General features: G+C 44.7%; 2 long non-coding RNA genes across 2 annotated transcripts; one reads left to right on the forward strand and one right to left on the reverse strand.

The window, feature by feature from the left end:
- Positions 1–1,687: 1,687 nt before the first annotated feature.
- On the reverse strand, positions 1,688–36,484 carry LOC148141099 (uncharacterized). The gene is made up of 3 exons (XR_015752976.1): positions 36,432–36,484; positions 29,628–29,802; positions 1,688–1,806 (listed from the first exon to the last, which is right to left on the reverse strand). It is a non-coding gene; the product is annotated as an uncharacterized LOC148141099 (long non-coding RNA).
- A 154-nt stretch (positions 36,485–36,638) lies between these two features.
- Positions 36,639–53,866, forward strand: LOC122541287 (uncharacterized). The gene is made up of 2 exons (XR_006309554.2): positions 36,639–36,729; positions 50,498–53,866. It is a non-coding gene; the product is annotated as an uncharacterized LOC122541287 (long non-coding RNA).
- The last annotated feature ends 18,223 nt before the right edge of the window (positions 53,867–72,089 follow it).

The raw sequence follows: 72,089 nt of genomic DNA on the forward strand, positions 1-72,089 counted from the left end.
TATTGCCTGTACATCTATTCATAATCTGTTTACCTATTTGTTGTTCTACCTCATGCTCACTGTTGGGAGGTCTATAATACAGCCCCAACAATGTAACTGCACCCTTCTTATTTCTCAGCTCCACCGATAATGCCTCACTACCCAAGACCACCATAGTGTCCTCCTTTAGCACAGCCGTGATATCGTCCCTGACCAGCAATGCAACTCCACCCCTTCTTTTACTTCCCTCCCTGTCCTGTCTGAAGTGTCTATAACCTGGAACATTTAGTTGCCAATCATCATTCAAACAAGTTTCTGTGATGGCAGTAATGTCCTACTCCCAGGCACCAATCCAAGCCCTAAGTTCATCTGCCTTACACACTATACTCCTTGCAATAAAGTAGATGCATTTCAGGCCATCAGTTCTTTTGCGCTCACCTGCTCTCTGCCTATTCTTCCCTTTATTAATGCTATTTTCATAATTCTTACAGTCTCCAGTCTCCACCTCACTGCCTACTTGTTTTCTCTTCTGGTCCCAGCCCCCTGCCACATTAGTTTAACGCCCCCCCCAACAGCAGGAGCAAAAACTCCCCCAAGGACATTGGTTCCAGTCTGGTTCAGATGTAGACAGTCCCTTTTGTAATAGTCCCACCTTCCCCAGAACCGGTCCCAATATCCAACAAATCTGAACCCCTCCTTCCTACACCATCTCTCAACCCACGTGTTCATCCTGCTTATTTTTTTCATTTCTATACTGGCTAGCACGTGGCACTGGTAGTAATCCCGAGATCACTACCTTGAAGTTAAAGTACTCCACTTTAACTTCTCTTCTAGCTCCCTGAATTCTTCTTTCAGGACCTCATCTCGCTTTCTACTTACATCGTTGGTGCCTATATGCATCAAGACAACTGGCTATTCACCTCACCTTTGAGAATGCTCTGTAGCCGATCAGTGATATCCCTGACACGAGCATCTGGGAGGCAACATACCATCTGGGAGTCCCGTTTTTGGCCACAGAACCGCCTATCTACTCCCCTCACAATAGAATCCCCTATGACTATGGCCCTACGAGCCTTTTTCACCCTTCTGAACAGCAGTGCCCGCCACGGTGCCAGGATCTTGACAACTGCCGCCCTCCCCTGAAGAGCCATCTCCCCCAACAGTCGCAAAAATGGTATAGCTGTTTTGGAGGGAGATGACCGCAGGGTACAAGCTGCACTGCCTTCCTCCTCTTTTTCTGTCTTTTGGTCACCCATTCACTGTCTCCCTCAGTAATCCTAACCTCCGGTGTGACCAGTCCACGACCTCCTCAGCATTGTGGATGCTCCACGGTGAGTCCATCCGCAGCTCCAAGCTGTCATGTGGTCAAACAAGAGCTCCAGCTGGACATACTTCTGGTAAGTGTAAGAGTCAGGAACGTCAGACACGTTCCTAAGCTCCCACATCAAGCAAGAGGCACATGCCACGGGTCTGAGGTCCCCTGCCATTGTAAGCTTAGCTTTATATGAACTAACTAAAACCAAACAATGCACTTAAATAAATGAAAAAGAAAGATAAGAAATAAAAGCCTTACCTTACAGGGTCTTTTTCTTCCGGTTAGAGAAGAAGGTGTGCGGGAGGGAGATACTACCCGTGTAGTATCTCAGGTTTAGCCACTGCCCAAATATAAATTAATCCCTTACCCTTTCCGGCAGCACTCGCTTCACTCCTTCTCTCCTCACCGGTCTGGCAAAATGGAGTCCCGACTCCCGAGGTAGTCCTTTTTATGCAGGAAAACGTACCCTTCCCGGCAGCCCTCACTTCACTCCTCCTTCTCTCCTTGCCGATCTGGCAAAATGAACAAGTTCATTCATGAACAAGTTGAGTTTTTCCAACAATCAGCAATGGATTCATGGCCATCTTTGCTCTCGTACTTGCAGATTTTTCTAAAATTCAAAGTCCACCATCTGCCATGGCAGGATTTGAACCTGAGTCCCCAGCACATTATCTGGATCTCTGGATTAACAGTCCAACACCATTGGGTCATCGCCTGCCCTGCTACATTAGATTATATAGAACAACATTTACTGTCTGTATTGCAGTGAACAGCAGTCCCTGTGTATGCTACGCTGAACAGTAATTTCTGAGTATGTGAAACAGAACAGAAGTCCTTGTGTGCATTACAGAGAGTAGCAGTCCCTGTCTGTATTATAGAGAAGAGCAGATCCTGTGCATATTGCAGACAACATTAGTTCCCATGTATTTTCTAACCCTTTCTCGTTTCACAACATGCTTCGAAGAGGAAGAAATCCAGAATTGCACACAATAATCCAAAACTGGCTTAACCAATGTCCTGCATAGCTGCAATATGACCTCCCAACTCCCATATTCGATGCTCTGTCTCATAAAGGAAAACATACTTCACTATCCTATCCATCTGCGACTCCACTTTCAAGGAAATATGAACCGTGTTCCAAGGTCTCAGTGGAAACTCCCCAGGACCTTACCATTAAGTGTATAAACCCAGTTCTGATTTTCCTTTCTAAAGTGCCGTACCTCTCATTTACCTAAATTAAACTTCATTGGTCGCTCCTCAGCCCATTGGCCCATCTGATCAAGATCCTGTTATACTCTGAGGTAACCTTCATCGCTGTGCACAACACCTCCAATTTTGGTGCTGTCTGTAAACCTAGTTACTACATATCCTATGTTCACATCCAAATAATTCATATAAATGACAAAATCAGTGGACCCAGCACCGATCCTTGTGGCACCCCACTGGTCACAGGGCTTCAGTCTGAAAGGCAACCTCCACCTCCACCACCATCTGCTTTCGACTTTCAAACCATTTGCGTATCCAAATAGCTACCTGTAGATTTACCTGTATTCCTTGTGTCCTAATCTTGATAACCAGTCAACCATGAGAGAGCTTGTCAAAGCCTTCATCAATCCTCTTTGTTATTTACATAGAACATAGAACAATATAGCGCAGAACAGGCCCTTCGGCCCTCGATGTTGCGCCAACCTGTGAACTATTCTCAGCCCGTCCCCCTACGTTATTGCATCATCATCCATGTGCTTATCCAAGGATTGTTTAAAACTCCCTAATGTGGCTGAGTTAACTACACTGGCAAGTAGGGCATTCCACCCTTACCATTCTCTGAGTAAAGATCCTGTCTCTGACATCTGTCTTAAATCTATCACCTCTTAATTTGTAGTTATGCCCCTTTATACAAGCCGACGACATCATCCTAGAAAAAAGACTTTCATTGTCTACCTAATCCTCTGATCATCTTGTATGTCTCTATCAAATCCCCTCTTACCCTTCTTCTTTCCAATGAGAATAGACCCAAGTCTCAGACTTTCCCTCCAGACCAGGCAACATCCTGGTAAATCGCTTCTGCACCTTTTCCAATGCTTCCACATCCTTCCTGAAATATGGTGACCAGAACTGTACACAATATTCCAAGTACGGCTGCATTAGTGTTTTGTATATTTGCAGCATGATATTGCGGCTCCGGAACTCAATCCCTCTACCAATGAAACCTAACACACCGTATGCCTTCTTAACAGCACTATCCACCTGAGTGGCAATTTTCAGGGATCTATGTACATGGACTCCCAGATCCCTCTGTGCATCCACACAACCAAGAATCTTTTCATTGACCAAGTGCTCTGTCTTCCTGTTATTCTTCTCAAAGTGCATTACCTCATATTTAATGCATTGAACTCCATTTGCCACCTCTCCGCCCAATTTTGCAGTTTATCCAACTCCCCTGCAACCTGTAACATTCTTCCAAACTGTCCATTACTCCATCAACTTTAGTGTCACCTGCAAATTTATTATTCCATCCGCCTATGCCTGCATCTAAGTCATTTGTTAAAATGACAAACAGCAGTGATACCAAAACTAATCCTTGTGGCACACCACAAGTGACCATACTACAGGCTGAATATTTTCCATCAACCACCACTCGCTGCCTTCTTTCAGAAAGCCAGTTTCTAATCCAAACTGCTAAATCACCCTCAATCCCATATCTCTGCATTTTCTCCAACAGCCTACCACGTGGAACATTATCAAAGGCATTACTAAAGTCCAGCGACTAGTAGACAGCGAGGTGGAAACTGGAGACTGTAAGAATCATGAAGATAGCATTAATGAGGGGAAGAGTAGGCAGAGAGCAGTTGAACACAAAATAACTGGTGGCCTGAAGTGCATTTACTTTAATGCAAGGAGTATAGTGTGTAAGGCAGATGAACTGAGAACTTTGATTGGTGCCTGAGAATATGACGTTATTGCAATCACAGAAACTTGTATGAAGGAAGGGCATGATTGGCAACGAAATGTTCCAAGATATAGAAGCTTCAGACAGGACAAGGAGGGAAGTAAAAGTGGGGGGTGGGGGCATGGAGTTGCATTGCTGGTCACGGCTGTGCTAAAGGATGACACTATGGAGAGCTTGAGTAGTGAGGCATTATGGGAGGAGCTGAGAAATAAGAAGGGTGTAGTTACAGTGTTGTAGCTAAATTGCAGGCCTCCCAACAGTGAGCAGAAGGTAGAACAAATAGGTAAACAGATTATGGAAAGATGTAGAGGCAATACGGTAGTGGTGATGTGAGATTTTAATTTTCCCAACATTGACTGGAATACACTTAGCGTCAGAGATCCGGATGGAGTAGAATTTGTAAGAAGCATCCAGGAGAGTTTTCTAGAGCAGTTTGTCAATAGTCTGATGAGGGAAGGGGCCATATTGGACCTGGTACTGGGGAACGAGCCAGGACAAGTGGTAGAAGTTGCGGTGAGGGATTTCTTCGGGAACAGCGACCACAATTCTGTAAGTTTTAGAATACTCGTAGATAAAGAAGAGAGTGGTCCTAAGGGAAGAGTATTAAACTGGGCCAAGGCCAATTATATCAAAATTACGCAGGAGTTGGGAAATGTGGATTGGACACAACTATTTGAAGGGAAGTCCACATTTGATATGTGAGAGGCTTTCAAAGATAGGTTAAAGATAGTGCAGGATAGGCATGTCCCATTGAAGGCAAAGGATAGGAAAGGCAAGATACATGAACCGTGGATGACAGGAGAAATCATACGACTAGCCAAGAGGGAAAAGAATATCGGAAGAGTAGGACCAGTCTTAAATGAGGAATCAAGAGGGCTAAAAGGGATCATGAGAAAGCTTTAGCGAGCAGAATTAAGGAGAATCCCAAAACATTTTATATAAGAAACAAGCGGGTAACTAGAGAAAGGATTGGTCCACTAAAGGACAATAAAGGAAGGCTGTGTGCCAAACCTGAGAGAATGCGTGAGATTCTGAATGATTACTTTGCATCAGTGTTCATAGAGGAGAGGAACATGATGAATGCTGAGATTAGAGATAGACATTTGTTGAGTCTTGATCACATTGAAATAAGAAGTGAAGATGTATTGGGTATGCTAGAGGTTATTAAGGTGGACAAATCCCCAGGATCGGATAGGATCTATCCCAGGTTGCTGAGGGAGGTGAGAGAGGAAATAGCTGGGGCCCTGACAGATATCTTTGTGGCATCCTTAAACACCGGTGAGGTGCTGGAGGACTGGAGGGTAGCTTATGTTGTCCCCCTGTACAAGAAGGATAGTAGGGATATTCCGGGTGACCAGAGAGCCTGACTTCAGTGGTGGGAATGTTACTGGAGAGGGTACTGAGGGATAGGATCTATTTATATTTAGAAAAGAATGAGCTTATCAGTGATAGGCAACATGGTTTTGTGCGGGGGAGATCGTGCCTTACCAACTTAATAGAGTTCTTTGAGGAAGTGACCAAGTTGATAAATGAAGGAGGGGCTGTTGCTGTCATATACATGGACTTTAGTAAAGCATTTGATAAAGTTCCCCATGGTAAACTAATAGAGAAAGTGAAGTCACATGGTGTGCAGGGTGTTCTAGCTAGGTGGATGAGGAACTGGTTGAGCAACAGGAAACAGAGAGTAGTAGTTGAAGGGAGTTTCTCGAAATGGAGAAAAGTGACCAGTGGTGTTCCACAGGGGTCAGTGCTGGGGCCATTGTTGTTTGTGAGAAACAGACATGATCTAGAAGAGGGCACTGTTGGTAAGATCAGCAAGTTTGCAGATGACACAAAGATTGGTGGAGTAGCAGAAAGCATAAGGGACTGTCAAAAAATGCAGGATAATATAGACAGACTGGAGAGTTGGGCGGAGAAGTGACAGATGGATTTCAATCCAGACAAATGTGAGATGATGCATTTTGGCAAGTCTAATTCTAGAGCGAATTATACAGTGAATGGAAGAGCCTTGGGAAAAGTTGATGAGCAGAGAGATCTGGGAGTGCAGGTCCATTGTACCCTGAAGGTTGCTGCACAGGTGGATAGAGTGGTCAAGACGGCATATAGCATGCTTGCCTTCATTGGACAGGGTATTGAGTATAAGAACTGGCAAGTCATGTTAAAATTGTACAAGACATTGGTTCAGCTACATTTAGAATATTGTGTACAGTTCTGGTTGAAACATTACCAAAAGGATGTGGCCGCTTTGGAGAGGGTGCAGAGGAGGTTTATGAGGATGTTGCCTGGTATGGAAGGTGCGAGCTATGAAGAGAGATTAGGTTAGGTTTATTTTCTTTAGAAAAAAGGAGATTGAGGGGGAACTGATTGAGGTTTTCAACATCATGAAGGATATAGACAGAGTAGATAGCTACAAGCTTTTTCCCAGGATGAAGGATCCAATAATGAGAGGTCACACTTTCAAGTTAGAGGTGGAAAGTTTAAGGGGGATACACGCAGCAAGTATTTTACACAGAGGGTCATGTGTTTCTGGAACGTGTTGCCAGCAGAGGTAGTAGAGGGAGGCAGGGTAGATTCATTTAAGATGCGTCTAGACAGATGCATGACTACATGGGGAGCAGAGGGATACAAATGCTTAGGAATTGACCGACAGGTTTAGACAGTAGGTTTGGATCAGCACAGGCTTGGAGGGTTTGGAGGGCCGAAGTTCGTAAATTTTCTTTTGTTCTCTTTGTTCTTTCCATGTATACCATGTCAACTGCCCTATCCTCATCTGCATGCTTGGTCACCTTCTTTGATGATCACAAATCCTATCTCTTATAATCCTTTCCAAAAGCATTCCTACAACAGAAGTAAGGCTAACTGGTCTATAATTACCTGGGCCATCTCTATTGCCCTTCTTGAGCAAGGGCACAACATTTGCAATCCTCCAGTCCTCTGGCACTAAATCTGCAGACAATGACAACTCAAATACCAAAGCCAAAGGCTCTGTTATCTCCACCCTAGCTTCCCAGAGAATCCTCGGATAAATCCCATCCGGCCCAGGGCACTTGTTTGCTTTCACCCCTTCTACAATTGATAACACCTCTTCTTAACTAACCTCGATCCTTTCTAACTAACATCTTGTATCTCATTCTTCTCTACAATATTCTCCTTTTCCTGAGTGAAAACCGATGAGAAATGTTCATTTAGCACCTCTCTGATCTCCACAGGGTCCACACTCAACTTCCCACTTCTGTCTGTGACTGGTCCTATTCCTACCCTCATCATCCTTTTATTCCTCACGTATCTATAGAAAGCTTTCGGGTTCTCCTTTATTCTATTTGCTAAAGACTGCTCGTGTCCTCTCTTTGCTCTTCTTAACTCTCTCTTTAAATCCTTCTGAACTGATCTGTAATTCTCCATCGCCTCATCTGAACCATCTTGTCTCATCAACACAAGCCTTCTTCTTCCGCTTAACAAGAGAAGACCCTGTGGAGATCGTAGAGGTGCGAAACAAATATTTTTCAACTGTTTTCAATCAAGAAAAGGAGAATATTGTCAAGGAGAAGACTGAGATACAGGGTATTAGACGAGAAAGGATTGAAGTTCGTAAGGAGGAGGTGTTATTAATTCTAGAATGTGTGAAAATAGGTAAGTCCCCTCTGCCAGACAGGATTTATCTGAGGATTCTCTGGGAAGTGAGGGAGGAGACGGTGGAGCCTCTGGCCTTGTTCTTTGAGTCGTCGTTGTCTACAGTTTTTTTACCAGAGGACTGGAGAATGGCAAATGTTATGTCCTTGTACAAGAAAGGCAACAGAGATGACCCAGGTATTTACAGACCAGTGAGCCTTATGTCTGTTGTCGGAAAAGTTTGTAAGAGATAGAATGTATAATCATCTAGCAAGCAACAATTAGATTGGACATAGTCAACATGGTTGCATCAAAGGCAGGTCGTGTCTCACAAACTTCATTAAGTTGTATGTGAAGGTGACCAAGCATGTGGATAAGGGTAGGGCAGTTGACGTGGTGTACATGGACGAGAGTAAAGCCTTTGATAAGGTTCCACATGGTAGGCTGTTGGAGAAAATGCAGAGGCATGGAATTGAGGGTTATTTAGCAGTTTGGATTAGAAATTTGCTTTCTGTAAGAAGATAACGAGTGGTGATTGATAGAGTTCGATCACGAGTGGTGTGCCACATGGATCTGTTTTGGGACCATTGCTGTTTGTCATTTTTACACATGACTCGGAGGCAGGCATCGGTGGATGGGTTAATAAGTTGAGACATGACACTAAAGTCGGTGTAGTGGTGAACAGTGGGGAAGAATGTTCCAGGTTTCAGGGAGATTTGGATAAACTGCTGAATTGGGCTGAGTGGTGGCAAATGGAGTTCAATGCAGATAATTATGAGGTGAGTCACTTTGGTAAGAGTAACAGGAAGGCAGAATACTGGGTCAATGAAAAGATTTTTGGTCATGTGGATGTGATGAGAGATCTCGGTGTCCATGTACATAGATCCCTGAAAGTTGCCACCCAGGATGAGTTAAGAAGGTATACGGTTTGGTTTTATTGGTAGAGGGATTAAGTTCTGGAGCCATGATGTCATGCTGGAACTATACAAAATGCTAGTGCAGCCTCACTTGGAATATTGTATACAGTTCTGGTCGCCCCATTACAGGAAGGATGTGGAAGCATTGGGAAAGGTGCAGAGGAGAACAGCAGTGCCTCTGTGTAAGAGAGAGAACAGCAGGCCTGTGTATCTGAGAGAGAACAGCAGTGACTGTGTATCTGAGAGAGAACAGCAGTGCCTGTGTATCTGAGAGGGAACACCAGTGACTGTGTATCTGAGAGAGAACAGCAGTGCCTGTGTTTCTGAGAGAGAACAGCAGTGCCTGCGTATCTGAGAGGGAACACCAGTGACTGTGTATCTGAGAGAGAACAGCAGGCCTGTGTATCTGAGAGAGAACAGCAGTGCCTGTGTATCTGAGAGAGAACACCAGTGACTGTGTATCTGAGAGAGAACAGCAGTGCCTGTGTATCTGAGAGAGAACACCAGTGACTGTGTATCTGAGAGAGAACAGCAGTGTCTGTTTATCTGAGAGCACAGCAGTGCCTCAGTATCAGAGAGAGCACAGCAGTGCCTATATATCTGAGAGGGAACACCAGTGACTGTGTATCTGAGAGAGAACAGCAGGCCTGTGTTTCTGAGAGAGAACAGCAGTGCCTGCGTATCTGAGAGGGAATACCAGTGACTGTGTATCTGAGAGAGAACAGCAGGCCTGTGTATCTGAGAGAGAACACCAGTGACTGTGTATCTGAGAGAGAACAGCAGTGTATGTTTATCTGAGAGCACAGCAGTGCCTATATATCTGAGAGGGAACACCAGTGACTGTGTATCTGAGAGAGAACAGCAGTGCCTGTGTATCTGAGAGAGAACACCAGTGACTGTGTATCTGAGAGAGAACAGCAGTGTATGTTTATCTGAGAGCACAGCAGTGCCTCAGTATCAGAGAGAGCACAGCAGTGCCTATATATCTGAGAGAGAACACCAGTACATGTGTATCTGAGAGAACAGCAGTGCCTGTGTATATGACAGAGAACAGTAGTGCCTTTGCACCTGAAAGAGAACACCATTTCCTGTGTCTCTGAGAGAGAACAGCAGGGCCTGTGTATCTGAGAGAGAACACCATTTCCTGTGTCTCTGAGAGAGAACAGCAGTGCCTGTGTATCTGAGAGAGAACAGCAGTACCTGTGTATCTGAGAGAGAACACTATTTCCTGTGTATCTGAGAGAGAATAGCAGTGTCTGTGTATCTGAGAGGGAACACCAGTGACTGTGTATCTGAGAGAGAACAGCAGTGCCTGTGTATCTGAGAGAGAACAGCAGTGCCTGTGTATCTGAGAGAGAACACCATTTCCTGTGTCTCTGAGAGAGAACAGCAGTGCCTGTGTATCTGAGAGAGAACACCATTTCCTGTGTCTCTGAGAGAGAACAGCAGTGCCTGTGTATCTGAGAGAGAACACCATTTCCTGTGTCTCTGAGAGAGAACAGCAGTGCCTGTGTATCTGAGAGAGAACACCATTTCCTGTGTCTCTGAGAGAGAACAGCAGTGCCTGTGTATCTGAGAGAGAACACCATTTCCTGTGTCTCTGAGAGAGAACAGCAGTGCCTGTGTATCTGAGAGAGAACACCAGTGCCTGTGTATCTGAGAGAGAACAGCAGAGTCTGTATGTCTGAGAGAGAGCAGCAGTGCTTCTATATCAGACAAAGAACAGCAGTGCCTGAGTTGCTGTGTGAGGACAGCCATGCCTTTTTAATCTGAGAAAGAACAGCAGTGCCTTGTATTTGAGGGACAATGGCAGTGCCTGTGTGTCTGAGAGAGAACATGAGTGCCTTTGTAAATGAGAGGGAGCATCAGTGCCTGTGAAACTGGGAGAGACCAGCAGTGCCTCTGCGTATCTGAGAGAAAACAGCAGTGCTCTATAGCTGAAGGAGAACAGCAGGGCCTGTGTGTCTGAGAGAGAACAGCAGGGCCTGTGTAGCTGAAAGCCAAGTTGTAGATAAGTAGAAGGGCCAACCAGGCAAGGGGTAGTTCCTGAACTGCAGGCAATCTCTTTTCCAGTATCTGTCTTCTTTTACACAAATTTAAACATGCTTCAGCTCTTTTCTGAGTTGCTTTCTGAAAATCTGGGTGTCACCGAGTTTGTAACAGAGTATTTAACCATTCTCTCCTTGCCCAAGCATGCACGATTATGCATAGCGTTATACAAAGGTGAGTCAACTTCTCAATGAAAGACTTGATCACCTGCAAATGTTCTATAACAAGCCTCAAATTGCACTCAATAAGTATCCTAACTCCCAAGGCTTGTGACTGCATTTCAGTACTTCACCAATATTCACAGGCCCCAGCAGAGGGATTATTCTTTCATTTGTGGGCTGCATACAACTTTCATCAGACAGCTTGCTGCTTATTTCAGTCTTATAACACAAGCCATTCTTATTCAGGTCATTCCCAGAATTTTGCTGCCTTTACATTTTAATTGTTCTTCAGCCATGTTGAGTAAAATGGTCTGGTTTCTCCTTGCTGTCAGGGCCTTGGTTCATTATTCTGATTCCTGGGATGGCCCCTGGCTTACGATAGCTCAGGCTGCTCATCCCAATGATGTCGGCTCTGAAGCTGGTTATCGATAATGGATCTTCATCTTCAGAGTAAGGGGTGGTTTAGAATTAGTTTCTGGATTAGTGGTGCTGGAAAAGCACAGCAGTTTAGGCAGCATCCAAGGAGCAGCGAAATCGACGTTTCAGGCAGAAACCCTGAAGGGCGATTTTGCTGCTCCTTGGATGCTGCCTGAACTGCTGTGCTCTTCCAGCACCACTAATTCAGAATCTGGTTTCCAGCATCTGTAGTCATTGTTTTTACCTCGGTTTAGAATTAGGGGCTGTCTTGGAGACTATCAGCAGATGTTAGGGGCTCAGTGAGAATCCTGGAATAAAATCCCCATTCTTCATCCCAATCATTGTCATCCCCATCCTTAAATAAAGTCAGACATAGGCTCAGGATTCCACGTAGAACTTAGATTCTTTTTATAGCGCTTTTACTTCAAATTGCAATGACACAGACAATGTATAAAAGTATCGATCTTACCAATTAATTCTGATTATGTAATTCAGCATTTCACAAATAGTTTAAAAAATTGATTCATACACCCATATTTTCTAATTGAGCGATGCAAACTGAACAAGATTGGTGCTGGGTCCTCTACTTCTTGTTGTTTACATAAATGATTTGGATGCTAGCATAAGAGGTACAGTTAGTAAGTTTGCAAATGACACCAAAATTGGAGGTTAGTGGACAACGAAGAAGGTTACCTCACATTACAACAGGATCTTGACCAGTTGGGCTAATGGGCTGAGAAGTGGCAGATGGAGTTTAATTCAGATAAATGCAAGGTGCTTCATTTTGGGAAAGCGAATTTTAGCAGGACTTATATATTTAATGATAAAGTTCTAGGGAGTATTGCTGAACAAAGAGACCTTGGAGTGCAGGTTTATAGCTCCTTGAAAGTGGAGTCGCAGGTAGATAGGCTAGTGAAGAAGACATTTGGTACGCTTTCCATTATTGGTCAGAGGAATGAGTACAGGAGTTGGGAGGTCATGTTGCGGCTGTACAGGACATTGGTTAGGTCACTGTTGGAATATTGCTTGCAATTCTGGTCTCCTTCCTATTGGAAAGATGTTATGAAACTAGAAACGGTTCAGAAAAGATTTACAAGGATGTTGCCAGGATTGGAGGATTTGAGCTATAGGGACGTTATAGGGACGTTATAGGCTGAACAGGCTGGGGCTGCTTTCCCTGGCGTGATCTTATAGAGGTTTACAAAATTATGAGGTGCATGGATAGGGTAAATAGGCAAAGTATAGGAAAAGTATTTTCCCTCCGGTCAAGGAGACTGGAGGGCATAGGTTTAGAGTGAGAGAGGAAACAAGGGGCAACTTTTTCATTCAGAGGGTGGTGTGTGTATGGAATGAGCTGCCAGAGGAAGTGATGGAAGCTGGTACAATTGCATCATTGAAGAGGCATTTGGATCGGTATATGAATGGGAAGGGTTTGGAGGGATATGGGCCGGGTACTGGTAGGTGGGACCAGATTGGGTTGGGATATCTGGTCGGCATGGACTGGTTGGAGCGTAGGGTCTGCTTCCATGCTGTGCATTTCTATGACTCTATGAATCTAAGTGATTGAGACATTTCACTTAATTAATAAGAACAAACAGATTTTAATGCCACAAAAATGATTCAAATCTATTAGAGTTGCATGCATAAAATTATATCATGATTGTTCTATTATGTGCATATTAAATTACAGCTATTAAATTACATGTTTTCCTCCAATTAAGTATGAATTTTGATAAGAGTCTTCAATATAAACTAGAAATTCATTTATTCAAAATCCAATTTTATGATGTTAAATATGCGGTTTCCAACATTGAAATTCATTGTAATTGCCTAGTTCTAGTCTGTCAATTTAAATCCCAAATTTGGTTCTTTGAACAGTTCTGATCGATCATTGCTCATTTACCATGTTATAGGCTGTGAATGACTGCAGCTGCATTAATAAGTATTTTGTCTACTCACGTTAATTTTATTAGAGTGCGGTAAGGTTAATGTTAACGAAACGCTTCTTGTGCACAAATAATAATTATCCAAAAACACAGATATTAACAATAGCACCTTTTGTTACATATGTTGTTTTTTTTACAAAATAATGTTAAAATGACACTTGAAGCCTCAGTGAGGAAGGAAGTCTGATGTTGAATAAAGCTATGACTAGCACACTGTGCTCACCAATGAGATGCAGTGTCTGAAATCAGCTGGAAGCAAACAAGTCCAAAAAAACACTAAAAAATTACTGCCTGTACAATTTTCCGAAAACAATACTGTTGGTTTGAGATATTTTAGCTCCATCTTTATGCTTCCAGCTTTAAATTTTTAATTAAATTATATAAAGTTCACTGTGATTCCTCCACTCAATGAGCAAATGTTATAGACTGAGGTGATTTTCCTCAATGTTAGGCTTAGACCCTTTATTTAATGGAAATGAGCAGACAGTTGTTTTTATCTAGGTACAGTGTCATTCTGCACCTGAGGCCAGGATGCTGAAATATTAATGTCACTGTACTATACCATAAGATCGAATTTAATTGATTTATTAATTACAAACTAAATATGCTTCAGAAAACTTTGATAAGAAAGCAGTGTGCAGATTGATTCTGATTTGGTTACAGTGCTGCTGCTTTTACTTCCTTTAGTCAATTATTTGACTAGTCCAACACTTGGGGTTAAAAGGGGTGAAATGATCTTTGGTGGTAGCATGAAATTATGGGGGAGTTGAGAGTAGGTTTATAGTGGTGTCAAATGGTGCAAGAATCTAAGGAAAAGACACTCTTCTTGAAAGATTGTAATGACATTTTCCTCCATGTTAAACTGATATGAATTGAATAAGTTGGATTTCATGAAAACATAAAAATGTGACTAGTTAGAAATTGATAGTATGGTCTGTAAGAAGAACGAATAGGTGAATACTTTATTAATTTTTTTTAAAGTATTTGCACTTCATAACCACTGATGATTCCTTCACCCTTAAAAGAAATCATCTTAAGTTCCCAAAATGCGAATCAAATTTAAAACAGTCCGAAATCTTGACCTCCAGGGAACAAACACATTCAATCACCAACAAGCCAATTTTCTTTCAAACCAGACCGTAAAGAGTTAACCTGTCCACAAGCTTTAGGGAATCAACGCTGAGTCAGTTTCTGTCTGTCTGTCTCTCTCTCTCTCACACACACACACTCAGTTTCCTTTGAACACTTTTTTCAGTGAATGTCATTGACGGAAAATGTTTTCTTTTTCTCTCACGAATGAACATTTTCTTCCTATCTCAATTATTTTTGCTTTTGTGTATTCCTTGCGTGTAAGGATAATGAGGCATTAACATTCCAGAATAGTCAAATTTAGGGAGTTGACCCTCACAAAACTTGGCTGTGACTCAAAGCTGCTTAATCAAATAGGCAAAATCCACAGAGCTTCTCAGCTATTCCATTTGCAATCCCTACAAGTTGCAAGTTGTTAGTGACTCTGCATTTGTCTACAACCCAGGGAAAATAAATTGGAGTCTTTAATAGTTGCCTAATGTGTTCCGTATGACAAATGAATTAAAGTCTGACCATCCTGAGGTAGATTTGTAATAGCCAATTAAAAAATAACGTTGGGCACTTAAACGGACCATGCCACGGACTTCAGCGTGGGTCCAGGGCTTATCAAATGAGGTTTCACCTGTCATAATCCATGGGCAAACAAAATTATTTATTACTAATTTTTTGTAAATTGTGAGATCTGGTGCCTTGTGCAGGGTCAGACAAGCTAGAGTGGATGAAACAGCAGACTCTGAAATCAAGTCTGCTGCAGCATTTTGTCCCTGGGCAGCGTCCCTGCGTAGTCAGGAAGGGACAAAAGTAGCAATATCATCGATTTGAGGATGGGACGGGGTAGTAAGTTTGGGATACTGAGGGGAATAGGGCGCCGGTGCATGGGAATGTTTTCTGAAGAGTTCTCTGGACGTTGACTGCGATTTTTATTCTTCGGCTTTGATGATCATTAGCCACTTCCTTAACCTTATCTTGGTATTGGATCATATAAATCTTATCCCAGGAGGGGTCTCTATATCCATATTTGTTCTCCAATATCTAACTTCCATCAGGCCAATTGCTGAGTGACCACCCGTGTAAGTCTCGAGTAAAAGGATAATATATCTGCTATCATATGTTTCTTTCCAAACAATATCACGTGGTGATCCTCATGGAGCCAGGCAGTCTACTACCTTCCCCTGGATTCAAACATATTTCCCATGTCACCTCTATCTTGTTCGAGAGAGTAAACAGATGTGAGCCGCCCTTCTCAGTGGGACAATGTTGGCTTGTCCCCGGGGGCATGTTTGGATGATTCCCATCGATCTCTGATCAAACAAACAGACAAAAGACAAAGTACAGACTATAACTGAAACTGGCAAGAGCGGCCAGACAGAACCAACCCCAGCGCTGTCGTCAAATTCACACGGTCTGCTCTCATTTTAAATGTATCCCGACAGCGATCTTTCCAAAATACTTCATGTTTTCTGCAGTTTTTCAAACCCGGGACCAACCTTTGACTCAGTTTGGATCAGGCAGACAGCCGGTTCAAAAACCCGACAGCCTTCTTTCCAACCTCCTTTCTCCCAGTTTGGATCACACAAACAGCCGGTTGGAAAAACCAGATCACCAATCGAAGCTCATTCTATAACTTAAAAACCGATTATATAATTTTCGGAAATTAAGTTTGTTCAAAGTCCCGGAAACGCGGAACCCTGCCAAGACTACACCAAAACTGTTAAAAGAAAATTCCGAAATAACCTGAGTAATAAAGTTGGTCAATAATGAAGATCTGTTTCCGAAATTTTCTTCAACAAGTAGTCATTGAAGAATGCTATTTTGTTAAGTATTTTGATAGAGTTATAGTTAAGCCAATCTTTGTTTTTGTATTTATTTTCACTGTATTGTAAGAATAATGTGTTTTGTTAAAGCCTAATGGTTTGACCGATTGAATCGCATCTGGAATGTAATGCCTTCCACTTGCCTTTAAATCGGAAAAAGTTAGGGTTGACGTTATCTCCTTGATATGTTTTTGAGTGGGTTTGGTCTGGTCCAGAACACTTGCTTCCTTTGAAATCGTGAGAGAGTCCAGCAGATGGTATGTCATTAAAGATTCATATCTGTGAGAGTGTGATACAGAGTGTGAGAAGAGGAGAGGAGGGATTATTAAATATTTGTATGTGATAGAGAGAAAGTGCAGCAGAGGGTACACTTTTAAAGATCTGTGCATATGAGTGCAGCACAGAGCGGATTAGTAAAAATATGTGTGTAAGAGACCACCCGATACAGAGTGCAGCAAGGGATGGGGGAGACAGTTCATTAAAGTTCTGTGTGTGACACAGAGAAACCTTTCCTATTCATGAACTTATCCAAATGAGTTTTAAATGTTGTAACTGAACCTCCATCCACAACTTTCTCTGGCAGTCCATTCCACACACAAACAATTTTTTGCTTGAAGAAGGGTGCCGCCGCCCCCCCCTCCCCCCGCCGTGTTCTGTTTAAATCTTTTACTTCTCACGATAAACAATGCTGTCAGTTTTGAACTAAGGGAAAAGATCCTTATCTTTTTTCCTCAAGATTTTATGAAGCTCAATTGTTTATATTTTATATTTGTCCTAAAGCTGAGCAAACGCTGTTTTACTTTTGTTCAAAAATAAAGGTATTGAGACGGAGCCATCAGGTAAAGTAACCATTGTGCCACTCTCTGATGATTAGATTACTTACAGTGTGGAAACAGGCCCTTCAGCCCAAACAGTCCACACCAGCCCGCCGAAGTGCAACCCACCCATACCCCTACATTTGCCCCTTTACCTAACACTACGGGCAATTTAGCATGACCAATTCACCTGACCTGCACATCTTTGGACTGTGGGAGGAAACCGGAGCACCCAGAGGAAACCTACGCAGACACGGGGAGAATGTGCAAACTCCACACAGTCAGTTGCCTGAGGCGGGAATTGAACCCAGGTCTCTGGCGCTATGAGGCAGCAGTGCTAACCACTGTGCCACCATGGGAGAGGTGGTAATTTAACCTGGGCTCACCACACTTCAGGAAAGTGGGAGAGGTTGAGCAGGAGAATCCTTCATTGTGACCTCAGCACATGCAGGAATTAAACCCACACTGTTAGTCTCATTCTAACAGTTAACCTCCACCAAACTGACCTAACCATTCTTGAGGATCATTTTCAAATTAGGCAGAAATGATCAGTTGTGAGATGTATGAAGCCTTGAGGAGGCCTCCACATTCCAAGAGGATGCTTTGACCTCGATGGAGACCAAGTATCTGATGGTAAAGCCGGTGTTCTTCTGGAGCCTCACCACGTCTTACAAAGTGACTCCTGTGAGGAAAGAATGAACAGGAAACGCACAAAGGAAAGAAAACAACAGAAGCCCGACAAGAGGAGAGGGAGTGTGTGGGATGGGGATAAGCTTAAGAAAGCAAAGAGGAAAGCAAAGAGAGGGCAAAGATCAGGGAGAATCCAAAAATATTCTTGAAGTAAGTCAGGAGAAGGGAATAACCAGGAAAAGAGTTAAGTCTACTAAGGATGAAAGGGGTAATCTGGGTGTGAAGCCTGAGGCCATTGGCAGAGTGTTAAACAAGTACTCCTCTTAGTTGCCGATTCAATAACCAAGGACATAATTTTAAAGTAAAAGGCTGGAAGTTTCGAGGGGAATGGAGAATACCCTTTTTCACGGCACTGGAGTTGTGATGGTGCACAATCTGAAATGCACTCTCTGAGAGGGTAATTGAGGACAGAAACCTGACAATCTTCACTACGTTCAAGGATGAACACTTCAAGTGTCATATCATCGAAGGCCCTGAGTGTCATGTGGGAAAGTAGGACGAGTGTATACAGTCCTGCGTGGGCTGAAGGGCCTTTAACAGCACTGCCCCCTTCCATGATTCCTTCAATGAAATAGAATTGGGAGAGTAGTTCAGAGGGAGCGCCTCACAGATGAAAGATCAGCCCTGCAGGTTCTGCCCAGTCAGAGGGTCAATGGCAAAGGAATACTACTCAGTCAGAGGGTCAGTGCTGAAGGAGTGCTGCCCTGTCAGAGGGTCAGCACCGTGGGAGTAATGCCCAGTCAGAGGGTCAGCACCGTGGAAGTAATGCCCACTCAGTGGGTCAGTGTTGAGGGAGTAATGCCCACTCAGTGGGTCAGTGTTGAGGGAGTAATGCCCAGTTAGAGGGTCAGTGTTGAGGGAGTAATGCCCAGTCAGTGGGTCAGCGCTGAGGGAGGAATGCCCAGTAAGAGGGTCAGCACTGAGGGAGTAATGCTCAGTCAGAGGGTCAGTACTGAGGGAGTAATGCTCAGTCAGAGGGTCAGTGCTGAGGGAGTAATGCCCAGTCAGAGGGTCAGCACTGAGGGAGTAATGCTCAGTCAGAGGGTCAGTGCTGAGGGAGTAATGCTCAGTCAGAGGGTCAGTGCTGAGGGAGTAATGCCCAGTCAGTGGATCAGCGCTGAGGGAATAATGCTCAGTCAGAGGGTCAGCACTGAGGGAGTAATGCTCAGTCAGAGGGTCAGCACTGAGGGAGTAATGCTCAGTCAGAGGGTCAGTGCTGAGGGAGTAATGCTCAGTCAGAGGGTCAGTGCTGAGGGAGTAATGCCCAGTCGAAGGGTCAGCGCTATTTTCCTAATTAGATTCATTGTTCCAGCTGATTGGTGAATTATTGTGTTTATAATCTTGAAGAATAAAAAGAATACGATCTGGTTGATCTGCGATTTGCCGGGAAGATGGTGTCACTGCGGTGATCATATAAGATCCAAATTCGAAAAGGTCTGCAAAGTGCAGCCATTTGGAATAAGGACCAGACTGGAACCAAGGTCTTCATGGGTGCTTTTGCTAACGCTGTTGGGGAAGGTTTAAACTGATGTGGTGGGGGACGGGGGAAGGGAGCCATATGAGGAGGTTAGTCAATAGTAAGGAGGGAGTAACTAAAGCTTGTGAGGAACTAGATAATGGAGTCAGAATAGGTAGGGAGCAGATGATTTAGTGCGAGAAGTGTAGAAGGTAAGACAAATGAGCTTAGGGCTTGAGGGTAAACCCACATTCGATATGCAACAGGCTTTTGAAGACAGGTTGATTAGAATGCAGGACAGACATATCACTATGAAAATGAGGGATAGAAATAGCAAGATTAGGGAACCATGGATGACAGGTGAAATTGTGAGCTGAAAATGTGTTGCTGGAAAAGCGCAGCAGGTCAGGCAGCATCCAGGGAACAGGAGAATCGACGTTTTGGGCATAAGCCCTTCTTCAGGAATGAGGAAAGTGTGTCCAGCAGGCTAAGATAAAAGACAGGGCGGAGGGACTTGGGGGAGGGGCGTCGGAAATGTGATAGGTGGAAAGAGGTCAAGGTGAGGATGATAGGTCAGACTGGGGTGGGGACGGAGAGGTCAGGAAGAAGATTGCAGGTTAGGAAGGCGGTGCTGAATTCGATGGATTTGACTGAGACAAGGTGGGGGGAGGGAAAATGAGGGAACTGGTGAAATCCGAGTTCATCCCTTGTGGTTGGAGGGTTCCTAGGCGGAAGATGAGGCGCTCTTCCTCCAACCGTCGTGCTGTTGTGGTCTGGCGATGGAGGAGTCCAAAGACCTGCATATCCTTGGTGGAGTGGGAGGGGGAGTTGAAGTGTTGAGCCACAGGTTGGTTGGGTTGGTTGGTCCGGGTGTCCCAGAGGTGTTCTCTGAAACGCTCCGCAAGTAGGCGGCCTGTCTCCCCAATATAGAGGAGGCCACATCGGGTGCAGAGGATGCAATAGATGATGTGTGTGGAGGTGCAGGTGAATCTGTGGTGAATATGGAAGTTTCCTTTGGGGCCTTGGAGGGAGGTGAGGGGGGAGGTGTGGGCGCAAGTCTTGCACCTCCTGCGGTTGCAGGGGAAGGTGCCGGGAGTGGAGGTTGGGTTGGTGGGGGGTGTGGATTTGACGAGGGAGTCACGGAGGGAGTGGTCTTTACGGAAAGCTGATAGGGGAGGGGAGGGAAATATATCCTTGGTGGTGGGGTCCGTTTGGAGGTGGCGGAAATGACGGCGGATGATGCGCTGTACATGGAGATTGGTGGGGTGGTAGGTGAGGACCAGTGGGGTTCTGTCCTGGTGGTGGTTGGAGGGACGGGGCTCAAGGGCGGAGGAGCGGGAAGTGGAAGAGATGCGGTGGAGGGCATCGTCGACCACGTTGGGGGGGAAATTGCGGTCCTTGAAGAAGGAGGCCATCTGGGTTGTACGTTTTTGGAACTGGTCCTCCTGGGAGCAGATGCGGCGGAGTCGAAGGAGTTAGGAGAATGGGATGGCGTTTTTACAGGGGGCAGGGTGGGAGGAGGTGTAGTCCAGGTAGCTGTGGGAGTCGGTCGGTTTGTAGTAGATGTCCGTGTTGATTCGGTCGCCTGAGATAGAAATAGAAAGGTCGAGGAAGGGGAGGGTGGAATCTGAGACTGTCCAGGTGAATTTGAGGTCGGGGTGAAAGGTGTTGGTGAAGTGGATGAACTGTTCAACCTCCTCGTGGGAGCACGAGGTGGCGCCGATACAGTCATCGATGTAGCGGAGGAAAAGGTGGGGGGTGGGGCCAGTGTAGTTGCGGAAGATGGACTGTTCCACATATCCTACGAAGAGGCAGGCATAGCTGAGGCCCATGCGGGTGCCCATGGCTACTCCTTTGGTTTGGAGGAAGTGGGAGGATTGGAAAGAGAAGTTGTTCAGGGTGAGGACCAGTTCAGTCAGTCGAAGGAGGGTGTCAGTGGAAGGGTACTGGTCGATAAGGCGGGAAAGGAAGAAGCGGAGGGCTTTGAGTCCTTCGTGATGGGGGATGGTGGTGTACAGGGACTGGATGTCCATGGTGAAAATAAGGTGTTGGGGACCGGAGAAGCGAAAATCACGGAGCAGGTGGAGGGCATGGGTGGTGTCCCCAATGTAGGTGGCCAGTTCTTGGACTAAGGGGGACAGGACGACGTCAAGGTATGCAGAGATGAGTTCGGTGGGGCAGGAGCAGGCGGAGACAATGGGTCGGCCGGGGCAGTCAGGTTTGTGGATTTTGGGCAGGTGGTAGAAGCGGGCGGTGCGGGGTTGTGGGACTATGAGGTTGGAGGCGGTGGATGGGAGATCCCCTGAGGTGATGAGGTTATGGATGGTCTGGGAGATGAAATTGTGAGACTAGCTAAGGGGAAAAAGGAAGCACACGTACATTCTAGGTGACTGAGAACAGACCAAGCTTTGAAAGAATATCAGGAAAGACAATTCTGAAACAAGGAATTAAGAGGACTAAAAGAAGTCATGAAATATTTTTGAGCAAACAGGGTTAAGGAAAATCTCGAAGCCTTCTATTCATATATAAGGAGCAAGAGGGTAACTAGAGAAAGAGCTGGACCATTCAAGGACAAAGGAGGGAAGTTATGCGTGGAGTCAGAGAAAATGGGTGAGATTCTTAATGAGTACTTCGCATCAGTATTCACCGAAGCCAGATGTTGAGGTTAGGGATAGATGTTTGATGACTCTAGGCCAAGTCGACAAAAGGAGGGAGGAAAAGGCATTAAAGTGGACAAGTCCCCACATCCAGATGGGATCTATCCCAGGTTGATGAGGGAAGTGAGAGAGGAAATAACTGGGGCTTCACACAATATCTTTGCAAAATCCTTGAACACAAGTAAGGTGCCAGAGGACTGAAGATTTGCTACTGTTGTCCTGTTGTTTAAGAAGGGTAACAAGGACAATCCAGGTAATTATGGACCAGTGAGCTTGATGTCAATGGTGGGGCAGCTGCTGGAGAAGATACTGAGGGACAAGATCTATTAACATTTGGGAGAAAATGGGCTTATCAGCAATAGGCAATTTAGTTTTGTGCAGGGAAGATCATGTCTTACTAACTTAATAGAATTCTTTGAGGAAGGGTTGTTTTTCAGACTGAAGGCCTGTGACCAGTGGAGTGCCACAAGGATTGGTGCTGGGTCTAGAACATAGAACATAGAAGAATACAGCGCAGTACAGGCCCTTTGGCCCTCGATGTTGCGCCGATCCAAGCCCACCTAACCTATACTAACCCACTATCTTCCATATACCTATCCAATGCCTGCTTAAATGCCCATAAAGAGGGAGAGTCCACCACTGCTACTGGCAGGGCATTCCACGAACTTACGACTCGCTGAGTGAAGAACCTACCCCTAACTTCAGTCCTATATCTACCCCCCCCCTTAATTTAAAGCTATGCCCCCTTGTAATACCCGACTCCATACGCGGGAAAAGGTTCACACTGTCAACCCTATCTAACCCCCTAATCATCTTGTACACCTCAATCAAGTCACCCCTAAACCTTCTTTTCTCTAATGAAAACAGCCCCAAGTGTCTCAGTCTTTCCTCATACGATCTTCCTTCCATACCAGGCAACATCCTGGTAAACCTCCTCTGCACCCGTTCCAGTGCCTCCACATCCTTCCTATAGTATGGCAACCAAAACTGCACACAATATTCCAGATGCGGCCGCACCAGAGTCTTATACAACTGCATCATGACCTCAGGACTCCGGAACTCAATTCCTCTACCAATAAAAGCCAGTACGCCATATGCCTTCCTCACCGCACTATTTACCTGGGTGGCAACTTTCAGAGATCTGTGTACATGGACACCAAGATCCCTCTGCTCATCCACACTACCAAGTATCCGACCATTAGCCCAGTACCCCATCTTTTTGTTATTCTTCCCAAAGTGAATCACCTCACACTTAGCTACATTGAATTCCATTTGCCACCTTTCTGCCCAGCTCTGCAGCTTCTCTATATCCTGCTGTAACCTGCCACATCCTTCCTCACTGTCAACAACTCCTCCGACTTTCGTATCATCCGCAAACTTGCTCACCCAACCTTCTAACCCCTCTTCCAGGTCATTTATAAAAATGACAAACAGCAATGGTCCCAAAACAGATCCTTGCGGAACACCGCTAGTGACGGCACTCCATCAAGAAACTTTGCCATCAACTACTACCCTCTGTCTTCTTCCATCCAGCCAATTCCTAATCCAAACCTCCAACTCACCCTCAATGCCATATCTCCGTATTTTCTGCAGTAGCCTACCATGGGGAACCTTATCAAACGCCTTACTAAAATCCATATATACCACATCTACCGCTTTCCCCTCATCAACCTCCTTCGTCACCTTTTCAAAGAATTCAATAAGGTTTGTGAGGCACGACCTGCCCTTCACAAAACCATGCTGACTATCCTTGATCACATTATTCCTATCCAGATGTGCATAAATCCTATCCCTTACAATTCTCTCTAAGACTTTGCCCACAACAGAAGTGAGACTCACCGGCCTATAGTTACTAGGGTTATCCCTACTCCCCTTTTTGAACAAGGGAACCACATTTGCTATCCTCCAGTCTTCTGGCACGACTCCTGTAGACAAAGAGGACATAAAAATCAAGGCCAATGGCTCTGCAATCTCCTCCCTTGCTTCCCAGAGAATCCTAGGATAAATGCCATCAGGCCCAGGGGACTTATCTATTTTCACCTTTTCCAGGATTTCCAACACCTCTTCTCTACATACCTCAAAGCCATCCATTCTACTTATTTGTGACTCAGTATTCACATCGACGACAATGCCCTGTTCCTGAGTAAATACTGAAGAAAAGTATTCATTCAGTGTCTCCCCAATCTCTTCCGCCTCCACACGCAACTTCCCACTACTATCCTTGACTGGATCTATTCCTACCCTAGTCATTCTTTTATTCCTAACATACCTATAGAAAGCCTTAGGGTTTTCCCTAATCCTACCGACTAAGGACCTTTCATGTCCCCTCCTTGCTGCTCTTAGCTCTCTCTTCAGGTCCTTCCTGGCTACCCTATAACTCTCAATCGCCCCAATTGAACCTTCACGTCTCATCTTGAGATAGGCCGCCCTCTTCCATTTAACAAGGGATTCCAATTCCTTATTAAACCACGGCTCCCTCGCACGACCCTTTCCTCCCTGCCTGACAGGTACATAATTATCAAGGACACTCAATAGTTGCTCCTTGAACAAGCTCCACATATCATTTACACTCTTGCCTTGGAGTCTACTTTTCCAAGCCAACATCCTAAGTCATGCCTCACCGCAACATAATTTCCCTGACCCCAGCTATAACTCTTGCCCTGTAGTACACACTTATCCCTCTCCATCACGAGAGTAAAAATCACCGAATTATGGTCACTATCCCCAAAGTGCTCACCTACCTCTAATTCTAACACCTGGCCTGGTTCGTTACCCAGAACCAAATCCAGTATGGCCTCACCTCTTGTTGGCCTGTCTACATATTGTGTCAGGAAACTCTCCTGCACACATTGAACAAACACTGACCCATCTAACGAACTTGAGCTATAGCTTTCCCAATCAATATCAGGAAAGTTAAAGTCCCCCATAACAACCACCCTATTACTGTCACTCATCTCCTGAATCACCTTCCCTATCCTTTCTTCAATGATTCTAGGACTATTAGGAGGCCTGTAAAAGACTCCTAACAGGGTGACCTCACCTTTCCTATTCCTAACCTCAGCCCAAACTACCTCAGATGGCAAGTCCTCATCCATCGTCCTTTCCACCACTGTAATACTATCTTTGACAAGCAATGCCACACCTCCCCCTCTTTTACCCCCACCTCTGAGCCTACTAAAACATTTAAATCCTGGAACCTGCAACAGCCAATCCTGTCCCTGTTCTAGCCATGTCTCCGTAATAGCCACAACATCGAAGTCCCAGGTACCAACCCACGCTGCAAGTTCATACTACTACTTTTCATCATTTATATGGATGATTTAAATGTGAATCTAACAGGTAAAGTTAATAAGTTTGCAGATGACACCAAAATTGGAAATGTAGTGGACAGGGAAGAAAGTTATCTCAGATTACGATGGGATGTTGACCAGATGGACCAATGGGCTGAGAAATAGCAGATGGAGTTCAATTTAGATAAATGTGAGGTGCCACATTTTGGGAAAGCAAATGTTATCAGGACTTATACACTTAATGGTAAGGTCCTAGAGAGTGTTGTTGAACAAAGAAACCTTGGAGTGCAAGTTCATAGCTCCTTGAAAGTGGAGTCACAGGTGGATAGGATAGTGAAGAAGGCGTTTGGTATGCCTTCCTTTATTGGCCAGAATATTGAGTATCAGAGTTGGGAGGTCATGTTACGGCTGTACAGAACGTTAGTTAGGCCACTTATGAAACATTGTGTGTAATTCTGGTCCTTCATATTGGAAAGATGTTGTGAAACTTGACAGGGTTCAGAAAAGATTTACAGGATGTTGCCAGGGTTGGAGGAATTGAGCTACAGGGAGAGATTGAATAGACTGGGGCTGTTTTCCCTAGAGTGTCAGAGGCTGAGGCATGACATTATAGAGGTTTATAAAATCATGAGGGACATGGATAGGATACTAGGCAAAGTCTGTTCCCTGGGGTGGGCGAGTCCAGAACTAGAGGGGAAAAATAAAAATAGACCTAAGAGGCAACTTTTTCACATAGAGGATGGTGTGTGTATGGAATAAGCTGCCAGAGGAAGTGGTGGAGACTGGTACAATTACTGCATTTAAAAGGCATCGAGATGGGTATATGAATAGGAAGGGTTTGCAGGGACATGGGCCGAGTGCTGGCAAGTGGAACGAGATGAGGTTGGGATATCTGGTCGGTATGGATGAGCTTAAAAATGTGTTGCTGGAAAAGCGCAGCAGGTCAGGCAGCATCAGAGGAACAGGAGAATCGACATTTCGGGCATAAGCCCTTCTTCAGGAATGAGGAGGGTGTGCCAAGCAGGTAGGGAGTAGGGACTTGGGGGAAGGGCGTTGGGAATACAATAGGTGGAAGGAGGTTAAGGTGAGGGTGATAGGCCGGAGAGGGGGTGGGGGCAGAGAGGTCGTGAAGATTGCAGGTCAAGAAGGCGGTGCTGAGTCTGAGGGTTGGGACTGAGAAAAGGTGGGGGGAGGGGAAATGAGAAAGCTGGAGAAATCTGAATTCATCCCTTGTGGTTGGAGGGTATAGATGAGTTGGATCAAAAGGTCTGTTCTATGTTGTACATCTATATGACAAAGTTGATTGAGGAAGGAAGGGCTACAGATGTCATATACATGGACTTCAGTAAGTCATTGATAAGGTTCCCCATAGTAGGCTGATGGAGAAATTGAAGTTGTGTGGGATCTCGGGTGTACTAGCTCGATAGACAAAAAGCTGGTTGAGCAGTAGGATACAGAGTAGTAGTGGAAGGCAGTTTCTGAAAATGGAGAACTTTGACCTGTGATGTTCCACAGGGATCTATGCTGGGATCACTGTTTGTGATATACATAAATAGTCTGAAGGAATGTACAGGTGGTCTGATAGTAAGTTTGCAAATGGCACTAAGATTAGCGGAGTAGCAGAAAGTGAAGGGGGGAACTGTCAGAGAATGCAGCAGGATATATATAGATTGGAGAGTTGGGCAGAGAAATGGCAGATAGAGTTCAATCAAGGCAAATGTGAGGTGATACATTTTGGAAGATACAATTCAAGCACGAACTATACGGTAAAAGGATAAGCCCGGGCAAAATTGATGTTCTGAGAGATCTGAGTGTTCAGGTCCATTGTTCCCTGAAATTGGCAACGCTGGTCAATAGAGTGGTCAGGAAGGTATACAGCATGCTTTCCTTCATCAGACCGGTATTGATTACAAGAGTCGGCAGGTCATGTTGTATAGAACTTTGGTTCGGCCATATTGGGAATACAGTGTACAGTCCTGGTAGCCACATTAGCAAAAGGATGTGGATGCTTTGGATACGATGCAGAGGAAGTTCACAAGATGTTGTTGGTATGAAGGGCATGAAGAGAGATCATTTTCATTAGAAAGACAGATCTTGGGGGGGGGCGATGATTGAGGTTGACAAAATAATGAGTGGTATAGACAGGGTAGATAGCAAGAAGCTTTTTCCCAGAGTAGGGACTCAATTAGTAGGATTCACAAGTTCAAGATGAGAGGGAAAAAGTTTAAGGGAGATACGTGTGGAAAGTTCTTTATGCAGAGGGTGGTGGGTGCCTGGAATGCATTGCCAGCAAAGGTGGAAGAGGCGGGCATGATGGCATCATTTAAGAGGTATCTAGATTCCCTTCAGTATGGAAACAGGCCCTTCGGCCCAACAAGTTCACACTGACCCGTCAAAGACCTATTCCCCTACCCTATATTTACCCCTCACAAATGCAGCTAACACTAAGTGCAATTTAGCACGGCCAATTCATCCGACCTGCACATCTTTTGATTTGTTCAAGGAAACCAGAGCACTCAGAGGAAACCCACGCAGACACGGGGAGAATGTACAAACTCCACACAGTTGCCCAAGGCAGGAATTGCACCCAGGTCCCTGGTGTTGTGAGGAAGCAATGCTAACCACTGAGCTACCATGTCAGCACAGACAAAGTGTAGACAGAACTAGAATTAGAAACCTTACAACGTGGAAACAGGCCCTTCAACCCAGCAAGTCTGCAGACACCGTCCAAAGAGTATCCCTCCCAGGTGCATTACCTTACATTTTCCCCTGACTAAGCATCTAACTTACATAACCCTTAACACTATGGGCAATTTAGCATGGCCAATTCACCTAACATGCACATTTGTAGGACTGTGGGAGGAAACCGGAGCACCAGGAGGAAACATTTGCCCAAGGATAGAACCAAACCTGGGTCCTCGGCGCTGTGAGGCAGCACTGCTAACCACTGTGCTGTCCCCATAGATACATGAATTGGCAGGAAACAGAGGAATACAGACCCTTACAAAATAAGTGACAGGTTTTGACAGAGGATCTGGATTGGTGCAGGCTTGCAGGGCTAACGGGCCTGTTCCTGTGCTGGAATTTTCATTGTTCTTTGTTGTTTGTTGTTGCCTCCTTCATACATTGTCACAAGTTTGTTCTCGTTTAGTTTGATGAACAGCAGAAACCAAGTTAGATCTTCCAGATCAGTGACAATCAAGACATCAGTTCACAAACTGGACTCCGACCCACAGCCAGTTGAGGGCTCCTCATTCCAGGGCCCCCAGCCAATCCAGTTCTTGTCGAGCCAGAAGACCCCATCAGATCCCTCAACCTCAGCCAATTCAGAACCCTAGGACCCCCAAATCACAGCCAATTCAGGTGCTGGGCCTCCCCGCCCCAGCCAATCAGGACTCTCAATGATCCTCCATCATTCAAGGCCCCGTGGCCCCCAGTCAATTCGGAACAACCATTTCCTGGAGAGGATTAATGTATCCAGAGCTCCTCTTCCCATCCTCTGCTTCCCAACCTTACACTGAAAACCAACATATTCAACACTGCCAACTTGCCAACTTTTCATTGCTTACCCAACTCACATGCCTGAGGGACGCAGTTGGAAGGAAGTCAGAACTAAACCTGAAGTAATTCCACAGAGGCCACAATCTGTCACTTCATCACTCTTTATTTACACATGAACAGTTTTTGACTTTAGTCCTTCCTCATTCAGAGCCAGAGTGTTGCTCTCTCTGACACTACCTGATATCAGCCAGAGCTCTGTGACTGGAACAGATTGACAGCCCCAATCAAGGAGCTCATACTGTAAGAGCTCCAGCTGGCTGACCTTGTTACAATCACCACAAAACCCACGGCTGAATTTTCTGAAATGATGTACATATTAGAATTCAGAAACGTAGCAAAGGGTCTTGACATCCAATGGGTTTGCCTGTATTTCTAGGCCAGAGGTTGGGATGCAAACCCCTCTGGTTATAGAATTGCCTCGTAGCCTGCCTGAACAGAATGATTCATACAATATTGTTCAAAATCAGTTTACAGCAGCATCTCCTCACTGAGAGCAAACACTGCATTGTGTAGTGATACAGTGAGCAAAACGAGCAAAACGAGCAAAACACCAATCTCTTTGAAGACCCATCATCCACCCACAACTCAGGAAGCTTCCACATTCATCACCTTCTGGGCAAACCTATTCAAATTAAACACAACTTCCTGCCAGTTTCTTGCACCAAAAACAATCATCCTTTCTTTAAAAACTTTTCTTTCTTTTCTAATCAACTTGCTATTACACACCTCTATAACAGGTGGGACTTCAAACTGGGTCACTAAGTCAAGGGAGTGGGACACTCCACTGCACCACAAGAGGGCCCTTCCTCATCCTTTTTCAATGTTACAGTGGACCTTCATCCCCTTGGCCCCTTCCCATACAATTGGACTTCACAGAGAGTGTCATCACTTCAGTCTGGACTTTATACTTACTTCTCTCAAAGGAACTCTCACAATTCTGTTTGATTTTACATTTTCAACCAGGAAGTGTGTGTTTCTCCTTCGCACATCCAACAACCGATCAGATTTCCCCTCTGCAGCCTCAGATACTCTCTGTAAGGTCAAATAAATGCTGAGTGCTGAAGGAATTTCGCAGGTCCAGAAGCATCTGCAGAGAGTGTGAACAGAGTTCAAATCAAGGTCTGACAGTGTGTCTGAATAAAGCTCAATCTTGTGGCACTGCCATGTGGACAATTGTTAGTGTCACCACCGCAATCAAAGGCTCTTCATTGTCCTGCTTTTAGACACAGTGGTCTACAGTGCAGAAAAAAAGGCCCTTCAGCCCATTGATTCTGTGCCAGTCAAAAACAACCATCTAAAATCTAAAACAAAGTCTAAAAATTATGGTAACGTCATTTCTCAGTGCTCGGCCCAACACTTTGTATGCCTTTACGCTGCAAGTGCACATCTGATACTTCTTCAATGTTTTGAGAGCTTCTGCCTGCAACATCCTTACGGCACCAACCTCTGGGTGAAAGCCTTTTCCTCCATTACTCAGACATATGGGTATAGGAGTTAAGACATCATATTGAGGTTGGACAGGCCTCTTCTGGAATACTGGGTCCAGTTGTAGTCTCCCTGTTATAGGAAGGATATCTTTAAGGTGGAGAGTGTTCAGAAAATGGTTACAAGGCTGTTGTCAGGACTGGAAGGTTTGAACTATAGGGAAAGGGGTTTGGAGGTTGAGGGGTGACCTTACAGAGGTTTATAAAATCATAAGGGGCATATATAAGGTCAATGTTAGTTGTTTTTTCAAGACTTCAAGACTAGGGTGTGTATTTTTAAAGTGAGAGGAGAAAGATTAAAAGGGACATGAGGGGCTTTTTTTTACACAGAGAATGGTTTGTGTGTGAAATGAACTTCCAGAGGAATTAATGGATGTGGGGACAGTTCCAACATTTAAAAGATATTTGGATAAACAGGAAAGGATTGGAGGGATATGAGCCAGGAGCAGGCAGTGGGACTGGTTTTGTTTGGGATTATGGTGAGCATGGACTTGTGGGACCAAAGGGTCTGTTTCCATGACTTTATGACTCACATTCCCTTTAAACCTACTGCCCCTTACCTTAAATATCTGTACCACCTTCCAGTCTTTACAGCATATGTCTTAATTGATCCCTCTATCAAGGGGAAAATTTCCTTAAAGTCTACTCAACCAACACATCTCATTATTTTATACATCTCAGTGATGTCACAGAGTCATAGAGAAGTACAGCACAGAAACAGATCTTTCAGTCCAACTCGTCCATGCCAACCAGATATCTGAAATTAATCTAGTCTCATTTACCAGCACTTGGCCCATTTCCCTCTAACCCCTTCCTATTCATAGACCAAGTTAAAAACCACACAACACCACGTTATAATTCAACAGGCCTATTTGGAACCACTAGCTTTTGGAGCATCTTACCTTCATGAGGTGGTTGAGGAGTATTCATCTACCCATGCAGATACATTTTATGTGTTACTAGCGTCATACTAGACTGACTTCCTTTTCCATACACGCACCACCCTTTGCATGACAAAGTTGCCCCTTAGCCCCTTGTAAATCTTTCAGCTCTTTGCTGTGGTTCTGTTCGCCGAGCTGGAGGTTTTTGTTGCAAACGTTTCGTCCCCTGTCTAGGTGACATCCTCAGTGCTTGGGAGCCTCCTGTGAAGCGCTTCTGTGGTGTTTCCTCCGGCATTTATAGTGGCCTGTCCCTGCCGCTTCCGGTTGTCAGTTTCAGCTGTCCGCTGTAGTGGCCGGTATATTGGGTCCAGGTCGATGTGTTTGTTGATGGAGTTTGTGGATGAGTGCCATGCTTCTAGGAATTCCCTGACTGTTCTTTGTTTGGCTTGCCCTATAATGGTAGTGTTGTCCCAGTCGAATTCATGTTGCTTGTCGTCTGTGTGTGTGGCTACTAGGGATAGCTGGTCGTGTCAACAACTCACCAGAACGAAGGACCCGATACCCAGCATGAGCAAAACTAATGTAGTGTACAAAATCCCATGCAAGGACTGCACAAAACACTATATAGGACAAACAGGAAGACAGCTAACGATCCGCATCCATGAACATCAACTAGCCACGAAACGACACGACATGAGGAAACTGGAGAAATCAGTTCATCCCTTGTGGTTGGAGGGTTCCGAGGCGGAAGATGAGGCGCTCTTCCTCCAGTCGTCGTGTTGCTGTGGTCTGGCGATGGAGGAGTCCAAGGACCTGCATGTCCTTGGTGGAGTGGGAGGGGGAGTTGAAGTGTTGAGCCACGGGGTGGTTGGGTTGGTTGGTCCGGGTGTCCCAGAGGTGTTCTCTGAAACGTTCCGCAAGTCGGCGGCCTGTCTCCCCAATATAGAGGAGGCCACATCAGGTGCAGCGGATGCAGTAAATGATGTGCGTGAAGGTGCAGGTGAATTTGTGGCCTAGGAACCCTCCAACCACAAGGGATGAACTCAGATTTCTCCAGTTTCCTCATTTCCCCTCCCCCCACCTTGTCTCAGTCCCAACCCTAGAACTCAGCACCAGCTTCCTAACCTGCAATCTTCTTCCTGGCCTCTCCGCCCCCACCCCCACTCCAGCCTATCACCCTCACCTTGACCTCCTTCCACCTATCACATTTCCAATGCCCCTCCCCCAAGTCCCTTCTCCCTACCTTTTATCTTAGCCTGCTGGACACACTTTCCTCATTCCTGAAGAAGGGCTCATGCCCGGAACGTCGATTCTCCTGCTCCTTGGATGCTGCCTGACCTGCTGCGCATTTCCAGCAACACATTTTCAGCTCTGATCTCCGGCATCTGCAGTCCTTACTTTCTCCTCCAATATGACCACACACATACATGCACATACACACACACACTCATACATGCACACACACACGTGCATACACACACATACATGCACATACACACGTGTACACACAATGACACATTGCCGTACAGGCATGGTTGAGGTTTTGATGGAGAGATAATTTCTTCCAGGACTGAACCCTGATCTCGGATGATGACTGTTCCAGCAACTGCAAAGGACTTGTTGGATCTCCCTGTGCACCACCTTTTGCATCGACAGCATTGGGCTGTTTGGGTGCCTGCTTTTCTAAAGCATCTCCAAGCAACAAATGACGATAAATTGATAACAGTTTTTCTCCAATCCATGTTTAAGACGTGTTTATGTTATTTTTCATATCGTATTGTATGCTAAGTCTCTCGGTGCTTCAGTACCATTGTAGATTGAGGGGGATGTGTAGGTACACGATGTTAGCTCTTCTAATCGTAGGATTCTGTCAGACCCTGGTTTGGTCGTCTTACTAAGTGAAAGCCGTTCCAGCAAGTACAAATTCACAAGTCATAGAAATGGATGCCTGCAGCCGAGTGGATTGTGCAGATGTAAGAAGTCAGAGGCAATACTGTAACTTATAGGTACATCTTAAGTTCTACGAAAAAGGCCCCCAAAGGTGGTGATGATGGGGGGGGGGGGGGGGGGGCATGTGGTAGGGTTGATGGGATTACAGTGTCTCTGAGAGAGAAGTGTAAAGGATATTTTTGGGATGGAGGATGCAAAGGATGGCAGAGGCAGGAAGACCGTGAAGGTGATCTCTTGATTAATCCACTCGTCACAGTACACCGGGGCCCCTTCCGGCCAGCTCTTGACTGTCCCGATAAAAAGTGCAACCCGATATACTTAACAATAAAGAAAACCTCATAGCATGAAGCGTTTTATGGGGGAGAAACCTATCAGGTCCAATTAAACAAAACATTTGGGATAGAGATGAAAGCAGGCGGGAAGGATTTATTGGGCTGTTGTTTCAATATTCAGGTGGAAGACGGAACCCGAGCAGAAGAAACGAATAGTAAAACCCCTCCCAATGACCGAAGGTGATAAAAATTGTAGATTTAAAACAGACCATTGAAGTAGAAACAGGATATGGGGATACAAATGCCTGGGCTGAATGGGTAAAGTGCGCTGTGAAAAGTCTGAATAAAAACAACTGTTATGCCTGTGTCTCTGGGCCACCAATGTCCAAGTAGTCCCCTTTCCGCTTAGGTGGAAACGAGACAGGAGGGGCATGACATGCATGATAGCCCTGTATCAGGATGAGACCGCATGGAATAATAAGAATTGTATGCCTCTTCCATTATTGTTCCCTCCCTTAAAGAAGGAAGATTTTAAAACACCACCCCCCCCCCCCCCCACACACACATGTTTTCTGCCATGGTCGGAAATCATCGTGTGTAAACAGACGGGGATCAAATCGATCCAGATCCTTGGGGGAGCTGAAATCATGTACCAAAATTGAGTACGTGACGGAAACGGACACGGGAGGGAACTACTCAGCATTAAGGATTCCCCGAGCCGACCTGTGGTGGTACTGCGGAGGGAAAATATTGAGACCCACACTACCTCCAGATTGGAGGGGCATGTGTGCGATTGTGCAATTGGCAATTCCGTTCACCCTGGCATTTGGAAAGGAAAAGACAGCAAAGAAAGGGGGACGGAGTAAGAGATCATTATTGGATAAATCATTTGATGATCGGATATATCTGGACACTATAGTATTTCCAAGAGGGGTACCCAATGAGTTCAAGGCTCATAACCAGATCACAGCATATTTTGAATTGGCTCTCTTCTGATGGGTAACGGTCAACAAGAATGTGGACTGGATAAATTATGTTTTCTGTAATCAGCAAAAGTTCATTAATTGCACAAGAGACACAATTAAAGGCACAGCCGAGCAAATTGATGCAACCAGTAATCTGGCCTGCGGGAAGAGCATGGCCCTCGATATGATCCTAGCAGAAAAAGGGTGTGTGTGTGTGTGTGTGTGTGTGTGTATCACCTTTATTCCAAATAACACAGCCCCAGATGGGTCTATTATTCGGCCCTTAACAACACTGGTGGAAGAACTAGCCGAAATTTCAGGAGTCAACACATCACTCACCGGGTGGCTAGAGTGGTGGTTTGGAAAGTGGAAGGGTGTGGTGGACTCCGTCCTTACCTCTTTAATCGTGGTGGCAGGAGTACTGACCACAATAGGATGCTGTATCATATCTTGCGCAAAAGGACTAACCCAAAGGCTGATTGAAATAGCTTTGGCCTCACAAATGCCCCTAAAGCACAATCAGGGAGAAGGTCTCTACCTGTTGAACGAAGGGGGCATGAGTGACCTCGGGGAGGTTTCCAATTAAATGAAATTTCGGGGATGATGCTCGCCAACTTGGAGGCGACATATGAGGGAAATGCAAAGACAACAAATGTTAATAAACATGGGAAATTGTGAGATATGGCTAAAGTAGTGTTGCTTCTGCAGCTGAAGACCAAATTACATAATTGCTTCTGCAAAGCACTGAGCTAACTTACACAATTGTATGATTGTTTCTGCAAAGAGCTGAGCTAGCAAGTCTTTCGCACAAAGATGAAACCTTATGAAGGGAGTCAGTTAAGATTAGGACGAGCAACAATGGAACATGTTAAACAAATCAGACGGACAAGTAGATAAGGAGGATAGTCGGAAGAAAAGGTCACTGAGCCATGCCAGCTCAGCAGATTAAGTTTACATGGGCACGAGAACGAGCCAAGTTAGTTACAAATAAGGGATAAAGCAAACAAGAGTAAGGGGCTCTAGGCTTAGAGTAGCAGGAGAAGTAAACAAGGGTGAAGCGCAGGTTGGCAGGGACGGAATGCAATAGGGAATAGTGATAGGTTTGACTATCGTGATATGCTAGGCCAATGAAGTCAACGGGGAAGGACCGAGAGAGACTGAGTTAAACTGTATAAATTGTGAAGTAATTTTTGGATCGCTATGCCTACTTGTTAGTCACCCATCTTTCAAGAACGTTTCAATAAAGTTCGTTGCTTCAGAATTTGAATCGGACTGAAATTTATTAATATGTGAGCTTCGTTCCTCACACTCCTGACACTTCCTCACAGTACAGAGGAGACTGTAATGTCAATCCACCAGTTACCTGACTCCTCCTTCCAGTCCTGGGGAGACTGCAATGTTAATCCTCCAGTCTCCTGACCCCTCCTCCCAGTCCAGGGGAGACTGTAATGTCCATCCTCCAGTCTCCTGACCCCTCCTCCCTGTCAGAGGAGACTGTAATGTCCATCCTCCAGTCTCCTGACCCCTCCTCCCAGTCCAGGGGAGACTGTAATGTTAATCCTCCAGTCTCCTGACTCCTCCTCCCTGTCAGAGGAGACTGTAATGTCCATCCTCCAGTCTCCTGACCCCTCCTCCCAGTCCAGGGGAGACTGTAATGTTAATCCTCCAGTCTCCTGACTCCTCCTCCCAGTCAGAGGAGACTGTAATGTCCATCCTCCAGTCTCCTGACACCTCCTCCCTGTCCTGGGGAGACTGTTCTGTCAATCCTCCAGTCTCCTGACCCCGCCTTCCAGTCAGAGGAGACTGTAATGTCCATCCTCCAGTCTCCTGACACCTCCTCCCTGTCCTGGGGAGACTGTAATGTCCATCCTCCAGTCTCCTGACCCCTCCTCCCTGTCCTGGGGAGACTGTAATGTCCATCCTCCAGTCTCCTGACCCCTCCTCCCAGTCCAGGGGAGACTGTAATATTTGAGCCAGTGGCTCCATAGTTTCTCCTCTCGCTTCACTCAGAATCCTCGGGTGTATCTAATCCTGTCCTGGTTTCCCGCTAACCCCGAGGACCAACATTATTTGGGCAGTTACATGGACAGGAAAGTTTCCCTGTTCACTACCGTATATCTGCACATTAACAGTTTGCTGATAAATATTTAAGCTGTTTTCTCACGTTCACTGGAAAGATTTAAAAATAGATTCCTCATTCCCAAGCGCGAGGCCCTTCCCGCCGCGAGCTCGCGCAGTGTCCACTCAACGGCCGCGCCTCGAGATTCTGTGTGAGGCCTTAGGGCGGGGCGTTACTCAACATCCATTTCCGATTGGTCAGGAAGTCAGTCAGTCTCCTGGTTATGGCCAATAGGAATTGAGGTGCCGCCCTGGGAACATCGCCTGAAGGTGAATGCAGGAGAAAAGAGAAATCGCTTGAGAAACTCGGCATATTTGGCAGGATCTGTGGAGTTAAAGCAAAGGTAAAGTTTCGGATTCAGAAATTTGGTATATATGCTGAAGGGATCGGCAGGGGTGGGGGTGAGAGCTGTCACTGCTGCAGTAGGTGAAGGTGGAGCTCAGGAAGAGAGAGAAGGACAGTCAAACAGAGAAAGAGCTAGATCACTGTGAGGCAGGGAAAAGAATAGCTGATAATGGGACCGGCTGTGCCTGAAGCAGCCCATGTCAGGACAAGGGCCTGGGCTGCGGGGAAAGGACATTGCACAAGGTGCTGAGCCTTTAAAATTGTTGAGCTTGATATTGAGCCCTGAAGGCTGCAGGCAAAGTGAGCATGTTGTGTTGTGTTCTAGTTTGTGCTGAGTCTGCTGGAGCCCTGCAGCAGGCCCTAAATCAGATGCTGGGGACAGGGAACACGGTGTTGTGGGCAAGTGGCAGCAAAACCGGGAAGCTCGGCCTCATTCCTCGAAAACATGGGTGTCTCTACAAAGGGGTGGCACAGTCTGTGTCCCGTCTCCCTGATGTAGAGGAGAGCACAATGTGAGCAGTGAACACCGCGAACTCAGTTCAGCGAAGTGCAGAGTCCAGAGTATGGTGCTGCAAAAGCACAGCAGGTCAGGCAGCATCAAAGGGGCAGGAGAACCAAGCAAAAGCCCTCCGCCTGAAACGCCGATTTTCCTGCTCCTCTGATGCGGTTTGAGCTGCTGTGCTTTTACCAGCACCACACTCTCGACTCTGATCTCCAGCATCTGCAGTTCTCACTTTCTCCTGAGCAAAGTGCACGTAAAGCGCTGCTTTACCTGGAAGGTGTCTAGGGTCTTGGACAATGAGAAGGGACGAGGTAAACGGGAAATCTGTAATTGTATGGGAAGATGTCATGGGAGGTGTGTTGGAAGTGGAGATGGAGTGGACCAGGGTGTCCCTGATGGCACGGTCCCTGCAGGATGCTGACAAGGCAGGGAAGGGGAATATTTGTTAAGTGGTGGCATCTCACTGGAGGTGGTGGAAATAGCAGCCAATGATCCTTTGGATGCAGATAGAAAGCATCCTATCCGGTTGCATCACAGTGTGCCGTGGCTGCTGCTGTGTCCGAAATGGCAAGAAACTGTAGAGAATCATGAACACCGCCCAGTCCATCACACAAACAAGTCTTCCACTTAAAATTCCCGCTGCCTCAGGAAAGCAACCGACATCAACAAGGACCCTTCACGTCCCAATTACACTATATTCCACCTGCTTGCATCAGGCAAAACATATTATATTGAATTGAAATGAATTGAATTGAATTTATTGTCACATGTGCCGAGACACAGTGAAAAGCTTTGTTTTGCAATCAGATCACACAGTTAAGTAGCATAGATAAGTAAACAATAGGTAAGCAGCGGCAAAAACAAAAACACAGACACAGGCGAATGTTAAGAGTTTGTGAGTCCAATCGGTATTTTAACATCAGTAGGGTAGAAACTGTTTTGAAACCGGCTGGTGAGTGTGTACACGTTTCTGTACCTTCTCCCCGATGGTAGAGGTTGAAAAGCGTTGCCAGGGTGGGATGGATGGTGGTAGCCTTCCCTTGACAGCAGGCCTGGTAGATGATTCTATAGACAGGAGGTTGACCTTTGTGATTGTCTGGACCAAGCTCACCACGCTCTCTGCCTTCGATCTTGAATGGTATAGTTGCCGTACCAGGTAGTGACACATCAAGTCAGGATGCTCTCAATGGCACACCTATAAAAGTTGGCAAGGGTATTTCCCATCATGCCAAAATCCCTCAGCTGCCTGAGGAAGAAAAGACGTTGTTGGGCATTTGCAACCAGTGCGTCCACATAAAGTGTCCAAGAAGGCTTGTTGTGGATGACCACTCCCAGGAGCTTGACATTGTCCATGCAGTCCGAAAGTCAGCAGATTAGATTAGATTCATTACAGTGTGGAAACAGGCTCTTTGGCCCAAAAAGTCCACACTGGCCCTCCGAAGAGGAACCCATCCAGACCCATTTCCCTCTGACTAATGCACCTATGGTTAATTTTACATGGCCAATTCACCTGATCTGCACAGCTTTGCACTGTGGGATGAAACCGGAGCACCCGGAGGAAACCCAGGCAGATATGGGGAAAATGTGCAAACTCCATACAGACAGTCACCCGAAGCTGGAATTGAACCTGGGTCCCTGACGCTGTGTGGCAGCATTGTTAACCACTGAGTCACCACGCCACCACATAACATGCGCAGATTCAAGAACAACATCTTCCCTACTACTATGAAACTTCCAAATTAACCTCTCAAATGTTAAATTTAATGTTAATCATACTCACAGTGCACCTTCTCTCTGCAGCTGTAACATTGTATTCTTCCCTCTGTTCTGTTATCCTAATACACTTTGTATGGTATGGGAGGATCTGCCTGTACTGCACACAAAACAAAACTTTTTTATTGTACCTGTGTACATGCGATGATAATAAATCAAAGACGGTTGGTGCCAGTGGAATCCACATTTAAGTTGAAAAAGTGGATCTTTCTGAGGCCCGGCTGGGATTGACAGGGCCTTATCCATGTCCCATCCATTTCCTGCACTTCTGCCGTCACCATTACCTTCTCTTCCCTCCCACAACATGGATAGGATCCTTTTGGTCCTCGCTTTCCATCCCATATGTGTCCACATCCAAAAGAGCGTATGCTACCTTTTCAGCCAACTGCAGTTGCCCCCTGTCCACTGGCCAACAGAACACAGTGTAAGTTACTTGCCTCTGGAAATATGATACAGTACTAAGGACTGGGGCAGAGGGAGGTTCTCTCAAAGGGCAGTTCTCATCAAGCAGATTTTGTCAGCAGCACCTCTCATCAGTTGGTCCCCAGAGAGCGATCTTCATTGAGCAGTCCTCACCAGGCAGGTGAAAGATGGACCAGAAGAAGAAGAAGACCGAGAGAAGAGTTCCCTACCACCTCGATGAGAGACCAGGTCCTGCCTCCTATGCTTTAATGAAATTGGAACATTTCATATTGATAGTCTGTTTGTTATCTGGTGTCAGTAGTAATACCAATTGTCACTGTTGTGCACTTTCTCTCTCGTTCTTCTAGAAAGGATGTTGTGAAATTTGGAAAGGCTCAGAAAAAAATTACATGGATGTTGACAAGGTTGGAGGATTTGAGTTATAGGGAGTTGCTGAATTGGCTCGGCCTGTTATCCCTGGAGAGTCGGAGGCTAGAGGGGTGACCTTATAAATGTTTTATAAAATCATAAGGGACATGGGCAGTGTAAATAGATGAAGTGTTTTTCCTTGTGGTGGGGGGAGGGGGGAAAGGTTGGGGTGGTGGTCCAGAACCAGTGGACTTAGGCTTACAGTGAGAGAGAAAAGATTTAAAAGGGACCTATGGGCCAACTTTTTAACGCAGAGTGTATAGAATGAGCTACCAGCAGAAGTGGTAAAGGTTGGTATAATTGCAAGATCTAAACGGCATCTGGATGTGTGAATGAATAAAAAGGGTTAAGAGGTATATGGGCTAAGTGCTGGCAAGTGGGACTAGATGAATTTAAGATATCTGAAGGACATGGGTGATTTGGACTAAAGGGTCTGTTTCTGTGCTGTACATCTCTGTGACTCTATAATTAGTGCATCATACTGAAACTGATGCTTTGCAAACTCAATGAACAATGAAAAAATACTTACAAATTGCTGTCTGCCTGTTTTGGGTTTCTGTGATTACAAACACCCCAATAAAAATCAACAATAGCGTATGATTTGGAAGAATTGTGTTTAATGTGAAGTGAGGCCTTTCTTGCCACTCACACCATCAAGTCACCTTTACCAAGCAAATCCTGGGGGATGAGATGAGATTATTACTCGTAAATGGCGAGAGACCTATTGGGGATTATTGCTCGTTACGATGCTCATTATTACTTAACCTTGCCTTATTAATACACAATATCCTATTTTACCACTTGCCAAATGGAAACGAGGTGTTGAAAACTTTTGACATAAAAGTTAGTGATTCCCTGTGACACCAGCTCGCCGCTTACTTCTCTGGACATCTACCTTGGATACTCAGCATCACCATCTCAGGGTTTGCTCAATTGGCAACGGCCACATGTACCCCATGTGTATGGACACTGACATGTGCTAACCTTTCTGCATCTTCGCAGCAAAGCAAAAAGCTTCTTACCATACATGATCAGAGTGGTGCTGGAAAGCACAGCAAGTCAGATAGCGTTCGAGAAGCAGGCAAATCGACGTTTCGGGCAAAAAGTTTTTCCTGTTCCTCGGATGCTGCCTGACCGGCTGTGCTTTATCAGCACCACTCTAACCTTGACTGTAATCATCAGCATCTGCAGTACCCACCTCCGCCTTCTGACAATACATGTTTGTACCGCCAAGCTGCTAGGACAATTTGCACAAAAGAACAAGTACCCAGCTCACAGACTAGATGAGGCTGCATCTCTGTTGATACCTTCATGCTCACTTTTGTGCCGCCCTGTTGTGTTGCTTTGCCTTTTTGCAATTTGGCCCCTCAGATAGACCTTAAAGATCACAAAAGTTTGTCTTGCTGTGCTGTTTAGTCAAAGTATCTTCGGCTGCAACTGTAGGGAGAAAAGAGTTAGCGTTTCTGGTGACTTTGCATCAGAATGCTAAACATGCTGTATATTTTACAAGCAGTTGGTCATGCTTCAAAAACTGATGCTTCAAAAACAAAGTCTGAGACGACTCCCTTCAGTCAACGTGTACAATAAGTCAAGGGCAGTACCTGATATCTGTCCAGCAGTTTGGATGTGGTTAGAGAGCGGTCAGGCCAACAACAGACAGAATAAGGGTTTTGCACATCTTTAGTGTCTTCCAGTGGGTCATACTCTGCCCTCTCGATCCAGGTGCAACCTGTCGTGGAACGCAGTTGAGGAGCTCTTTCCCAAGATAAGTTTGTCACGAGAATCGAGCTTGATCTATCCTTGGGCTCCATTCATGAAAAGTCAAGAAGGATAATCAGAGCTGCTGTTACAAAAGGGAACATGGGAATTTAATTGTGGGATCATTGTCAAGAGGCTTTGATGCAAAGTGAACTACAATGCTGAAAGGGGACAAATCAATATATTAGGTGGGGAGATGATATAGAGTGGAAAGAGATTATGCGAGTTCAGGGGAAAGACGTGGAATCCAACGTGAATGTCTGGCTAACCACTGAGCCATTGGTTTGCCATTTGTTTGAGAATACATCAAAGACTGTCAATCTCTCACATTGCACAATTGTTTCATGTGTCAAAGCATTCCTTGCAGACAGACAGTAGTTTGTCTCATCCTTTGCAGTGTTGACCTTGAGATATTACCTAAAGAGATGGACATGCCCATGGTTGACCAGCTCCACCACTGGTCTGATTAAAGAATTTGGAATACATTCTTACGTATTACTGGCCAGAGTGTATCACAACAAAATTGTAAGTTCCAGAATGTGCAATTGCAAATGCATCTCCTTACACGATGGTTCACTCGGAAACATCTGAGCACAATTGCTGTGGAAATACACCATAATATATTCACTCTGTCTCATGAAATATACGCAAAGTCAAATCATTTCCACATTGCAGAGGGAGAGGGTTATTGATTTTAATTTGTCCTATGTAGTGTCTTGTGCACACAAACCAACAGCCACACTCAGACAACAACTCACCAGGACAAAGGACCCGATACTCAGCATGAGCAAAACCAATATAGTGTACAAAATACCAAGGACTGCACTAAACACTACATAGGACAAACAGGAAGATAGCTAACGATCCGCATCCATGAACACCAACTAGCCACGAAACAACACGACCAGCTATCCTTAGTATCCACACACACACAGAGGACAAGCAACATGAGTTCGACTGGGACAACATACTCCTATTATAGGACAAGCCAAACAGAGAACAGCCAGGGAATTCCTAGAGGCTTGGCACTCATCCACAGATTCAATCAATAAGCACATTGACCTGGACCCTATATACCGACCACTGCAGCGGACAGCTGGAACTGACAACCGGATGCGGCAGATTCAAACCACTACAAATGCCGGAGGAAAGATTACAGAAGCGCTTCACAGGAGGCTCCCAAGCACTGAGGATGTCACCTAGACAGGGGACGAAACGTCTGCACCAGAAATTCCCAGCTCGGTGAACAGAACCACAGCAACGAGCACCCAAACTATAAATCTTCGCACATTGTATTTACCTCCTGAGCTACCAACTCAACCTACAAGTTTACCTTAAGAGAAACTTGGACTAGGAATTTGAAGTCCATTTGCACTTTTGTTTCTGAATTTTCTCCCCAGTTAGAAAATAGTCTATGTTTCTATTCTTCCTACCAAAGTGTATGACCTCACACTTACCCCCATAATCCCTGCTTCTAACATTTCGTTAAGTTACTTGCGACTTCCATCTTTAAACCAAAGCTACTAAATTCTTCCAGGAGCTAACACACAACCGAGATTCATTGTATTCAGCTTTAAGTAATCTCTTCACTATTTTCTTCAGTGCTAAACCTTCTGGTCTGGGGTGAACACAAAGTTCTCACTCATCCCACTTGGTAAATCTATCATTCCCTTCTCATGAACACAGATCTTTACATCCACCCAGTTCCAAGGTGTACCAAGTTCTAAAGGAATGACCTAAGGTTGAAAGGGAAAAGAAAAAGGTTTCTCAATTGAGGATTTTTCCTTAACACCAGATTATAGAATTCTCCAACACATTCTTTGAGACTTCATTTGTATCAGACAGGGTTGCAATCTTTCGAAAACAAATGAAAGTTTATTCTTGCACAAAGCCATTCAGTCTTCAATCAAGTTTGAAATGAGTTTCTTTAAATTGCTGTGGTTAAAGAAACACCTGCAATTTAACAATTAACTTAAAATGCACAGAGAAGTCCAGCGGCTACTTACTCAAAGACCAGATCCAAATAAATTCGAAATGTTATTGCACTTTCTACTGAAAATTCCCAAAGTTTAGATCACATGTACCCAAACTGAATGCTTTAATTAATTCCGTTGAAACTCTCTCTCGTCTCTGATTGAAATGGAGATTTCCAGAAGATTGTACAGGGAGATGCATTGCACAGCAGAAAGTCCCATTTCCCAGGCAATTCCCGTGGAGTCTGCGATGATGGGGATTCCGCAGACTTACCGTAATCTGAGACTAAATCACTGATCATCTGCTCCTGTGTGAGGGTGGCCATAACATGCCCATGTCTCATTGTCAGTGCAGAGTCAAACTGCAAAGAATCCGGAGACACATTCACACACACTCAATGTCTTAAGGCACTTACCAGGAGTTGCTACGATTGGAAGGGTCGTGTGAAATTCTCTCTGCACTTGCTGAATGGGAAGATGCATTTTCACACAAGTCCCTTTGTAAAGGCAGTTTGTCTTTGTACAAAATAGCGAAGTGATATTTCCACAAAGGCTTTCATTTCTACCTTCTGGCATTAGCTAGGGACAGTGATATTGTGGTTCAATTGTTTGATTTAAGAAACTGAACAAATAGGTGACGACCGTGATTTAATTCCCTTTGTGACAGAACATTTATAGAACTGAGATTTACTGGTTTATACAAATTTCAATCCGTCAATAAAAAAAATTGGAAATGCAACCATGATATTGATACATGGTACTACCCATCCCACGTTGAAATCTCGTTTTATTTACGTGGATTTTGACCATTTGGTAATGAAATTCAGATTGTTAAGTAGCCTTCTGATAACTGTTCTCCCCAACACTGGGATGTGGCTTCCCAGTTTAATAGAGACTGTGCCAGAAAGTGACGAGGGTTGGTTACTGTGATGACACATTGTAGGTGTTAACAAATCCAACATTCAACAGATTTCCGCACAATGCAAGGATCCAGTGATTCCATCCAATATAGTTTAATGCGGAAAAGTGTGAAGTGATTCACTGTTGAAAAAGTAACAGGAATGCAGAGTACTGGGCTAATGATAAGATTCTTGATAGTGTAGATGAGCAGAAAGATCTCGGTGTCCATGTACATGGATCCTTGAAAGTTTTCACCCAGTTTGATAGGGTTGTTAATAAGGGATATGGTGTGTTAGTTTTTATTGGGAGAGGGATTGAGTTTCAAAACCAATAAGTCAAGATGCAGTTGTATAAATGTCTGGTGCAGCTGCACTTGGAGTATTGTGGATAGTTCCGATTGTCGCATGATAGGAAGAATGTGGAAGCTTTGGAAAGGGTGCAGAGGAGACTTACTCAGATGTTGCCTGGTACGGAGGAAAGATTGTTTCATAATTTCAGTCTTGAAAGAATTTCAGGCCATTGTTCGATTTATAGATGATGACCTTAATCATAGATCACACTGCAACAAGAGGCTTTTCTGTCCATAAATTTCCAACAGTGTTCATTTTTTCTCTTGACAACTTTCATCCTCTCAGATCCTTCTCAATCTGAGGAATAGAGCCCTGGATTTGTGGGATTTGACTCTGTCATCATTGAAGCCTTGCAGTCCAGTTATCTTCCTGATGAATATATGCTGCACTCAAATGGAAATGGACTCACAAGTGCCTGCTCTTTTTTTTTCCTTTCCAATGTTTATGAAGCCAAAGTCGATGCCATGCTAACATGGAATTGTAGCTTTAAAATGTGTTGATGGATTCCTGAAGAAGGGCTTATGCCCGAAACGTCGATTCTCCTGCTCCTTTTATGCTGCCTGATCTTCTGCGCTTTTCTGGCAACACATTTTTAAGCTCTGATTATCCAGCATCTGCAGTCTTCACTTTCTCCGAACATGGGATTGTGGCAGTCAAGAAATCGAAAAAAGCTGACTGACTGGTTCTGAATGAACAGACAGACTTGACCAAGTCCAGGGTGAAATATTATGATAACAATGCCAGCATCAAGGAGCTTTAGATTAAAAAAAAACTGCAGATGCTGGAATTTAAAATAGACAGGCAGGAGGCTGGAAAAATGCAACAAGCCAGGCAGCATCAGGAGGTGGAGAAGTCGACTTTTTGGGTGTTAACATTCTTCAGGTCAGAAGAGTTACACAAAAAAGGTTGACTTCACCTCCTGAAGCTGCCTGGTTTGTTGTGTTCCTCCAGCATCAAGAAGGACACTGAACCGCGTCAGAACGTTTGGGAGGTGGGGGGGGGCGGTGCATGGGGATGGGGTCAGAGGCGAGAACGGGCAAGTGTAGAAAGTAAAGACGCAGAGGTCAGGGGTTGTAGTGCCATTAACAAGGTTTGGTCACCAATTACCCATTTATTCACAAATGCTTGGCCTTTGACAATAGCCTCGCCCTGAATCTGGCATTGAGCATCTCAATATCCCTGACACTCAGCTATTTATGAGAGCCAGGTCTTCCTGATTAAATCAGACTACTAGCCACAGTCAGGGAGCTCATATACTCTGATGTCCAGTTGACTGACCTCATTACAAACAGCACAGGACGTAAATGCAGCGGGTTCTTGATAAAGAATTGTAGGAGTCGAGCAAGAGATTGAAAAGCTGAACCCTGACTTACTCCGATTGCTCATTCAGGCGACGAAAATGTGCCAGGAGCAGGCCCCTGGTCATCTTGAATATTGATGATGCTTCTGGAGCTAGTGCGATGGAATAACTTTGAAACATTGGATTCTTCTGAATAGAATAAGGTCTGCAACCCTTCTAAGGAAACATGTTCCTACTGTTGTGGAGTATTTAATCGAACCTGTCAGAGGGTTTCAATCTTGAAATCAAACTCAGTCAGGAAGAAAATAATGCTGGTCAAGTGAAGTAGAAAATCTGTGAATGAAAGAGAAAAGCAGCAGAATGACTTTCGACACCTATAAGAATGTAGTGCTTCCGAATGCTCGCCTTCAGGATCAAATACTATCCTGCCATGCCTCACAGATTCAGGGGCAGGACTCTTTGTGGAGTGATGCAGTTTGTTTTCCCCGAGATCCTCAGTCATGTTTGGGTGAAGTGGTGCAGTTCCTGCTGGAAGCTAACTTGTTGTATTTGATGACACTGAGGCACTGGACCTCTGGAAGAATACATCGATATCTAGAAATACAACTACCCAAGGTCATAACGCACACTTGAAAAACCTCCTCTTACATATCAGTGCATTGAACTTACACAAGAACACGGAAAAGAGAAGGCAGCAATTCAGTACACTTTCTTTAAAAAGTCCAACATACCTCTCCACACAGAAATCTGTTCTGTTGAACATGTGTTCCGCAGAATGGGATCACAATGGATGCATTTCCATAGAACAGATGGAAGATATAAACCCGGCAGTTCCACACTTGTTACCACATCTCAGATCTCAATCTCCAATTGAAACTGAATAACGGATCCAGTGCTTATCAGAAAACAGGCATTCCCTTGCCTCGCCCAGTATTGCACCCCAGGAACAAATGCACCTTGCAAACAAAGCTGCAAGAAATTCATGTCTCACTGATTTCCAGTTGTCCTGGCTCCTCTTTTCCATCAAACATCTTTCTCCCAAATTCCAGCCGGAGCTCCCTCCTTTACTCTTCCCTCACTTGCAATCTCTCGTTTTTTGTCCTTGCAGCCTCGGTCTCTCATCTCCTTTTTATCCATCTCTGCTTCTTGGAACCTCGCAGAGTTAAAACCAGGAGATATTGAAACCAGCTGTTCAGCCCATAGAGTCTGCCCCACCATTCCATCATGGCCGATATGTTTCTCAACTCCATTCTCTTGTACTCACCGCTTAAATGTTGATTCACTTACCAATCAAGAACCTATCGGTAGCCTTCTGACATACACACAATGACTTACTGCTCAAAGCCCTCTGCGGCAATGGGTTCCACATTTTCACAACCCTCTAGCCACTCAGGTGGATAGAGCTTGTAAGAAGGCCTATGGTGTATTAGCGTTCATTAACAGAGGGATTGAATTCAAGAGTCATGAAGTGATGTTGCAAATGTACAGGACTTTGGTTAGGCCACATTTGGAGTACTGTGTGCAGTTCTGGTCGCCTCACTTCAGGAAAGATGTGGAAGCTTTGGAGAGGGTGCAGAGAAGATTTACCAGGATGTTGCCTGGAATGGAGAATAGGTCGTACGAGGATAGGTTGAGAGTGCTAAGTCTTTTCTCGTTGGAACGGCGAAGGATAAGGGGTGACTTGATAGAGGTTTATAAGATGATCAGAGGAATAGATAGAGTAGACAGTCAGAAACTTTTTCCCCAGGTACAACAGAGGGGACATAAATTTAAGGCGAAGGGTGGAAGGTATAGGGGAGATGTCAGGGGTGGGTTCTTTACCCAGAGAGTGGCTGGGGGCATGGAATGCGCTGCCTGTGGGAGTGGTAGAGTCAGAATATTTGGTGACCTTTAAGCGGCAATTGGATAGGTACATGGATGGGTGCTTAAGCTAGGACAAATGTTCGGCACAACATCGTGGGCCGTTACGAATGACCTTCACTGAGATCTTCCTTTCCCTATCCACGTGGGATTTGTCTCTTCCCCAGTTTCTATCCGTCATTGATTGAAACTGATTCTGGAAGCCAAACTTTGATTCATGGACACCTGATAATCATCAGCCATTTCATCTGCTAATCTTGCCATTTCTAACTCTCTGCTATTCCATATGAGTTCTTACTACTTCAGGAAGTAGTGAACGCCTCCAAAATAATTGTCTTTCTAGACTTGCTCTATTTTTAATGCCCTAATCCACCTATCGAAATGATATTGATTGTTCCGTTCAAACTGAATGTCGATTTGACCAGTGTTCCTCATTAGATTTCTGAAACATTGTATGTAGGTTGCTGGCACAAGTTTATATGCAATTAAGATGGTTTTATTTACCTCCTCATACACCCCAGATACTTCCTCTGAAAGTGTGGTGAATACCTCACTAGCCCGACCTACAACCTTTGATTGGATCAAATAAACCCACATGGCCACCACATTTATTTAGCCACCTTTTCAAATGAGTTGAAAAAATCCTCCACATCCTTCTCATCAAATTTAGACAATGGTGAATATATTTAAGTAGTTTCAACGCAGGCCTTTGGCTACCATGTGTTTGCTAATCCTCACTAAGTTTACTTTCAGCCTTCATCTCCATCCTTTAAAGTGACTTTCCTGTCTCAGTGCTAATTTCTGGAGTTTGAACTCTCTCTCTTTCTTCCTTTCCTTTCCTGTCTCTCATTTTCTCTCTCTTCCCTTTCTCTTTCTATCTCTTCTCGCTCTGTCTTTCTCCCTTTTCTCTCCTTTTTCTTTTCCTTTTTGTTCTGCTAAAGCGATTCTTTATTTTTTTCCCTTTCCTCCACTTTTATTCATAATTCAAACTATATCATTTCCGCTGCCCTTGCCTTGTCTCTTATCTCTAACTCAAGCTCCTCCATTTTCAGTTGAATTTTAGCCGTCTCTAAAGATTTTGATGCCGTTTCCAGTAAATGTAAATGCTGAGCTCCTGCTGCAATTATCTCTGCTTTCCTCACAGAAGGAGACAGCTTCCACCCCATCCTGTCTGCTAATTCCAGCGGTATGGTCTTATTCACCTTTTGCAAACCCCCAAGGTCACCTTTTCCACCTGCAGAAACCTCTTGGAAACTGAAAGAGCCATTGCTATCCCAAACACTGTTTCAACCAAACGAGTTCAAAACCCAGAACAAAAGATACTAACAACTACCACTCGCTGCCTTCGAGACCAACAACCCTCATCCCAAATCGGAACTATGGAATAATTCCTAGATGAGCCCCCACTCTGTAATGGAAATGGCTAGCGCCCTCCAAATATTTCAAGAAGGTAGCCCAAACCCTCACTTTGTTAGTTGTTTTAAGCAGGTGTCAAGTTGATATTCCAGAGCGATATAGCTGGCCTAACCACTTCGTTTGAAACAAAACAAACTGTATTTACAAGAATTCTGAATGAAACACAAACAAAACCGAACAGAATACAGAATAAATTAACATAATCGAAAACCAAACAGATTATCCCAATTTAATGATGCTGTTCCAATACATGCAACACGCCCCATGAATACACCTTGTCACAAAAGGGAAAATCAAATCCAGGGTCTTACAGGACAGAAGTCAGAGAGAGAGGACCAGGTCGGACCTACATCTGTGGGTCCAGCAGATTCAAAACACTGGTGCGAAAAAACAAAACAAACCAGAGAGAAGCTGAACTGAGAGAACTGGCCCCTTTCATTGTACAAAGGTTTTAATTTCAAAAACTTAAAAGCCTGATGCATGAGGCAATCTCTATTAGCTATAATCAAACTGGCCCTACAACCCTTCAGCTAACACTTTTCGGAGTCTGGGTCTTTTACAATGTCTCTGAAAAAGAACCCAAGGACAAAATCAAATTGTTAAAGCAACAGCTTCGTTAAATTCAGCAGGTCTGGCAGCATCGGGTGAGAGAAATCTGAGCTAATGTTTCATCTCCACTTTCTCAGAACTGGATTGGTAACATTATCTCTGATTTCACTCCACAGATGGTGCCAGACCAGATAAGTTTTTCCAGCAATTTGATTTGATTTGTTATTAGCACAAATACCTAAGTGCAATGAAAAGTTTTGTTTTATGCTCGGTACAGGCAAATCATAACATACAAGGACGTACAGATAGCAGGGTGATTGAACAAAGGGAGGGAGACAAAGTTACGTCAACACGTGATGGTACAAAAGCAAGATCAACATTAGATTTAAAATTTGAGCCATCCATTCACAGTCTAATAACAACAGGGAAGATGCTGGTCTTGAACCTGTTGGTACGTGGAATTAAGCTTTTGCATATTCTGTCTGGTGGAAGAGGGTGGAAGAGATTATATCTGGGATGGGAGCGATGTGTGATTATATTGTCTGCCTTTCCAGGAACGAGAAGTGCAGATACAGCCAATGGACAGGACGTTGGCTTGTGTGATGGTCTGGGCCTTGTTCACAACTTCCTTACAATCCTGAGTGGAGAAGTTTCTGGACAAAGCCATGATGCTCCCAGATGGAATGTTTTCTGTAGTGCATCTGAAAAGGTTGGTAAGGGTCCTTATGGAAATGCCGAATTTCCCAAGCATCCTGAGGAAGAAGGGGCATTATTGTGCCTGCTTGACCATCGCATCTCCGTGGGTGGTCAGGACAGATTGTTGGTTATTGTCACTCCCAGGAACTAGACGCTCTCGATTGTATCCAACTCAGCTTCTGTTTTGATTTCTGATTTCAAATATCCACAGTCCTTTTGCTAGATATTATTTTCCCAGTTCCACAATGGCGTCCTCAGTTACCAATCATTACGAAAAGCAAGGAACTATTTCAATGATGCATTTTTCATAGAATGACATACTCATATATGAAGAGGACATGTCAACAATCCATGAACATCCTTTCAGCTTGTGTTTTTTTTCTGGTCATAGAGTCATAGACTGATACAGTCTGGAAAAAGGCCCTTCGGCCCAAACTGCTCAATGCTGACTTTGTGCTAGTTCCAATTGCCTGCATTTGGTCCATATACTTCTAAACCTTTGCCATTCCTGTTCGTATTCAAATGAATTTTAAATGTTGTTATTGTACCTCCCTCAATCACTCTCTCTGGCAACTAATTCCATTCACTCTCCGTGTGAAAAAAAAAATTGCCCCCCCCCAGGTCGTTTCTAAACCTTTCCCTTCTCACCTTCAACATCTGCCCTCTAGTTTTCAATTCTCCGTCCCTGGGAAAAAGGCTATAAGCATTCATCCTATCTCTCCCCCTCATGTTTTTATACACCTCAATAAAGTCACCCCTCATTCTCCTGCTCCAACGTATAATTCTGATGCTGCAGATGGCCCACTGAACTTCATGGACACTTTGTTATAAGTTGGTCGATCTATTTGAAGTCTGCCCCATTTAACTCAGAGACAGTGCCACACCACTTAATGCATTGTCTTTTCAATGTGCGGCCGGCAGATTGGTGACAATAGTTTTTCCAATGTCCCACCTTAGTCAGTAGGTGGTGCTACTGAGTCTGTCTTGGTGATGGACACTGAAGCCTCCGACACAGAGTCCATTCTCTGTCCTTTCCACCTTCAATGTTGTGTTCAAACAAGGAAATTCGAGTGATGTGGTAATTGATAAACAGCAGAATGCGTCCGTGCCCGTGTATTGCCTGATGCCATGAGGCTTCATGGGGACAGGCATCAATATGAGCACTTCCACGGTATCCAAATTCCCCCAACCACACGCCCCCACCTTGACTGTATGCCACGGGGCTGCTCCCTCTGCTGGCTCTGTCCTGCCAGTGGGACAGGACGTGCCCTGAGATGATAATAGCATTGTCTGGGATATTGTCTGGAAAGTGGGATTCCATGAGCGAGACTAATATCGATTGTTGCTGGATTAGTCTGTGACAAATATACTGCACGTCAGGTTTAAGTTTTATACAATAAAGAGTTAACTCCACTTTATTTCTTGGAATCTTAAAATCAAACCAAACTATTTTTTTCCATTGGCGGTTATTCACTTCAATAATCAGAATGCACTCCTAATTATTTCTAACTTTAATAACTGTAGTAACAAGCTGATTATTGCTCAGTTCAATAACCGCAGTAAACAGCTGATTCATGTTCCGATGAGTAAACACGTGATTTTTGCATGACCATTTCCATCAGAAATATAATTGAAATGGTCGGAATCTATATACAGTCTTCCTGGATCACACTGGCACCTCCAGTAAAGAGTGACCAGCTCCTAAATATCTCCAGACAGCTCCCAAACTGGATCTGGACAGTTATGCAAACATTTCCTCACAACAGGCAATTTAGATTCGCCCTTGAACAAGGGGGAAGTGCATGCAGCAGATTGGCCAATGGACTAACCCAGAGCTGCCAATGACCATGTCTGGTAAGTTCGTCCATGTGCATGACAACTAGTATGTCACATAAGCTTCATAACTCTCCACTTTGGAGCAGATCCTTATTGAAGGTCTTAGAAAAGTGATGGATGAAATGGCATCTTGCATTAAATCCGTCATCCACAAAATCCAGTGCATGTCAGCTCCACCATCCCAGTCTCCAAACAGAGTTGTCATCTACATGGATATCCAGCATGATCCCTACTAACATTATTGTGTGCGACTCACACTTGAAATTTTATGAAGATGTTTTCAATAATGTATTGATTATTAACAGCAAAGTGTCATTCTTGAAGATGATAAATCCTTTTATCATAGTCACTTGACTGCCCAAGAAACAAATCCACCCACTTGTTTAGTTCAATTTTAAGACTGAAATCTAATGAAAACATCGCACCCAAATGATAAGTCTGATTATCACAGCAGGATCATATTGTTACTTAGTTAAAGCACTTTAAAGATAACCAATTATTTCCCCTTGAATGCACCTAATTGTTTCCTTGGCAATAATTATTGTGTCATGTCGCACTACAGGTGAACACCGCTACATTAAAAACACACACAGACACTCCGATACACACACATACACACGGTCACACATATACACAGACACGCACACACACACCCTTACAGACTCACCTGCTCCCACACTCACGCATGCATCCTCTCAGAGACTTAGACCACTCTACGCTCACGCGCACACATATACACTCTCTCACACAAGAAACGCACAACACCCCCCCATTCCCAGACAAACACACACACTCCTACAGAAACACACACTCCCACACTCACACATGCACTCCCTCACATACTTCAGGCACTCTGCACTCAGGTACACACACATATACACTCTCTCTCACACTCACAAACCCTCTACCCAGACAGACACAAACAAAGACCCACATGCACACATATACATATACGTTTGTGGGGTGAATTTGGACTTGAAAAGCTACATTGAACTTTGCTCAAAAACTGCATGAATTCATATAAGACTCTAACATCTCACTTTTTGGCTTACAATCAGTCTAAACATTATGGCACAAAAAGAGAACACAGGGGGCTCACACCTTCAACATATTGTCTCGCTAACATCAATTGTTACTGTTAACCTGAGAATGCAACTTTTTAAAAATGGTTTTGTGATTTACACATGAAAGAAGTTAATCTATCATGGTATTCGAACAAATGAAAGACTCAACAGACAATCAAGGTATTTTTCAACGTATAATTTCAGTTACATCACACTGTAAACTTTTGCTATAAATTCTGTGCCTGACAATTGTGTCCTCCACAACCACCTGATGAAGGAGATGCTCCGAAAGCTGGTGTGCTTCCAATTAAACTTGTTGGACTATAACCTGATGTTGTGTGATTTTTAACTTTGTTCATCGGCATCTCCAAATCATGACAGCATGAGGTGTACTCGCTCTATTCAGGATAAGATAGTTAGATGCCTTATTATAACTGAAAAAAATACAGGTTTAGGATAGATAATGGAGGGACCGTCGGGCCTATCTTTGTGACTTCCCAGAGTATCTGGGTAATCCATGATTATGTCCATGAACGTAAAGGCTGGAAACCATTTAGTTGAATGAGGTGGATCTCTTGATAAAAAAAACGTGGTCGACATCCCAGAATTGTTGTAGCCATCCAACAGAAGGGACAATATTAGTTCCATTAGGAGTGTCATAATGAAGGTGGGTGTTGTTACCCACCCCACAAAGGGTTTGAATACCAGTGGTACTTGAGTCACATTCCTCCTTAAGGTACAAGCATGGGATGCGGGGTCGTTCAGGGAAGCAATAACAACTGACACATAGAACATAGAAGAATACAGCGCAGTACAGGCCCTTCGGCCCTCAATGTTGCGCCGATCCAAGCCCACCTAACCTACATTAGCCCACTATCCTCCATATGCCTATCCAATGCCTGCTTAAATGCCCATAATGAGGGAGAGTCCACCACTGCGACTGGCAGGGCATTCCATGAACTCACGACTTGCTGAGTAAAGAACCTACCCCTAACATCTGTCCTATACCCCCCCCCCCCTTAATTTAAAGCTCTGCCCCCTTGTTCTAGCTGACCCCATACGTGGAAAAAGATTCTCACTGTCGACCCTATCTAAACCCCTAATCGTCTTGTACACCTCTATCAAGTCACCCCTAAACCTTCTTTTCTCCAATGAAAACAACCCCAAGTGCCTCAGCCTTTCCTCATACGATCTTTCTACCATACCAGGCAACATCCTGGTAAACCTCCTCTGCACCCGTTCCAGTGCCTCCACATCCTTCCTATAGTATAGCGACCAAAACTGCACACAATACTCCAGATGCGGCCACACCAGAGTCTTATACAACTGCAACATGACCTCAGTACTCCGGAACTCAATTCCTCTACCAATAAAAGCCAGTACGCCATATGCCTTCTTCACCGCACTATTTACCTGGGTGGCAACTTTCAAAGCTCTGTGTACATGGACACCAAGATCCCTCTGCTCATCCACACTACCAAGTATCCGTCCATTAACCCAGTACCCAATCTTTTTATTACTCTTACCAAAGTGAATCACCTCACACTTAGCTACATTGAACTCCATTTGCCACCTTTCTGCCCAGATCTGCAGCTTATCTATATCCCGCTGTAATCTGCCACATCCTTCCTCACTGTCTACAACTCCTCCGACTTTCCTATCATCCGCAAACTTGCTCACCCAACCTTCTAACCCCTCCTCCAGGTCATTTATAAAAATGACAAACAGCAATGGTCCCAAAACAGATCCTTGCGGAACACCGCTAGTGACGGCACTCCAAGATGAACCTTTGCCATCAACTACTACCCTCTGCCTTCTTCCAGCCAGCCAACTCCTAATCCAAACCTCCAACTCATCCTCAATGCCATACCTCCATATTTTTGCAGTAGTCTACCATGGGGAACCTTATCAAACGCCTTACTAAAATCGATATACACCACATCTACCGCTTTCCTCTCGTCCACCTCCTTAGTCACCTTCTCAAAGAATTTACTAAGGTTTGTGAGGCACGACCTGCCCTTCACAAAACCATGCTGACTATCCTTAATCACATTATTCCTATCCAGATGTTCATAAATCCTATCCCTTACAATTCTCTCTAAGACTTTGCCCACAACAGAAGTGAGACTCACCGGCCTATAGTTACTAGGGTTATCCCTACACACCTTCTTTAACAAGGGAACCACATTTGCTCGCCTCCAATCTTCTGGCACTACTCCTGTGGACAACGAGGACATAAAAATCAAGGCCAATGGCTCTGCAATCTCCTCCCTTGCTTCCCAGAGAATCCTAGGATAAATGCCATCAGACCCAGGGGACTTATCTATTTTCACCCTTTCCAGAATTTCCAACACCTCTTCTCTACATACCTCAAAGCCATCCATTCTACTTATTTGTGACTCAGTACTCACATTGACAACAATGTCCTGTTCCTGATTGAATACTGACGAAAAGTATTCACTCAATGTCTCCCCAATCTCTTCAGCCTCCACACGCAACTTCCCACTACTATCCTTGACTGGACCTATTCCTACCCTAGTCATTCTTTTATTCCTGACATACCTATAGAAAGCATTAGGGTTTTCCCTAATCCTACCAACTAAGGACCTTTCATGTCCCCTCCTTGCTGCTCTTTCACTCTTCTCTTGAATCATCCTCGCAATCCTTTCTTCTACGTTTCTAGGACTATTAGGAGGCCTGTAAAACACTCCTAACAGGGTGAGCTCACCTTTCCTTTTCCTAACCTCAACCCAAACTACCTCAGATGGCGAGTCTTCATCCATTGTCCTTTCCACCGCTGTAATACTATCTTTGACAAGCAATGCCACACCTCCCCCTCTTTTACCCCCACCTCTGACCCTACTAAAACATTTAAACCCTGGAACCTGCAACAGCCAATCCTGTCCCTGTTCTACCCATGTCTCCGTAATAGCCACAACATCGAAGTCCCAGGTACCAACCCACGCTGCAAGTTCACCTACCTTATTTCGTATACTTCTTGCATTGAAGTATACACACTTCAAGCCACTTTCCTGTTTACAGGCACCCTCCTTTGAAATTGATGCCATGTTCCTAACCTCCCTACACTCCAGGTCCTGCACCCTAAAGCTACAGTCTGGGTTCCCATGCCCCTGCAGAGTTAGTTTAAACCCCCCCCCCCAAGATCACTAGCTAACCTCCCACCAAGGATACTGGTGCCCCTCAGGTTCAGACCATCCTGTTTATAGAGGTCCCACCTTCCCCAGAAAGAACCCCAGTTATCCAAATACCGGAATCCCTCCCTCCTGCACCATCCCTGTAGCCACGCATTTAACTGTTCTCTCTCCCTATTCCTCGACTGTCTATCACGTGGCACGGGTAACAAACCAGAGACAATAACTCTGTTCGTTCTAACTTTCAGCTTCCAACCTAACTCCCCGAAAGCCTGCCTAACATCCTCAGTGCTCCTCCTACCTATGTCATTGGTGCCAATGTGGACCACGACTTCGGGCTGCTCCCCCTCCCCCTTAAGGACCCGGAAAACATGATCAGAGACATCACGTACCCTTGCACCTGGGAGGCAACATACCAAACGTGAGTCTCTCTCGTTCCCACAAAACCGCCTATCTGTGCCCCGAACTAGCGAGTCCCCAGTTACTATTGCTCTGCTCTTCTCCACCCTTCCCTTCTGAGTAACGGGGACAGGCTCCGTGCCAGAGGCCAGAGCCCCGTTACTTACCCCTGGTAAGTCCCCCCACCACAAGTATCCAAAACGGTATACTTGTTCTTGAGGGGAACGGCCGCCGGGGGTCCCTGCACTGTCTGCTTCCTCCCAGTCCCCCTCACTGTCACCCATCTATCTGCCATCTTTGGAGTTACTACTTCCCTAAAGCTCCGATCTATGACCCCCTCTGCCTCCCGAATGATCCTAAGTTCATCCAATTCCAGCTCCAGTTCCCTAACACGGTCTTGGAGGAGCTGGAGATGGGTGCACTTCCTGCAAGTGTAATCAGCAGGGACGTCCATGGCATCCCTCACCTCAAACATGTTGCAAGAGGAACATTGCACTGCCTTCACTGCCATCCCTCTAAAAGTAACCTTTTATGAAAAAAAACTGGGTCTAAAGAATACAACAAGCAAAATGCAGCACTTACCTACTTACCACAACGGGTCTTATTATTTAGGATAGAGGACGAGGGCGGGTGGGAGACACTACCTCTGTAGTGCCTCGGGTTCTTCTCCTGCGCGCTTTTGAAGGGAAAAAAAACCTTCCCGGCTGCCCCTCTGGTCTTAGTCACTTCCCCCTGCTGCTCCCGCTCTTTCTGTAAAGAGAGAAAAAAAACACTGCTGCCCACTACCGGTAAGTAATTTTAAAACAAACTATCTTACCTTAGCTGCTGCTCGCACTCAATACGTTTAATCATAGCACAGGGGATAATTTTAGGCACTCTTACAGAAGCACACCCCCATCTGTACACCCCCATCCCTTACTCATGTCGCAATTTGAATAGGATATCACGGATTTATTGGAGGAAGTCCAAATCCTGTAAATACTTTCGAACCATTCAATACCTCCATGTTAGGATTTGGAAGGCTAAAACGGTTCAGGGAGTCTATTGTTGAAGTAAGGGCGTAACTTCATTCTCTCCAAATATTTTATTATGGGTTTCTAGAAACAAATTGTTAGTGAAGGATAACATTCCACCCCCCACACCCCACTTTATCTCTTTTATTACGTGATCTATGTGGGCACAGTTGTTAGCACTGCTGCCTCACAGCGCCAGAGACCCGGGTTCAATTCCCGCCTCAGGTGACTGACTGTGTGGAGTTTGCCCGTTCTCCCCGTGTCTGCGTGGGTTTCCTCCGGATGCTCCGGTTTCCTCCCACAGTCCAAAGATGTGCAGGTCAGGTGAATTGGACATGCCAAATTGCCCATAGTGTTAGGTAAGGGGTAAATGTAGGAGTATGGGTGGATTGCGCTTCGGCGGGTCGGTGTGGAATTGTTGGGCCGAAGGGCCTGCTTCCACACTGTAAGTAATCTAATCTAATCTATCTGAAAAGGGTCAAGGCTTTCCAGGGATGCCCATAGTACAAATGAAATCAAACTGGCACACAGAACCTTTACTAGGTAAAGACCTTTTAGACGTGTTCTGTAAATGAACTGTTCAATCTTTTTGATGCAGTTGACAATTGCAATCATCATTCTTGGTAACATTCAGTCTCTCGGCACATAAGAACATCTTCCCGGCATAGATGGTACACAGTCTCTGGTTGCTCAGGATTGCACAGGAAAACTATCCCTTCTTGTGCATCAAAGCTGGCAATGGCAAGTCCACACAGTAGGGCAAGTTCGATTTTTATCAACCTCCCCACTACCCCCCGCCCCGTCTTGCAAGGGGCCCGTCTGATGAGCTTGCAATGATGGAGATGAACCCAGGCAGAACGTTCGGCGACCTTAGCAGCAGTTAGGGTGGTGAGAAGGACCAGGAAGGGTCCTTCTCAACAAAGCTGGAGGTCATGGGGTGTCCATTGTAACAAATTAATCAAACTCAAATAGCCCACTTGAGTTAACATATTGCCCACACTGGCAAAAGGCTCATTCATTTTATTCATTACAAGACATATTCCTTTCTTACCCATCATTTTCTTACTTTATATGGAAGAACCCCGGCATGGGCGAATTAAGCAAACCTAATTTTTATAAATCTAGATTCGCTAAGAGGTAATTCTCTTCGAAGTTTTGCTACCAAAAAAATCAATATTACCTAAAATTTATATTAGTTCCGCAATGCATTATATTCTTTTTAAAAACATACATTAACCTTGTGGCCAATCAAATGGACTGATCACCACTGTGGTTAAGATTATTTAAAATTAAGTGTAGAAATCTGGTGGTGATTTTGAGCTGAAACGTTTGTGATGAGTATTGGCTGGAGGGAAATACTGTGCCCAAACTATGGTAACACGACACAAAGCTTTCAAACTACACTGAAATTTTCTAATATTGAGCTAACCCTATAACTTGGAAATTGGTACAGCCTTAAAATTATAAACGATCATTACTCAGTATCAAATATCTAAGTGAAGGTAATAGCTCAGCCAGACACTTCTCCTGAGATCTAACAGCCCAGTCCAAAGATAAATCAAATCGACCAGTGCGCATTCTTGTTTTGTAACACAAAACAAAAACATTTACACTTAGTGTCTATGTATGAAAACAAATCACTTGATAATTCAGTCAGTAGTATTTTGTAATATAAAGTGCCTGCATTATTTCAGAAGTGGTAATTTGCAAATTACTTCCAAATTTCTCAACAATATGGAAAACGATGCAAACACTAAACCTGCTTACAGTCAGTAAGCAAAAGAAAAATCAACCTCTACATTGTGAATTGGTATTGAACAGACAGTCTCATTCCCATGTGATTTCTGCACCTTACCCAGTTCTAGCATATCCATCCTTAGTGTCTAACCGGGTTTTGCTGGGGACCCAATGGGATCAAAAGTTTTGGGTGTAAGGCTGCCTGCTTGGAAGCTGCATATACTTGCCCACTACATTTGAATCTGTATGAGTTTCATCAGAATGAGCTGAACATCTTGATAATCGTCACATTGATGGGAAAAAATAGCATTACTATAACACTGGCCCCTTGGGAGGTTAAAACTCTTCAATGTTCCCACAACGCTCGAATATCGTGGACCATATTAAAAGCACAATGAAGAGTCATGTATATTAGTAGATTTTCCTTTTGATAGGATGAAAGCATGTCGATTCCCAACATCATTTCCGAGGTAACATTAAAGACTCATTACTCCCCATTGGCCACATTTCAACAGTCAAAGCAATGGCGACGCATGGGGTTTTTGCTGTCTTATTCCCAGTCTCAAATGTGAAGTGCTGGGAAATTCCTGTCCCCATTTTCAGGATTCCTTCAGGAAAAGGTTGTCCAGCAGTGGTCGTCGGCTAGTTACATGAGGTACATTCCGCACCCAGTGGGTATCCTGATTCCAATCAACCATATCAGGGCTAACATATGGCTTTTGGAATCGAGAGGGCGCTGGATTTAATATGTTTTATCTGTAACTTGCATCTTGGTTCGGTCCCATTCTGGCCATTCCAATAAAGAAAACACCGCTCACCTCATTTGAGATGGGAAATCCCTGGACTGGTTCATACTGTTGGTCTGGATTTTGACAGTGACTCCAGGTGGAAAACATTTCAAAAACATAGGGTTACGAAAAGGTAATAGGGCGTCTTGATTATTGCTCAATTGTTTGTCACTTCCATCAGACAGATAGCCATATCTTTCAGTCTTTTCATACAAGCCATTCATATTCAGGCTACTCCCAGAATATTACTGCATTTACATCCGTATCACCCTTGGACAAATTGGGCAAATTTGCCAGTTTGGTCTTGCGATCAGGGGCATGCTTCATTAACGTATCTCCAGTTCCTGGGATGGGGCCTGGTTTAGGATGGCGCAGGCCACTTATCCCCATGATATCAGCTATGAAGGCTGGATGCTTCATTTTCAAAAGAAAGATTTGTAACAGGTGGGTGATTAAAATTAAGGCTGGGGACATTCAGGAGATGTAAGGGGCTCAATCCTAATCCTCAAAACGGGTCGGCATGCCAGACATAGGCTCGGGAATCCGAATATAAACTAAGTTCTTTATTTGATAGTATTGTTGCTTTACCCTTATTTATATATTCTTCAACCTTAGTGGCATTGCATTGTTTTCTCATGTCCCAATACACACACACACACACACACATTCAGAGTCACCTCCCCAGCGTTTGGGATTTCCATCTATATATATATCCCTATCCCCCAATCGCATGCAGAATTACTTCAGTAAGATATCTTTCCATTCTTTAATTAACAGTGAATTAATGCAGCCATATTTTAAGTTACCCATGAGGCAATAAGACAGGTCACTGACAATGCGTAAAGAAATAAAACCAAACGACCCTGCCAGTTAAATTTGATTCGGGCTAATACAATTGATTATAAATATTATAAAATATTAATTTAAAATAATAAATAAATTAACCAATATCTATAATTCAGGGTGGGAACACAATAAGACATTTTAAAAACTGTACTCTGCTGCTTTATCCTTCTTATTGCATCATTCTTTTCCCTTCTGTAGTTGATCTCCGAGTCTCTCTTTTCATTTTAACCTTGTTTAACCAATTTATCAATTTATGTTTGTTTAACTTTAAAGCCTGTTCCTAATTCTGCATTTTGGAATCTTGATTGTCATAATCTGAAAGTCAGTCTTAGGAATTGAATTTTTAGCTAATCAAAAATTGCAAGAGGAGAATAACTAAATAGGCGATTTGTCTCGTTCACTTGTCCTGGTCACTGTATCACATCTTGTGACATTATGGAGCCTGCTAACTCCATGGCAATGGGGCAGTGATGCTACAAAAGAAGGAGTGATTGATTTACCACCCTATTCCTTGATATGTTTGGCTGTCCCTATTGTCCAAAGGGTGGTTTGCGGGGTGACAGCAGTACCTGCTTAAGTCAGGCACTAGTCCTTTTGCATTTGTTAGGGACACCTAACGATGTGGATAGAATTTAGTTTGGATTTTAAAGAGACCAAGCATACTTTGCGCATTATTGAGTGTAGCTGAAGAAGAGTCAGGAAAATAAGTTTATATTTATTTTAGTGGACATTGGAGGATCAACAGAGCTTAGTTTTCTTGGTCTTGTTTTGAGAGCAGATCTCCTCTGTGATCTGCAGTTCCCTGCACTCGGCTTGGATTTGTCACACACTGACAATTCTGGACATCTTGTCCCTTGAATTGCGGAAGCTGCACTGAGACTCGGGAGGAGCTCCTCAGCCAACCGGGGGCGGGAGGGGTGTGGAGTGAGGAGGATTCTCACGATGACCTTTCCTATGGTGGACAGTGGGGAAATCTCTCTGTACGGTCAGACCTATCACCTTTCTTGACGATGTTCACAGTATTGGCGTCTCTTAGATCTTCCAGCATGCTTCCATCATTCCAGACAAGGAGGGTGAGGTCATGTTAAGAATGACTATCCACCATATTTTAATCTGGGGATTCTATCTGTGCTGGTGGCTTTGCTGTTGTTCTGTTGTTGGAAGTGTTTTGCTGTCAGGATGGGTTAGAGGTTCACTGAGGTGGCGATGGGTACTGTGTGTCAGGAATACTTGTACTGAATGCTGTGGTTGGTGGAGGAGGCCCTCATAGTGCTCTCTCCAGCGAATGCTGACTGCCTCTCAGTCTTTGATAAGGGACTCTCTATGTTTGGTTCTCAGTGGGGTCACTCCCTGGGTATTCGGGCTCGAGATGGCTTTGATTGCGCTGAAGAAGCCGCACACATTGTGGCTGTCAGTGAGTTAGTGAATCTCCAGCTGACTGTCTCCACCCAGCATCAATTCTTTAGGCTCTGGCTTCTTTGTTACACCTTGGCCTTCAGTTGCGTCTCTGCTTGTTTCCTTTCGCTGGAGTTATGGTGGAGCTGCCGGTTCAGGAATACATCTCGTTTGCAGTCTCGGAGATCCTGGATCTACAACTTATTCTCACAGAACCACTCCTGGGGTTTCCTAGTCGAGAGGCCAAGAGTATCCACACAGCTGTTGACTGACTCCATTAGATTAGATTACTTCCAGTGTGGAAACAGGCCCTTCGGCCCAACAGGTCCACACCGACCCTCCGAAGAGCAACCCACCCAGACCCATTTCCCTACATTTTCCCCTTCACCTAAGACTAGGGGCAATTTAGCATGGCCAATTCACCTAACCTGTGCATTTTTCGACTGTGGGAGGAAACCGGAGTACCCGGAGGAAACCCACACAGACACGGGGCGAATGTATAAACTCCACACAGTCAGTTGCCTGAGGCAGGAATTGAACCCTGGTATCTGGCACTGTGAGACAGCAGTGATAACCACTGTGCACCGTGCTGCCCACTGGGAGGGGTTTCGGGGAGATCAGATGCTGTGGACACTCTGTGACTCAGGTATCTTGGTCATCATCAAGTCGACTGTGAGGCACTGTTTGAGAAACACTTCCTTCAGCGGGATACCGATAGTTTGAGGCTGGTGTGGAATGAGTCTTTTGTCTCCTCCATTGTGTCTAGATTCAGGGCAGAGACACTGATGGCTGTGATGTACTGCTTCTGGCCCAGGGTGTGTCAGAGGGTCATAAAGAGGTCATTTACCACACAGGAGGATTTTTAGGGCCGTCTGACTAGTTTGTTCTGGTGAACCAGATCTCGTAGAGACAGTGTTCTTCATTTGCTTTACCAGAAGAAGGTGTACCCGCCATCTTGTCCTTTAAGTTGCCTTTCTCCTGCCAGTCATATCCCACTCATGGTGGTGATGTCGTAGAACACAGAACATAGAAAAATACAGCGCAGTACAGGCCCTTTGGCCCTCGATGTTGCGCCGATCCAAGCCCACCTAACCAACATTATCCCACTATCCTCCATATGCCTATCCAATGCCCGTTTAAATGCCCATAAAGAGGGAGAGTCCACCACTGCTACTGGCAGGGCATTCCATGAACTCACGACTCGCTGAGTAAATAATCTACCCCTAACATCTGTCCTATACCTACCACCCATTAATTTAAAGCTATGCCCCCTCTTAATAGCTGACTCCATACGTGGAAAAACGTTCTCATGATCAACCCTATCTAAATCCCTAATCATCTTGTACACCTCTATCAAGTCATCCATAAACCTTCTTTTCTCCAATGAAAACAGCCCCAAGTGCCTCAGCCTTTCCTCATACGATCTTCCTACCATACCAGGCAACATCCTGGTAAACCTCCTCTGCACCCGTTCCAGTTTCTCCACATCCATCCTATAGTATGGCGACCAAAACTGCACGCAATACTCCAGATGTGGCCGCACCAGAGTCTTATACAACTGCAACATGACCTCAGGGCTCCGGAACTCAATTCCTCCACCAATAAAAGCCAGTACGCCATATGCCTTCTTCACCGCACTATTTACCTGGGTGGCAACTTTCAGAGATCTGTGTACATGGACACCAAGATCCCTCAGCTCATCCACACTACCAAGTATCCGACTATTAGCCCAGTACCCCGTCTTTTTGTTACTCTTACCAAAGTGAATCACCTCACACTTACCTACATTGAACTGCATTTGCCACCTTTCTGCCCAGCTCTTCAACTTATTTATATCCCGCTGTAACCTGACACATCCTTCCTCACTGTCAACAACTCCACCGATTTTCGTATCATCCGCAAACTTGCTCACCCAACCTTCTAGCTCCTCCTCCAGGTCATTTATAAACATGACAAACAGCAATGGTCCCAAACCAGATCCTTGCGGAACACCACTAGTGACAGCACTCCAAGATGAACCTTTACCATCAAGTACTACCCTCTGTCTTCTTCCAGCCAGCCAATTCCTAATCCATCTTCCAACTCACACTCAATGCCATACCTCCGTATTTTTTGCAGTAGCCTAACATGAGGAACCTTATCAAACGCCTTACTAAAATCCATACACACTACATCTACCGATTTACCCTCGTCTACCTACTTAGTCACTTTCTAAAAGAATTCAATCAGGTTTGTGAGGCACGACCTGCCCTTCACAAAACCATGCTGACTATCCTTGATCACATTATTCCTATCCAGATGTTCATAAATCCTATCCCTTACACTTCTCTCTAAGACTTTGCCCACAACAGAAGTGAGACTCACCGGCCTATAGTTACTAGGGTTATCCCTACTGCCTTTCTTGAACAAGGGAACCACATTTGCTATCCTCCAGTCTACTGGCACCTTTCCTGTGGACAACGAGGACATAAAAATCAAGGCCAATGGCTCTGCAATCTCCTCCCTTGCTTCCCAGAGAATCCTAAGATAAATGCCATCAGGCCCAGGGGACTTACCTATTTTCACCCTTTCCAGAATTTCCAACACCTCTTCTCTACATACCTCAAAGCCATCCATTCTAATTAATTGTGACTCAATATTCACATCGGCAACAATGTCCTGTTCCTGAGTGAATACTGACGAAAAGTATTCATTCAGTGTCTCCCCAATCTCTTCAGCCTCCACACGCAACTTCCTACTACCATCCCTGACTGGACCTATTCCTACCCTAGTCATTCTTTTATTCCTGACATACCTGTAAAAAGCCTTAGGGTTTTCCCTAATTCTTCCAACTAAGGACTTTTCATGTCCCCTCCTTGCTGCTCTTAGCTCTCTCTTCAGATCCTTCCTGGCTACCTTATAACTCTCAATTGCCCCAATTGAACCTTCATGCCTCATCTTTACATAGGCCGCCCTCTTCCATTTAACAAGAGATTCCAATTTCTTATTAAACTACGTCTCCCTCACACGACCCTTTCCTCCCTGCCTGACGGGTATATACTTATCAAGGACACTCAATAGTTGCTCCTTGAACAAGCTCCACATATCAATTGTGCCCATGCCTTGAAGCCTACTTTTCCAAGCCACGCATCCTAGGTCGTGCCTCACCAGCTATAACTCTTGCCCTGCAGTGCACACTTATCCCTCTCCATCACTAGAGTAAAAGTCACCGAATTGTGGTCACTGTCCCCAAAGTGCTCACCTACCTCCAATTCTAACACCTGGCCTGGTTCATTTCCCAGAACCAAATCCAGTATGGCCTCACCTCTTGTTGGCCTGTCTACATATTGTGTCAGGAAACGCTCCTGCACACATTGGACAAACACCGACCCATCTAACGAACTCGAGCTATAGCTTTCCCAGTCAATATCTGTAAAGTTAAAGTCCCCCATAACAACCACCCTATTACTTTCACTCTTCTCCTAAATCACCCTCGCAATCCTTTCTTCTACATCTCTGGGACGATTCGGAGGCCTGTAGAAAACTCCTAACAGGGTGACCTCACATTTCCTATTCCTAACCTCAGCCCAAACTACCTCAGATGGCGAGTCTTCATCCATCGTCCTTTCCACCGCTGTAATACTATCTTTGACAAGCAATGCCACACCTTCCCCTCTTTTACCCCCACCTCTGACCCTACTAAAACATTTAAACCCTGGAACCTGCAACAGCCAATCCTGTCCCTGTTCTACCCATGTCTCCGTAATAGCCACAACATCGAAGTCCCAGGTACCAACCCACGCTGCAAGTTCACCTACCTTATTTCGTATACTTCTTGCATTGAAGTATACACACTTCAAGCCACTTTCCTGTTTACAGGCACCCTCCTTTGAGATTGATGCCATGTTTCGAACCTCCCTACACTCCAGGTCCTGCACCCTAAAGCTACAGTCTGGGTTCCCATGCCCCTGCAGAGTTAGTTTAAACCCCCCCCCCCAAGAGCACTAGCAAACCTCCCCCCAAGGATACTGGTGCCCCTCAGGTTCAGGTTTAGACCATCCTGTTTATAGAGGTCCCACCTTCCCCAGAAAGAGTTCCAGTTATCCAGATACCGGAATCCCTCCCTCCTGCACCATCCCTGTAACCACACATTTCACTGTTCTCTCTCCCTATTCCTCGACTCTCTATCACGTGGCACGGGTAACAAACCAGAGACAACAACTCTGTTCTAAAATGTTATAATGCTGGCTGATGCCAACAGTGTATCATTCAGGTTGATTATTGTTGGTGTTATCCATCAGGCTCTTGATGTTCCAGCTGCAGATTCACTTGAGGATGGGACAGGGTTGGGATGGAAGCTGCCTGTCCCAACCACCACACTGTCCCAACGGAGGGAGGTCTGGAGCCAATGGCAGGGAAAATCCAAGAGAACTGAAGGCCAGACTCTGCTTTAGGACGCTGTTGGGTTTCTTTGAATAAGGGCTGGAAATGTGTTGCTGGAAAAGCGCAGCAGGTCTCGTCCTTATTCTTTGAATAAGGACGAGACTAGACAGTGTTTCTGTTACTATCTGAAATTTGTTTGGGGGAACAAGTACCTTGTGATGACGCTAAGCAGCCATTTTTTTTTCTTTTTGCTGAAATGCTACCTTCTGAATTCAAGGGCAAATCTACTTGGCTTTATCAAGGAGTGCCTGAAAATTCTTCTCAACACTCTAATTTCTGAGCATGTTGAGTCTGCCCAGTCCATGCAATGAATTCTATGTATCATAGATAATGTCTGTAAGATCTAAAACACAAAATTCGAGTTGACATCAACTTTTATTTTTCACTCCAAGAACACAGAAATCCATTGGACAACATTGCTTTGTTTTACCTCAGAAAGACACCAACTGCTGATTTTGTTTTATTATACGTGTGTGTATGTGTCTGAGATCATATAAAGAGATGACTATTCATGCTTCTTTATGACTGATGTTTATGTTAATCAAGGATTACATCTTCATTAAGTAAGTTGTGTTTGATTACAAATGAGTTGTGTTTATTAAAAGAAGTCTGATTTATGCATTTTGTTTTCTTTCAGCCTGACACAGATCAAATGTTTAATTCAGCAAACGTACAGTCTCCCAATTTTGCACCCCTGCCATGGCCACTATCTAATGGCCCTTCCTTGTGCTTCTGTAAAAAACTGAACTACATCCCCCTATAGTTCCTCCATTACGCACCCACCCTATATCAAAGTCACTGAGTCTCCATACATGCTTCTCCCCGTTGGAGAGTTCCAGTAGACCAGAGGCGGACAAAGAAATTGAAGAAGCTGCCCAGAATATTGCTCCAAAGCAAAGTGAGAACCTGCAGGAGATGTTGTATTGTACAGTGAGCATAACTGATAGAAAGAATGAGAATTTGTGGCTGTGTTTCCAATCAAGGAGCTGCTTTGTCCTGGAGAGTGTCAGTCCTCTTTAGTGTTGTTGGAGATTCACTCATCGAAGTACATGGTGGTTATTCCAATATGCTCCCACCTTGTAGGTGATGGACAGGTTCTGGGAGATGGGGGTGTCGGGAGGTGAGTAACTCTCTGCAGGATTCCGAGCATCTGAACTGCTCTTGGAGCCACACTATTTGTATCACTACACCTGTACAGTTTCTAGTCAATGGTAACTGTCAGATTGTTGATAAGATGGAATTTATATCGAGAATGTCATTGAAACACAGTGATTAAGAGTCAGATTCTCTCTTGCTAGACATGGACATTGTACTTGTGTGGCGTGAACATTATTTGCCATTTATCAGCCTAAGCTTGGACATTGTCCAGGTCTTGCACCATTTGGACATGGAGTGCCTCAGGAATTGAGGGGTCCTTGACAGTAGAGTCGCAGGTAGAAAGGATAGTGAAGAAGGCCTTTGGTATGCTTTCATTTACTGATTAGAGCATTGAGTGTAGGAGTTGGGAGGTCATCTTCTGGCTCTATAGGACATTGGTTCGGTCACTTTTGGAATATTGCGTGCAATTCTGGTCTCCTTCCTGTTGGAAGAATGTTGTGAAACCTGAAAGGGTTCAGAAAAAAAATCACAAGGATGTTGCCAGGTATGACCTGAAGCTGAATGGGCTGGGGCTGCTTTCTCTGGAGTATGGGAAACTAAGGGGTGACGTTATAGAAGTTTATCAAATCATGAGAGACATGGGCAGGGTAAACAGACAAGGTCTTTCCCTGGGGTGGAAGAAGTGCAGGAGTAGAGGGCATAGATTTAGGGTGAGAGGGGAAAGATATAAAAGGGACCAAAGGGGCAACGTTTTCACGCAGAGGTTGGTGCATGTATAGAATGAGCTGGCAGAAGATGTGGTGGAGACTGGTACAATTACAACTTTTAAAAGGCATCTGGATGGATATCTGAATAGGAAGGGTTGAGAGGGATATGGGCCAAATTCTACCAAATGACACTAGATTGGGTTGGAATATCTGGTCAGCATGGACGGGTTGGACTAAAGGGTCTGTTTCCATGCTGTAAATCTCTATACTTTATGATTCACAATTGTGCTGTGTGTTTTAGTGAGTTTTCATTAGCGAGTGTCCTACTCTTAGAACAAAGGTGATTCATGAAGCAACTGAAGATGGTTGGGCCAACGACACTACCCTGAGGAAGGGTAAGGCTCCTTGATGCAATATTCAGTCAAATTTGACCTTTGTGTCAAGGTTAGTCACTCTTACCTAATCTCTGGAATGCCCATCTTTTCCCATGTCTGCACCGAAAGTTATTATGAGGTCGGAAGGCAACTGGCCCTGGCTGAAACCTTACTGATTGCCTTTGAATGTGTCCTAACTATGCAAGTATTGTTTAATAGTTATTCTTTCCATTGCTTTGGTACTCCTGGAGAGTAGACAAATAAGGTGGCAAATGGTTAGGTTGAGGTTTTCTTGCCTTTGATACTTAGAGTCATAGAGATGTACAGCACAGAAACAGACGCTTCAGTCCAAGTCGTCCATGCCGTCCAGATATCCCAACCTAATCCTGGTCATTTGCCAGCACTTGGCCAGCATATTCTTCTAAACCCTTCCTATTCATATATCCATTCAGATGCCTGTTGAATGTACCAGCCTCCACTAGTACCTCTGGCAGCTCATTCCGTGCACCCACCACCCTCTGCGTGAAAAGGTTGCCACTTAGGTCTCTTTTAATTCTTTTCCCGCTCGCCCTAAACCGATGCCCTCTAGTTCTGGACTCCCCCACCCCAGGAAAAGACTTTGTCTATTTACCCCAGCAATGTGTCTCATGATTTTATAAACATCTACAAGGTTACCCCTCAACCTCTGAAGTTCCAGGGAAAGAAGTCACATCCTATTCAACTTCTCCCTATAGCTCAAATCCTCCAAACCTGGCAACATCCTTGTATATCTTTTCTGATCCCTTGCAAGATTCGCGACGTCTTTCCAATAAGAAGGAGACGAGAATTGCATGCAATATTCCAAAAATGGCCGACCCAATGTCCTTTATAGCCACAACATGCCTTCCCAACTCTTATACACAATGCTCTGACCAATAAAAGAAAACATACCAAATGCCTTCTTCACTATCCTGTGTACTTGTGACTACTTTCAAGGAAATATGAACCTGCAGCCCAAGGTCTCTTTAGTCAACAACACTCCCTAGGACATTAACATTAAGTGTATAAATCCTGCTATGATTTGCTGTGCAAAAAGGAACACCTCACATTTCTCTAAATTAAGTTCCATTTGCCACTCCTCAGCCCATTATCCCATCTGATCATGGTCCCGTTATACTCTGAGGTAATCATCTTCGCTGTCCAATAAACCTTCAATTTTGGTGTCATCTGCAAACTTACTAACTATGCCTCATATTTTCAAATCCAAGTCATTTATGTAAATGACAAAAAATAGTGGACTGAGCACCAATTTCTGTAGCACACCGCTGGAAAGAGGCCTCCAGTCTGAAAACAACCCTCCACCACCACCCTCTGTCTTCTGCCTTTGAGCCAGCTCTGTATCCAAACGGCTAGTCCTCCCCGTATTCCGTGAGATCTAACCTTGATAATCCCATGTGGAACTTTGTCGAATACGTTACTGAAGTCCATATAGATCAGATCCACACTCTGCCCTCATCAATCCTCTTTGTGACTTCTTCAGAAAAATCAGTCAAGTTTGTGACACATGATTTCCCACGCAAACAGCCAAGCTAACTATCCCAAACCAGTCTTTGACTTTCACAATACATGTAAATCCCATCCCTCAGGATTCCTTCCAACAACTCGCCCACCTTGGGAAATTTGCCCAATTGTCAGATGAATACCAGTGCTGTAGCTGTCCTGGAACAGCTTGGCACAGAGCAGCATTGTGAAATAGAGTTAGAAAAGTGTTTCCCAGGCAATATTTATCATTGACACCAGGACCAATGGTTTCATTGCATCAGATCAAATATGGGCCAGGGCACATCCTATTGATTCCCATTAACTTTTACCCACAACATGCCTCCCTGCTGCCATATCCCTAAGTTGAACCACTTCGAGGGAGTACTGACGGCAAAGACTATGCATAGGAATCTCTCTTTCTATCCCTCACACGATCTCTCACTTTCAGAAGTCTTGCTATGACTCTTTTGCTGAGAAAACATCAAGAACAAAGTTTGTGAGAAGATTTGTAGCTCGGGTGATCGTTGTTGTGGTTCTGTTCGCCGAGCTGGGAATTTGTATTGCAGACGTTTCGTCCCCTGTATAGGTGACATCCTCAGTGATTGGGAGCCTCCTGTGAAGCGCTTCTGTGATCTTTCCTCCGGCATTTGTAGTGGTTTGAATCTGCTGCTTCCGGTTGTCAGTTCCAGCCGTCCGTTGCAGTGGTCGGTATATTGGGTCCAGGTCGATGTGCTTATTGACTGAACCTGTGGATGAGTGCCATGACTCTAGGAATTCCCTGGCTGTTCTCTGTTTGGCTTGGCCTATAATAGTAGTGTTGTCCCAGTCGAACTTATGTTGCTTGCCATCTGCGTGTGTGGCTACTAAGGATAGCTGGTCGTGTTGTTTCGTGGCTAGCTGGTGTTCATGGATGCGGATCATTAGCTGTCTTCCTATTTGTCCAGGACAAAGTGGGGCTGAAAATTATAGTAAATTGAATTGACTGTGAACAATTGTGAGAGATTCAAGTTTTCTCCTGATTGAGATGGGTATTTGCTCAGTGGAAATCCTGAAGGAATCATGGATGAACGCAGTGAAATGTTTTCCTGTGCAAAGGAA

This window comes from Chiloscyllium plagiosum, unplaced genomic scaffold, assembly GCF_037043375.1.
Source record: "Chiloscyllium plagiosum isolate Xiang-an unplaced genomic scaffold, Cpla_swu_hap1 HiC_scaffold_35, whole genome shotgun sequence".
Classification (NCBI taxonomy): domain Eukaryota; kingdom Metazoa; phylum Chordata; class Chondrichthyes; order Orectolobiformes; family Hemiscylliidae; genus Chiloscyllium; species Chiloscyllium plagiosum.